The 72,089-nt window shown below is 40.3% G+C and overlaps 1 non-coding gene across 1 annotated transcript; it reads left to right on the forward strand.

Annotated features, from left to right (window-relative positions):
* Positions 1 to 32,025: 32,025 nt before the first annotated feature.
* Positions 32,026 to 32,096, forward strand: TRNAG-UCC (transfer RNA glycine (anticodon UCC)). Its single transcript has one exon. It is a non-coding gene; the product is annotated as a tRNA-Gly (tRNA).
* Positions 32,097 to 72,089: the final 39,993 nt, after the last annotated feature.

Below are 72,089 nucleotides of genomic sequence, written 5' to 3' on the forward strand. Positions count from 1 at the left end.
CTACCCCAGTTAAGGCCATTCTGTATTTGTGTGTGTGGTAAATATATATATAACAAGACACTTGCCGTTTCACCATCTTCACATAGTTCGACCCAGTGATTTGTGTTCATCGTGTTATGCAACCATCCCCATTACCTGTTTTCAATTATTTTCCACCACCCTTAACAGAAACTCAGTGTCCCCTAAGCAATGCATCTTCCTTCCCTTCTCCCTCCTACCCACCCACCGTAACCACTAATAAACTTAGATCTGTGTACACTTGCTTATTATAGATACTTCATGTAAGTGAGATCATACAATACATATTTTATTCCTTTGCCTTATTTCATTCAGCATGATGCTTTCAAGGTGCATCCCTGCTGTCAATCTCGTACTTTATGCTCATGTTCATGGGGTATTTGCCTGCGCGACCTCAAAAACTGGTCTGAGAACAAAGCAGCATGGTACTTGTGGTGTCTGGGAAGAGGCACAGGTATCATGGGATGAGTCAATACAGACACTTGAGATAACATATTCTGTGGTCTTGTCTCTTGGTGACTTTCCACACATGGGAAAAGGCACAAAGGTATGGACTGCATAATTAGGGACAAGATGGCTGCCAAGTTCAAGAGCAACCTGGGTTGAGGTGAAAGTCAAGTAAACTACTTAGGCTTCAGGCTTTTTATTTCTTATTTCCCTGAACAGGGAACAAAGGATATCCACATGTATTGGTCTTAGAACTAGTTGAAATTATTTACTGAAGCAAAGATTGGAAATCAGAGCAAAGGGAGGTATAGAGAGGCATGTTTAAGAGAGAACCTTAGTTTCTTATGTGACAAAGGTCAAGGCCAGCGTAGATCTCCAATCTTTCTGATTCCCTAACCACCTGGCTGAAGTCCCAGGGTGATGCAAATGGTTAAGCGCCCAACTACTAGCCAAAAGGTTGGCAGTTCAAAACCACCTAGAGGCACTTGTGAGGACAGGCCTGCTGATCCGCTTATGAAAAGTCACAGCTTTGAAAACCCTATAGAATAGTTCTACTCTGCACACATGGGGTCACAAGTCAGAATGGACTAATGGCACTAACAACAAAAACAATCAACTGACCAACTGTCTATGCTACCACCTAGAATATCAGATATTTGTGGTAGTGTTTGGCTACAACCTGTGTTTGAAAGAAATTCAAATTTACGGCCAAGGTGTACACAGGAAGACATTGCCACTGACTCATATCACCAAGCAAACAATGTAATAGCTCAATACCACTGTGACCCTTTCAGAACTCTCGGTGATAGACAAAAGCCTCATGAGCTAAACATTAGGTATTTCCCAGTCATTTAACATTTGAATCACATTAGTGAAGCCTTCTGGCAGCTCAATGCCATGCTTGTTGATCAGGAAAGAAGTATCTGTGCTTATTTAATGTCTGGTCTCTTCAGCTGGTGTTATTTCAAGAGGATCTCATTTTTATATTGCATAAACTTGAAGCAATGGCAATCTGACACATTTGTTTTAAATCCTGTTCAGGGTTAGTGGAGGATGTGAAATTGACAGGCTCACAGAGTAAGCAGAGATACCACGGAGAGGAAAGTTGCAAATATCCCCTCAATTTATGGGCCTCAAGGCAATTCCAGGTGAGCCAGGTTCCACCAAAGAGAAAAGCCCAAGCAAGTTAGTTGGGTTACAGGTTGAGGGAATTTCATTCTTCTGGGAGAGGGAATTCTTAGGGCCCCTAAGCTCATCTCCATCTTCCCAGTCTGTCTTGGTAATAAATACCAAATGTCTTGCATAGGCCCTGGCACACAGCACTCATAGATGTTTATGGAAACAGATTCTGAATCTTTCAAAGGGAGCCACCACCATAATCTCAACCTCTTCATTTTATATTTGGAAAACCCGATTCAGGTAACATAAACTGCTTGTTAGCTAGTTTTTCTGCTCAATATGTTACTAGCCCGATATCTACAGTTATAGAAGGGAATGCCTTTCAGTCCTCTTGTGCTTTAACAGCTATACCATTTGCAGAGGCTCCCAAATCAATCTTCTATCTTTCTGGTTTACTGTCATTTAAGAACAGATGTGAATTCCTTGCCTGTGTGAAATTACATGGCTGGACTCAGCAATGCTTCTCTCTGGGCTTACAATTCATCACTCTGTTGGGCTCTGTTGAATTCCACCGCTGGGAAATTGTATATTTCAGCAAGATAATTTGGTTTATCAAATCTCATTTACCTTCAGATACAGAGGGGGCTATCTGCAAAGACGAAGATATAGTTTGCATCAACATGGAATGTCAACTTCACTGTATTTTCTCCCTGAGCCCTTCCCATTGTCTCATGAAATAACAGTATAGCATCAGCTCTTTAGCTTTGTCTTTGTTAATCGTTCTCATTCTAATCAAGCACTGCTGTCAAAACTGTGAACTCATAAGTGCTTGGGGAGTAAATAGTCAGGCTCACCCTGCTTAAATGGTCTTTTGCTGCAGGGGAGAAGCATTTGTCTATATTTTACTGTTGGTTTTTTAAAAAAAATTTTGCATTCTTTCTAAACAGAGAATTACTGAGTCATTTTATTCCTCTGCTTTTATTCACAAATCTTATATAGTCGGGACCTGCTTCTATCTTTAATCTTGTACATTTAGTTTATTTTTTTATAGAAAGATATGTGCTTATGACATTGAAAATGACATAGCTTAGTATCTATCCATCTATCCACCTACCTATCATCCATCCATTTTAAAAGCTATCACGAGCCTGCAAACATATTTTTTATTTCAATCTGTTTCTAGTGAATGGTGGTCTGAATTATTATTTTTTTTCAAGTTCCATGAATGATTCATAAATGCCTCCGATTTATAACGGAGAAACCACTTTTGAATTGTCAGCTCTATATGGAACAATAGCTTGATCTTTTACATTTTACTCAGGAAAATCAACAAGCACATAAACATACAGACACAAAACATAAAAATGTACCCACTTAGCTTTTCCAATCCAGTTTAAAAAATATGGTAGGTGTACTCAAGAATAAATACGGGTCCCTTTCTCATTTTACACATTGCAAGCGACTATGGGAGTATTGTTGTTCTTGCTATCTGAGGTCCTCAGAAATGCTTGTGGACCAATTGGAGGAACTGACCTGATGAGTCAATGATACTTAACCCTTTCTTGTGAACTTAGGGTTCTTATTTATCTCTTAGTTTAATCTCTAGGCAAGGACTAACATGCCTAAAATGTTTTCTCCTCTATTCATAAATTTTCTATTTCATTGCTCTTCAGAGCTTCACTTTCTGGGAAGATGCCAAATTTGCTTCCTTTGTAGCTACCAGTGCTTGATCATCTAGAATGTTTCCAAAATTATTTTTATGAGGAAGATGTTGAATCAGGCAAGATTAATCATGGACTAGTGCTAGGCAGGATTCTTTTAAATCTATCTATATCAATCCCATCCTCTTATTTGTTCATTTATTCATTCAACATGATTCCATTTGCTTGCCTTGTTGCTGGTTACTTGGCAATCTTGAGTTGTTCCAAAATTTTATCTTTGAGAAAGATGTTAAAGCATTCAGAATTATATACAAAATGTTTCTCAGGGCTGAATATTTTGTGACCTATATATGTATTGAATTAATTAATTAATTCAGGTAATAAGTATTTACTGATAGCCCCTCCTGTGTTATTTAGTGTTGCAGGCATATATGATGGTAAGTCAGAAAGTCAAGGTCCTTGCTCTCAATGACCTGAAATCATGGAATGTAGAAATGACGTTCAACAAGTAAACAGAAACATGGAGTAGATAATTTCAAATAAGAAAATGCATTGTGAAGACAGCAACATGAGATGATGACATAGGGAGTAACTAGGGCTACTCCATTGTTAGTCCACTTGGATAGAGTGGTCAGCAAGGGCCTCTCTGTTGAGGAACATTTGGACTGAGACCTGCATGATGATAAGAAGCAAGTGTCTGAGAAATGGGGTTCCAGGCTGAGAGGACAGCAAAGTGGGAGAGTGTTCAAAGTGGGTGAGAAAAGTAGGGAAGGCTACATGGTGGCAGCTGGGTGAATGACAAGGGCAGGGTTGCAAACTTGTTCCTCTTGAGAGTTACAGAGTGGGCTGCTGAATTGGAAAAATCTACAGGCACACATTTCTGACAATGTGGTGGACTAAAAACTCTGAATAAAAAATGGCAAATATCCTTGCATCATTTTAAATTTAGGGCTAAGTTCCCAGGAAAGGAATGGGAATTTCCAGAGGCCAGAAATGAACAAGGAGTCAGAAATAAGAAATGTAAGCCACTGCTTCCCTGTGGGGACAGAAAGGGAATGGAGGATGATGCATGTGAGTGACTAAGGAGCACTTGCTATAAAGTCCTCACCAGTCCCACACATGGTGGGGAGATGGAATTGATAACCATCATAATGCCAGAACCCACAAAGGATCACACTCTCAATGAAAGCGTGGCCTAGGAAAAAACCTGCCCACTGAGAAAGGAACAACTTGGAATTCATCTTGACCTGGATAATGAGGGGTTAAACAAAGGTTCTGAGACTTTGTAACCACAAGTCTGCCTCCAGGAAGGCCCGTGGTACAAGTTTTTATTACGGTGTTATCTGGGAAAGCGCAAACAGAAAAATTAAATTAAAGTGTCACAGATTAGTTATCTTTGATGGGGAAAAAGCGAACAGAAGGAGGCAGAGACACCCAGAGGGCTTCAGATGTATCATTAATGTTCTATTTCTTAGGCAGAGTGATACTTAGTAGGAATTTATGATAGTATTTTTAAATGTATGTCTGAATTTCAAATAATTTTTTTAAAATTTAAAAAAATGTAAAACTTTAAAAACGAAAAATGGTAAACTTTATAGAAAAAATCATCAATTGCTTACTAATATTTGGTCATCAGATTTTCATTATGCAAAATTCTATACTTTGAAGAAATTCCTACCAACATAATTTACTCCTAAGGATCAACAGGGGCCCTGGTGGTTCAGTGGTTAGGAGCTTAGCTGCTAATTGGAAACCCTATGGGGCAGTTCTACTCTGCCGTATAAGGTCACTATGAGTCAGAATTGACTCAACGGCAATGCGGTTAATTATCAGCATGCAAATATTGTTGTAATGGGTTACCTACTCAAGGTAAACTTTAATTTTCCCCTGCCCAACAGCACATAGTTTCTTTCCCATTTCCTCTATCCTTTTCTTGATGTTAACTGCCATCGAGTCAGCCCCCAACTCTTGGCAACCTCGCGCACAACAGAACTAAACTCTGTCCACTTCTGGGCTATCCCGGTAATTAGTTTCAGATCAGACTATTGTGATTCCGAGAGTTTTCATTGTCTAATTTTTGGAAGTAGATTATCAGACCTTTCTTCCTAGTCCATCTTAGTCTGGAAATTCCACTGAAGCTTGTTCAGCATCATAGCAACACACATGCAGTAATCACACCCGGGTCTTCCACATGGAAAGCGAGAATTCGGGACCTAAACCACCAATGCTCCCACATTATCTTGTTAGCAGCCCTCAATATCATCATCAGCAGCATGCCTCACTTAAATTATACCATGAGATTCTGAGGGCAGAACACACATCAGACCTCTGTGCTTCCCACAATGCTAAGCCCTTTGCATACAGTAGACATCACCATCAACAATGAGACTTACTATATCCTACTTCGTACCAAGCACTGATCATATTAAAGAAATGAAACAAAACAAAATGAGAAGTGGTCAGGCCTAAAGGAACTGATAATATAGTTGAATAAAGAGGCATACATGTACCAGTGCAAAGACATCTTAATAGCTGGCATAAACTTTCCCTTGGGAGGGAACTATCTTCTGGGGGAAGTATCTTGATATTTTGGGATAGAAAGTGAGCCTCTGGTGGCAGGAATATCCAGGATCCAAAGGTACAAAAGTGAAGGCTTAGGTACTCTGCATGAGAAAGGGAGAGAAAGTTTGTTCTGTTTGTGAAAGGAAAGAGAAAAAAGAGTGGCAGGGGAAAAAGAGGGCCAAGACAGATGGTGTGAGACTGGGGTATGACCCAGCCAATAAAAAGTCCCTGGTGGTGAGATAGCTGAAGAGATGGGATGTCCCATATGCAATTTGAAGTTGTTAGTGTCCCTATGAGGTTCCCCAACCCCCGTCATTATCCTCAAGTCTTCAGTAATGGCTATTTCATTGCAATGTATCTAGGGAGAGAGGGAAGCTCTGAGAAATTAGAGGAGTGGCTGGGTTTTATGTTTAGGTGAATCCAAAAAAGCAGACAGCCCTTCTTGGACAGTAAGAGGATCTATATACTGAAATGTTTCAAGAAGGGTATGACCCCATAGTCGGAAGGGGCCATAGGAAATATGAACCCCTAAAAGAATTGAGGAATTTCAGGGAGGGCTTTGCATTTCCACTAGGTGTTCAACGGAGTTTAAAATTGATGCTATTTAAATCTAAAGTTGCCAAGAGACACTTGTTAACATCTGGGATACATTTGCAAAAGGCACTTAGCAATATAAGGTAGCAAATATTAAGAACCAGTGGTACTCAGTGTTAAAGAAATGTAGAAGAAGGAAATTCTGAAGTCTGGGAGAGGTGGGATGGACTTCTAGAAGAGATGGGACTTGAGCTAGCTCTCCAAGAAAGAGTGAGATGAAAAACAAAACAAAAAACCAACCATGAGGAATGTATTTGAAGCAAAGGGAATAGACTGAACACAGACATGAAATGGGAAGCCTGGCCACCTGACAGCTAATATATACTCAGGGAAGGCAAGCACATTTTAGCAGTAGTCCAAGCAAAACATAAATTCCTAAAAGAATCATGTAATACATCCCAAATCCAAGTATTAACAATGTCTTGATTTCCTGGCCTTTTGGATTAACTACTCCCTGGCTTCCCTCATTAGTGCATACAACTATTTCAGTGACTTATGGGGTCTCATCCTGCACACACAGGTATTACCAGATGTGGAAAAAGTATGTGTGTGTTCCTGTGTGTAGGTCCATTGGTGTGTGTGTGCATGTGTGTGTTGGCATGTGCATGCGTATGTTGTATGTGTGTGTGTGTTGGCATATGTGTGTGTGTTGGTGTATATATGTTGGGGTGTGTGTATATATGTATTGACTGTGTACATGTCAGTCATATATTTGGAGTAGAAAGAAAACTGGTCTATTTCCTCAGATTACCTTAGAGAGTATTTAGAACTGGATGGAAATACTAATGGCAGTGCTCAGAGACACTGTGTTTCAATGGGCTGCCCTGTGGTGGCCATCCTTAGCAGCTGGCAGCTTTCTCGCAGGGGATGTGGAAAGGGTTGCGGTGCTCCTGAGGCTGGGAGGAGGGCAGCACTGTCCTCGTGTCTGAGAGCTCGGCGACAGGGAGAGGTACCCAGGGAGAACTGAGTAACAACGAGACTTGTGCAGTACCACTGAGCACACACCAGTAGGCTCTCCTGCAAGCATACTGAGAGCACTTAGCATTTATATGGAACTTCTTGATCATTCATTTGTTCATCCACATAACTCCCCCATGAGGAAGGTAAGTATTTTTAGTTCTTTTTGTTTTCAGATGAGGAACTGAAGACATAGTGAGGTTAAGGGACTTGTCCCAAGCTAAACACCAAGTCAATAAACAGCAGAGAAGAGGTGAGAACACAGAGTTCCTGAATGCCTGCTTTGCGAGCTCGGTCCGTAGAAGCCATGCTGTCCTTGGAAGAGGATGATCAAGTTGATCCTTAGAGAGAAGAGACCCTTCACTGCAGTAATTTGCACATTTTTCTGCTAAAAATACCTGCTTGGGAAGATTTTCTGTTTCAGGAATTGGTTCTTTTTTGTTCACTATGAAACAATAAACCTAAAATAACAAGGCATTTGGGGTGTGCTGACCTGGCTGTAAACAATGCTGCACCTTCCCAGGGACCAAATCCATCCATTGTTATGCACGGGGATTTCTGTGTTGTACTTTGTAAGGAGTGAGGAATACTGAGCATAAGAAGAGGCTGAATAAAATAGGGAGGGAAAAAAGAGGGAATGGAGTGGAACCTACTTCTTATTTAGTCCATTGGACAGAGTTTGTGCCTCTGTGGCTTGAGGACGGGGACCAGAAAGTGGTGGAGAGGTCTTGAGAGTTTGAGAAATGCGGGCACGTGGAAGATCCCTTCAAGACCCAGCTGACCAGGTGTGGCTCAGAGAAAAGAGGAGGCCCTTCTGTCTCTTACGCAAACATTGAAGATTTGGATGCAGCTGGAAGTAGCAGCATTGGCACAGACATTGACATTTTTATAATGGCACCACTGGCTGAGAAAGTGAAACGGCTTCTCCAAGCAGTTTTAAAGACAGCGACGTCAAGAAAGGGGAGTGAGAGTCATGGAGAAGAAACTGGGAAGAGGTCTTAGAGACCCTAGCTGGCAGACTGGTTTGTGAGGTACCCCTTTGAGGACTTCCAGAAATACTGGTCGTATTGGGGATGGGCAAATTGATCACTCAGAATCACAGCATAAATGTAATCTCAAAGCTAATTTGCAGGCCCAGGCTGGTAAGGTCAGGGACCATTTGGCATTTACCAATTTATGACTGCAATAGTTCCTTACATCCTGCCCTCCATCTATCCCAACAATTTAATGTTTTTTTTTTTTAGTGTTAGAAATGTATAGCAACTCCGAATGCTTTGTGCTTAATGATAACACCTAATTGTCACAAGTAAACCTGAAAAAATCAAGGAAAACCTAGTCAGACCTTCTCAGAAACATCCTTACAATGAACTGCAGCAAGAAGAACATGGCTTTGAGCTCGAGAGTCCTGGGTTCAAATCTTAAATTTTCTCTTCACAGCTTTAACCTTAAATAAGTCAGTTACTCAATTAACTTCAATTTTCTCATCTGCTAAGAAGGAACGTAAAGGTATTCCCCTCCTGTGCATGTTCTGAGCACCAAATAAGATGAAGTATGCAGAAATGCTTTTCAAAGTACAAAGGGGTATAAAAGCTAATTTATAATTGTTACTTTTAATGGACATTTGCTATAATGCACTTTTCATAGATTATCTCAATTAAGAGCTCTAGGAGGTCGGTACAATTGCTCTATGCATTTGTATCAGCCAGGGTCCTGGTCATAAATGAATCCACATTCACATTGGGATAATTGGAGGAGACTTTAATAAAGGAGCTATTGACAAAGGCAGGGCATAGTGCGGAGAAATCACAAGGGATGATGCAGTACCCTGAGGATACTAATGGAAGACACAATTACCATCCTAGATCTGAAGGGCTAGTGAAGCAAGCAGTTAGTGGAACCTAAAGAGAGCTGCCTGGAGAAATTCACTTGACAGCCTTGTGACTTTGAGTTGAGGGACTTTGCCAGTCCTGGCAATGACACAGAAAGGAAGTCAGGTGGTACACTGGCATCATTCTCTTCTTCCAGTCTCTGGCCAGCCAATTGGAAGCCTGAGGATAATTGAATCCATTGATATAGCCCATTTAATGGACAACCATATTTTCAGGTTACCTGGAATAGTACCCGTTTATACCCATTTTCTGGCATAAATATTAATAAATAGTGTCTCATTTTGACAATGAATTAAACTACCCATAATCGTTGCCCCCTGGGGTTGGTAGCAGGATGGAGAAGGGTGGCCAGAGGATCTGGAGGGGGAAACAGAAGAAATCTCAGATTTTACATAAGAAGAAATCCAAGGTTGTTATGGATTGAATTGTACCTCCCCCCTACCCCCCAAAATGTGTTGGAATCCTAACCCTCACACCTGTGGATGTAACCTAATCTAATGTAATCACTTTCCATAATACAATCTAATGAAATCAATCAGTTGAGATCATACCAGTGTAGGGTGGATCCAAAACCTAATCATTTCTGAGTAGTATAAAGAGCAGCACAGACACACAGATTCATGGGCACATACTGGGGAACACAAATGTTAGGCGAGGATCACCAATAACCAGGGAATGCCCAACAAGTAAAGAACCAACATGGCCAAACCCTGATTTGGACTTTTAGCCTCCAGAACTGTGAGGAAATAAATTTCTAGTCTTTAAAGCCACCCACTTGTGCTATTTGTGTTACAGTAGCACTAGGTAATATGGTGGAAGTTTAACAACCTACACCAGGTCACACAGCTAGTGAGGGGCAGAGTGGTATTGAATACAGGCAATGTAATGGCAATTAAAAGCAGAAGCTAAGCTGGTAAGCACTGCTATCGGAGGCAGCTGGCCAGCAGAAAAGATTTACCCAGAGGGGGAAAGAAAGGTTTGCTTTGAGAATCCGTGGCTCATACCAGTCAGTCAGTATTACTGGAGGAATTTTGGTTGTATTGTGAATCTAGCTTAGCCAGATTCCATATTTTGTTCGTATCATTACATTCAGTTGATATGAGGTGAACTTCTTACAAGGGGAGCCTGGGGCCGAATCTGTAGTTCCCGTGTCAGAAGGTGTCCCGGGATGCCCTCTTAAAGGAGTGTATCAAATCTCCTCATTTGCACGGACCCCTTCGACATCCTAATTCAACACTTGTAAAAATAGAGAACCTTCAGTTCACCCTACGATTCTGCTCCATTTCAGTCAATTCTCCACGGTCCTTTGGTGGAGTGAATCTTCCTAATGACTTACATTTACGGCAATAAGTGGAAGTGAAGGCAATAAAGAAAGCCCAAGGATATTTTATGGCTATGGCTATTTTAAAATGAAGTCCCCTGGAGATGAAAAAGTTGGGTCTTACAAGGTAATCTATGAGCCTCCCACAACCTTTTAACAGGCTCTCCACAACCTTTTAGCGGGCTCTGCTTTCCCTCTGACTGTCTCCTGAAGACAGAGCAGGCCATACACGCTCAACCACAGCTCTTGGCAGGAAGTTGTGGCCTATTTGAAAACTTGTTTATTTAAACCAAGTGCAGTAAGATTGAGCCTACATAAAATTGCTTTGGAAGCTACTTATCACCATCGCCAGAAAGAATTAACGAAGCACTTAATACTCTTTGCTTAGAGAAAGTTACCCAAATATGTGGCCCAGTGGTTAAGAGCTTGGCTGCAAACCAAAAGACCAGCAGTTCAAATCCACTAGCTGCTTCTTGGAAACCCTATGGGGCAGTTCTACTGTTTAAATTAATTTTGTCACATATGAAAAGGACACAGACATAAGAATAAGATATTGATGAGGAAGATGTAGATGGATTTAAAGGTTACAATGTTATGTATACATCCACAGATATATATATATATAGACACATGTATACACACACATATCTACCATCGGTCTGTCAGTTTGTTGTACTGTGGTGGCTCGCATGTTACTGTGATGCTGGAAGCTATGGCACTGGTATTTCAAACACCAGCAGGGTCACCCATGGTAGACAGGTTTCAGTGGAGCTTCCAAACTAAGACAGACTAGGAAGAAAGGCCTTCTACTTCCGAAAATTAGTTAACAAAAATCCTGTAAATTACAAAAGAACATTGTCTGATATAGTGCTAGAAGATGAGCCACCTAGCTTAGGAGGTACTCAAAATATACACTGCCCCCAACAATGGACTAGAGCATACCAACAATTGTGAAGATGACGCAGGACTGGGCAATGTTTTGTTCTGTTGTACATGGGGTCATCATGAGTCAGAGCCAGCTTGACTTACAAAAAATCAGCCGTTGCAAATCTTACTGAGTACAGTTGTACTCTGACACACATGTGATTGCCATGAGTAAAAATCTACTTGATGGCAACTTGTACTGGTATATGAATATATGTATGTGATTAATTTAGGAGTAGACAATAAGGTCAAGTTTACAACAGAGAAGATATTAGAGACTTCTTGTATGAACACCAATGTCATATTTCCAACTGCCTAAAAACATCTGGTCACATCAATCTCAACATAACCGAAATCAAACTCTTCTTCTTTTAACCAGCTCCTCTTCTAAGTGACCTTCAATATTCAGAGTTGGAGGGATTTTTTTTTTTTTGCCAAAGGGTCATTCAGTTTATGCTTGAACTGAAGTTCTCAAATAGTTCATTCCAGCCTTGACTCCTAGGCTCTGTAATCCCCTCCAGAAAAAAACTGGGCCCAGTGTGAATTCATGGAAATCTTTGCTGAGCGAAGGGGAAGAAAATAAATTAGGTGGCAATTTGAAGACTATGGAGTTCAAGGTGATCTCAGAAGTGGTTCTCAGGGGTAAAAATAAGATTGAAAGCCAAATAGACAGTCCAAGAGACTATTAATTGAGGGGAGAGGAGCCAAGTCTGAGGCGATGGAATTGATGCAGAAAATACAGAACTGCATTGAATGGGTACAAACAGTGGGCCACAGTCAGCATATAGCTGAGTCACTCCGTTTGGCTGGCTATACAAAATTTATATAATATTATGTAAGGGTCCAATAATCCTGTTAAAAAGTTAAACGAGGCTAGTCTAACATTGCCTAAGAGGGAACATGAAAGTGTATTTTTTTTTTTTTGCTAGAATTAATCTCTTGAGCTTGAGTTTTTTTTTTTTTAATTGTACTTTAAGTGAAAGCTTACAATTCAAATCAGTTTCTCATACAAAAACTTTTACACACATTGTTACGTGACCCTAGTTACTCTCCCTACAACGTGACAGCACACTCTTCCTCTCCACCCTGTATTTCCCGTGTCCATTTAATCAGCATCTGACCCCCTCTGCCTTCTTATCTCGCCTCTGGACAGGAGCTGCCCCCATAGTCTTATGTGTCTACTTGAGCTAAGAAACACATTCCTCACCGGTATCATTTTACGTCTTATAGTCCAGTTTAATCTTTGTCTGAAGAGTTGGCTTCAGGAATGGTTTTAGTTTTGGGCTAACTGAAAGTCTGGGGCCCTTGATCTCTGGGGTCTCTCTAGTCTCTGTCAGACTAGTCCAAAACCAAAAACCAAACCCAGTGCCGTCGAGTCGATTCCGACTCATAGAGACCCTATAGGACAGAGTAGAACTGCCCCCATAGAGTCTCCTAGGAGCACCTGGGGGATTCGAACTGCGAATACTTTGGTTAGCAGCTGTAGCACTTAACCACTATGCCACCAGGGTTTCTGCCAAACTATTCAGTCTGGTCTTTTCACTAGAATTTGAGGTCTGCATCCCATTTTCTCCTTCTCCATCAGGGATTTGCACTTGCTTTAGATAGTATTCTTACCTATTTTTTCTTCATCAGTTATTCCCATACCTCTTCTATATTTTCATTCTGTTTTCTCCATTGATTTCTCCTCTTAGTTGCGTAAAGTTGCTAAGAGTTCTTGCTATATCTATTTGCTATACAAGCTATCATGGGCCTCCTTTCTCCTCTTCAATGCTAAACACTTTGAAAGAGTAATTGTACCCCCGGTGCCTTTGGTGATTTGCTCCTATTCTTTTGCCACCTGGTGCAATTTGACTTTCACCCCCACAAGTCTACTTAAAATTCTACTAAACTATGGTACAGTTACCACTGGCTTTCTGAATGCTAAATCCAGTGATAGTCTGGATGGCTACCTCCTTCATCCAGAAAGCCTTTCTCCATCTGACTTTAATAATACCACTGCCCTTGGTTTTTGCTCTCTTCTTAATTCGCCAACTTCTTCAATTGCTTCTCTGGTTTTTTGCCCCTCGAAGGTTTTCATTATCTATGGTCCAATCCTTAGTCCAGACTGTTTGTGTTCTCATTCTTGAGTAATCTCATTAAGTGCTAGAGGTTCAATATTAACACCTCTCTGTGATGAAACTTGTGTCTACATCTGTAGCTTTGACTTTTCCTCAAGGTTCCAGTAAATATTTCCATTTACCTCTTGGGCATTTCATAAGGGTGACTATAAGAACCTCAAACTCAGAATGTCCCCAATAGAATTCATTATTCTACTTCCCAGATCTGCTCTAGTTCCATATTCCCCATCTCAAACAAGAAATCTTGGTTATATAGGATGCCACCTTCTTACCACTCAATTTTATGTCCAATTTGTGGTCAGGGTTTTGTGATTCTACCCCTGCAAGGTTTCTTAAATCATTTCCTCTGTTTCACAGCTCCTGAATAACCTTCTTTCATCATCTGATCTAGAGAAACTGACTTCATCACCAATATTTCCCTCCCATTCCTTCCCATAATTCATCTCTGATCCATTGGCAAAATTATCATTCTCATACACATTTGATCAACGAATTTCTCTGCTCAAAAAACTGCTATGATTCCCTCATTGCCTTTCTAATAAAGTCCAAATTTTCTACTTGAGATTTGGACCTCCATAATTTTGTACCCCTCACATTTCTGGTCTTACCTACTCCTCCCATTCTCTTCGCTGAACCAATCTCATATCCTAAATTCCAGTGACATCTTCAAGCAAAGTCCGGCTCAACTTTCTCTTTCTCTGTGAACCAGTTCCTCACTACTGTTCTGTGCGTGACTGTTGTACTTAACATCAGTACCCCAGGTGAACCACCAATAGTGTTCTCATTACTATAGATCAGTCAGTTTTCCCTCTCCAGCCAGACTGTAAGCTCTGTGAGGCCAGGTACTGTCATGCATCTATTTTTCCACCCTTGACAGTGCTTTTAAGGAAACTGCTGGGCACATCAGCTTAATTACTGCTTAATTAAGAATAATTGGGGACAGGGACTCCATCCTCTAACAAAACGAGGCCATAAAAATTCATGCAATATTCTGGAAAATTGCAGGGCTATTGTTTTCAAGCATCTTTGAAGAAATGTCTACTTAATCAGGATCATTTGTATTAACTTTTTCATTTAGTCAACAACCGTTTATTGAGTGCCTACTATGTGTCAGGCACTGCTGCAGGTGCTGCACACGTGAATGGCTTTTGGGAGGGCCACTGGGCTGTGGATTGGGATGTTGAGTCCAGATCTCAGGTGGACACAACTCAGGACCAGGGAAGTCGGCTGGCAGAGCCTGCCGAACTCAATGAGACGGTTTATTGAGCCAGCCTCAATCTGCTGATCCTATCAACCCTAATTATAATCAACTAATTCTATTAGCTTCTTAAACCTATTTTAAGAGAGAGTTCATTATACCAAACGACCATCATCGAGTAATAATAGAGTTATGCTCTTTCTACATTGGGCCCAATTCCAGCCAGCCAAGCAGAAAGAACATTTTGCATTAATGTTCTCATGGAAGTGTACAGTTTTCACTTTTTCAAACTTTGCTTTTTTGGTCAATTATTTGGGAATGCAAAAGCCCAAAACAGGTGTGATGCTTACGTGCTGATTTTGAAGAGGGATGGGCATTACGCCATAAAAGGAGAACACTTTATTTCAAGCTGTCAGGGAAGAAGCACCCTTGATTCTGCAAAGCTTATTAGCTGGAGGTAATAGAGAAGGAAGGTGGTGGAGTGCTGTTATGCAGAACATGCTGCCTTTGGGCTATTGAAACATATTTCCCCCATCCAGAAAGACGCTGTTGTTCTCCACTACCCAGAGTTCTGAAATGGGTTAACATAGAATTTAATGTGAGTACTTTTTTTTTTTATTAGGACGAGATTGAGCTGCAGGAATAAGAAAGGCAAACACACTGTCTATTCATCTCTACCCTGGCAGGTGATGCTGGTGACAGTGGTGCTTTCCAGAAGTGAACTCCTAATCTGCAAACAAGAAGAATGCAGTAAATGGTGACTTTTCAAAAAGGTAAAATCGTGACTTACACAGATATAAAATGAGGATGTGTTAAAGATTCTATTTAACTAGTTAACGAGGGAATTGGTCAGGTGGTACAACCTGTTCAAAGCAGAATCCAAAGAACAGATGCATTTATAGGCCGGGGGCAGTGAAATGCATGTGCAAGTGCGAGGCAGGAGTAGCTCATCCTCAGCAGGGGAGAGAAGCCAACCGGACCTCGACCGGACAGAATTCACGTGTCTACAGGCCAGAATGATCTGGCATTGCCATCAGTTATCTATAACATACATGGTTGGAACATAGCTATGCTAGAATCAGAATCATATAGCCCCAGATGGTTGATCTAGATTATACGTAGTTGTTCACTGAAGCACAAAATTTTCCCTGTGAAGACTTTTAGAGCAATAAGTGAAATATGATATGCTCTTTCGGAATTGAGGAATGGGACTTTCCCTTGGGGGGAGAAAAAAAGGAAAAGATATTAAGAACTATCATTAAAAAAAAAAAAGTCATTAGTTTACTTTAAACGTATGTCTAATTAATGGTTGATAGACTGCCTGAGGTTTATCCCTAAGAATAAGCCCCGCACACCAGGTCTGAAGGAGGTTTCTACTGGACGGGGGTGACTTAAAATGCCCTCTATTCCAATATTTAATTTTTTCTATTTCCTTTTATATTGATTGTTGTTACCCTTATTTTTTTCCACTTAAGAATAAAAAACAGGCTTCTTTCATACAGAGACCCTCTGGCCGGCAAAGCCTTATACGTTCACTATCTGGTCCTTTACAGAGAAACTTTGGTGACTCCTGGTTAGTGTCACTGCCACTTTATTATCCCAGTGACTTCAGACAAATTGCTTAGTCTCTTACAGCCTCAGTTTCCTCCTTTGTAAAAGAGGAAAAATAATGACAAAATTCCCACACGGGCTTGTAATGAAGATTAAAGAGCTAATATACATCAAGTACTTGGCTGAGTATCTGGCATGCAGCAAATATTATATAAGCATTAGCTATTATTATTATTTTCATTATCAATTTTTTTGAATCACTCCTGCTACTTCTGTTATTGGTCCTATTCCCAATTATGAGTGCCTTTTATGTGTCACACCCTGTGGTAACAATTTTACATGGGCTGTCTATAATTAACAGGGGCTTTTTTTTTTTTATTCTCTTCATTTTTACAAGTCAGGGAACAAAGGCCCAGAAAGCTTAAATAACTTGCTTAAAGTCACACAGCAAGTAAATAGAAAGTGAAGATTGGAACCCAGGTCTTACTCCAAAATCCAAGATTATTCCACCACACTAACCAAAAAACCCCCAAACCCGTTGCTGTTGAGTCAATTCCGACTCACAATGACCCTATTGGACAGAATAGAACTGCCTCATAGGGTTTCCAAGGAGCGGTTGGTGGATTCGAACTACCAACCTTTTGGTTAGCAGCAGAGCTGTTAACCACTGAGCCACCAGGGCTCCTCTACCACACTAAAACTAGTGCCTTTTAATGTCTCTCTCTGTAACGAAGTCCTCATTTTTCCCCCAACCAAATTTTATCCGGGATCCTAATTTCTGACAGTTGGAAGTTTCTCCTCTGGTTGATTTGGAGTCTACTGCTCTGCCTGCTTCTTTCTCCCAAGTGGCCCCTGAGTCAATCCCAGGGGTCCTCTTTGAAAGCGGTATGACAATGGCTGCACAGGTTACCAGGCTATGCCTCTCTCCAAACAAACAAAACAAACCCACTGCCGTAGAGTAGATTCCAACTCATAGTGACCCTATAGGACAGAGTAGAACTCCCCTGTAGAGTTTCCAAGGAGCGCCTGCTGGATTCAAACTGCCGACCTTTTGGTTAGCAGCTGTAGCACTTAACCACTACACCACCAGGGTTTCCATCAGTAGCACATAAATCTTAGATTTTCTTGCAGGACTATGGCTTGAGGGCATAAAGCATGAAAGTTAGACGTCAGATTTGCATCCTATCTGCAGACGCCTTAAACTCTACTGAGATAATATAGTGATGACCACTCAGACTTCGAGACCCCTGTATTTAAGGTCAGATACCACTTTCTTGCTCTGTGACCTTGGACAAATGATTTAACTTCTCTGTTCCTTGATTTCCTTATCTATAGGTCTACCCCTAACATTTGTACAGCCTAGGGGAAGATTACAAATGGAGGCCCATTTAAAATGGGGGTTGATTTAAAAGTTTTAAACCCTGTTACAAACCCTGGTGGCATAATGGTTAAGAGCTATGGCTGCTAACCAAAAGGTCTGCAGTTTGAATCCACCAGGCGCTCCTTGGAAACTCTATGGGACAGTTCTACTCTGTCCCATAGGGTCTCTATGAGTCGGAATTAACTTGACAGCAATGGGTTTGGTTTTCTTGTTTTTAGCACCGTTATGTCCTCTATCATCCTAGGAAAGCAAAGTTCAAATTTAGAATTCTCAGGTACCAGGCCAGAAAGTGACAGCAACAAGACAGCTGGCCAGTAGCACCAACTCCCTCCACCCACCACCATATTCCTCCTTTACAATAAAAACCAAATCAAGTCAAATTCTAATTCATGGAGACCCCATGTGTTTCAGAGTAGAACTGTGCTCCACAGGGTTTTCAATGGTTGTGATTTTCCAGAAGTAGATAGCCAGGGCTTTCTTCTAAGTTGTCTCTGGATGGATTCAAGCTGCCAAAGTTCAGGTTAGTAGTTGAGTGTTTAACTGTTTGTGTCACCCAGGGAATACTCCTTTACCGTGAGGGGCTTCAAAATGCATTTGCTTTTTGCTTATATCTGCCTAAATTTCATCTGTGCCCTCCACAAACAGCTGCCCCTTGGCCAACCCTTGACGATGCCTCTAAAAAAACCCACCCCACTGGGTACCAGGTAAACATGCTCCCTTGGCCACATAGACTCTTTGCTCTCTGGGGAGGGCCGTGACGAGACGAGGGCCAGAGCAGTACCTACTGAAGCACAGGGCCTAGGCAGAGACTCCTGTTACCCTGGTCTAAGGGTGGTACTATTAATCAGCATTTTGAAAATAAAAATGGAGTATCCACTGCTGGGAAGATTAATAAGTCAATATGTATAAAGTGCTTAGGCCAACATCCAGTAAATGGTGAGAACCATATATGGAGGCTGTGACTGGTCATAACAGATCAGAGATAGATTCTGGAGATAAAAACTGATTTGAAAAGAAATCACATAAGACGAAATGGCCTTATATGAAATTGATGTAAATCTTTGTCAAAACAACTGAAAAAAAAGAAAGGTTCTATATGAATAAGACCACCACTCATCTGTCAGTTTGTCTTACTGTCATCACTGGTATGTTGCTGTGATGCTGGAAGCTATGCCACTGGTATTTCAAATGCCATCTGGGTCACCTATGGTGGGCAGGTTTCAGTGGAGCTTCCAGACTAAGACAAACTAGGAAGAAGGACCTAGCAGTCTACTTCTGAAAAAATTGACCAGTGAAAACCTTATGAATAGCAGCAGAACATTGTCTGACATGGTGCTGGAAGATGAGCCCCTCAGATTAGAAGGCACTCAAAATACAACTGGGGAAGAGCTACCTCCTCAAAGTAGAGTCCATCTTAATGATGTGGGTGGAGTAAAGCTTTTGGGACCTTCTTATGCTAATGTGGCATGACTCAAAATGAGAAGAAACAGCTGCAAACATCCATTAATAATTTGAATGTGGAATGTATGAAGAATGAATCTAGGAAAATGGGAAGTCATCGAAAATGAAATGGAACACATAAAATTGATATCCTAGGCAATAGTAAGCTGAAATGGACTAGTATTTGACATTTTAAATCAGACAATCATATGGCCTACTATGCTGGGAATGAAAAATTGAAAAGGAATGGCATCATATTCACTGTCAAAAAGACATTTCAAGATCTATCCTGAAGCATAATGCTGTCAGTGATAGGGTAATAACCATATGCTTACAAGGCAGTGTTTCTTTCTGTTGTACATAGGGTCGCTATGAGTGGCAACCAGCTTGATGACCCCTAACAACAAAGAACAACAAGGGAGACCAGTTAATACGACTATTATTCAAAATTTACGCACCAACTGTGAATGCCAAAGATGAGGAAATTGAAGATTTTCCTCAATTTCTGCAGTCTGAAATTGATCAAACATGCAATCAAGATGCATTGATAATTACTGGTGATTAGAATGCAAAAGTTGAAAACAAAGAAGGGTCAGTAGTTGGAAAATATGGTCTTGGTGATAGAAATGATGCTGAAGATTGCAGGATAGAATTTTGCAAGACCAATGACTTATTTGTTGCAGATACCTTTCCTTCAACATAAATGGTGACTATACATATACAGGAGCCTTAAGAACTTGGCTGCTAATCAAAAGGTCGGCAGTTTGAATCCACCAGCTACTCCTTGGAAACCACGTGGGATAGTTCTGTGTCCAATCGGGTCACTATGAGTTGGAATTGACTCAACAGCTTTTGACTTTATTAATTCTTTCAATTGTTTTTCTGCTCTCTATTTCATTTAGTTCAGCTCTAATTTTTATGATTTGTTTTCTTCTGGTGCCTGATGGGTTCTTTTGTTGCTCACTTTCTATTTGTTCAAGTTGTAGGGACAGTTCTCTGATTTTGGCTCTTTCTTCTTTTTGTATGTGTGCATTTATCGATATAAATTGGCCTCTGAGCACTGCTTTTGCTGTGTCCCAGAGGTTTTGATTGGAAGTATTTTCATTCTCGTTGCTTTCTAAGAATTTCCTTATTCCCTCCTTGATGTCTTCTATAACCCAGTCTTTTTTCAGGAGGGTATTGTTCATTTTCCAAGTATTTGATTTCTTTTCCCTAGTTTTTCTGTTATTGATCTCTAGTTTTATTGCCTTGTGGTCTGAGAAGATGCTTTGTAATATTTCGATATTTTGGACTCTGCGAAGGTTTGTTTTATGACCTAATATGTGGTCTATTCTAGAGAATGTTCCATGTGCGCTAGAAAAAAAAGTATATTTTGCAGCAGTTGGGTGGAGAGTTCTGTATAAGTCAATGAGGTCAAGTTGGTTGATCGTTATAATTAGATCTTCCGTGTCTCTATTGAGCTTCTTACTGGATGTCCTGTCCTTCTCCGAAAGTGGTGTGTTGAAGTCTCCTACTATAATTGTGGAGGTATCTATCTCACTTTTCAATTCTGTTAAAATTTGATTTATGTATCTTGCAGCCCTGTCATTGGGTGCATAAATATTTAATATGGTTATGTCTTCCTGATCAATTGTCCCTTTTATCATTATATAGTGTCCTTCTTTATCCTTTGTGGTGGATTTAAGTCTAAAGTCTATTTTGTCAGAAATTAATATTGCTACTCCTCTTCTTTTTTGCTTATTGTTTGCTTGATATATTTTTTTCCATCCTTTGAGTTTTAGTTTGTTTGTGTCTCTAAGTCTAAGGTGTGTCTCTTGTAGGTAGCATATAGATGGATCGTGTTTCTTTATTCAGTCTGTGACTTTCAGTCTCTTTATTGGTGCATTTAGTCCATTTACATTCAGGGTAATTATAGATAAATAAGTTTTTAGTGCTGTCATTTTGATGCCTTTTCATGTGTGTTGTTGACAATTTCATTTTTCCACATACTTTTTTGTGCTGAGGCGTTTTTCTTAGTAAATTGTGAGATCCTCATTTTCATAGTGTTTGACTTTATGTTAGTTGAGTCGTTACGTTTTTCTTGGCTTTTATCTTGAGTTATAGAGTTGTTATACCTTTTTGTGGTTACCTTATTACTTACCCCTATTTTTCTAAGTAAAAACCTAACTTGTATTGTTCTGTATCGCCTTGTATCACTCTCCATGTGGCAGTTCAATGCCTCCTGTATTTAGTCCCTCTTTTTGATTATTGTGATCTTTTATCTATTGACTTCCATGATTCCCTGTTATGTGTATTTTTTTTTAATTAATCTTAATTTGTTTTTGTGATTTCCCTATTTGAGTTGATATCAGGATGTTCTGTTTTGTGACCTTGTGTTGTGCTGGTATCTGATATTATTGGTTCTCTGACCAAACAATATCCTTTAGTATTTCTTGTAGTTTTGGTTTTTGCAAATTCTCTAAACTTGTGTTTATCTGTAAATATCTTAATTTCGCCTTCATATTTCAGAGAGAGTTTTGCTGGATATATGATCCTTGGCTGGCAGTTTTTCTCCTTCAGTGCTCTGTATATGTCGTCCCATTCCCTTCTTGCCTGCATGGTTTCTGCTGAGTAGTCTGAACTTATTCTTATTGATTCTCCCTTGAAGGAAACCTTTCTTTTCTCCCTGGCTGCTTTTAAAATTTTCTGTTTATCTTTGGTTTTGGTGAGTTTGATGATAATATGTCTTGGTGTTTTTCTTTTTGGATCAATCTTAAATGGGGTTCGATGAGCATCCTGGATAGATATCCTTTCGTCTTTCATGATGTCAGGGAAGTTTTGTGTCAGGAGTTCTTCAACTATTTTCTCTGTGTTTTCTGTCCCCCCTCCCTGTTCTGGGACTCCAATCACCCGCAGGTTATCCTTCTTGATAGAGTCCCACATGATTCTTAGGGTTTCTTCATTTTTTTAAATTCTTTTATCTGATTTTTTTTCAGCTATGTTGGTGTTGAGTCCCTGGTCCTCCAGATGTCCCAGTCTGCATTCTAATTGCTCGAGTCTGCTCCTCTGACTTCCTATTGCATTGTCTAATTCTGTAATTTTATTGTTAATCTTTTGGATTTCTACATGCTGTCTCTCTATGGATTCTTGCAACTTATTAATTTTTCCACTATGTTCTTGAATAATCTTTCTGAGTTCTTCAACAGTTTTATCAGTGTGTTCCTTGGCTTTTTCTGCAGTTTGCCTTATTTCATTTGTGATGTCTTGAAGCATTCTGTAAATTAGTTTTTTATATTCTGTATCTGATAATTCCAGGCTTGCATCTTCATTTGGGAAAGATTTTGATTCTTTTGTTTGGGGGGTTGGAGAAGCTGTCATGGTCTGCTTCTTTAAGTGGTTTGATATGGATTGTTGTCTCCGAGCCATCACTGGGAAACTAGTTTTTCCAGAAAATCCGCTAAAAAAAAAAATGCAGTCAGATCCTTATCAGAGTTCTCCCTCTGGCTCAGGCTATTCGGATGTTAATGAAGCCGCCTGGGGAGGGTTTGGGAGGGAACAGAGAGATGGGAGAGTAGCACCTCAGAATATAGCCAGAGTTGCTCGTCTTGCTTGGAATGACTATTTTATCTGAGATTCCCGCGGGGCACGTCACCTATGTGTGCTGGCTGTGTGGAGATTGCCCCCGGGGGGTCTGGCCCGCTGGAGTCAAGGTCAGATCCTCCGCTTCCAGCCCCACGCCCAGCGTCAAGGCTCCCCTACTGGGACGGTGCACTCTCGACTCCAAAATCAGTTGCTGCCTCCCGGGGACTTCTCGTCCCTCCAGCCGCGTTGCCGTGCCGCCTCCACGAACCAGTTGGGCCACCTCCCGGGGTTAGTTCAGGTGGGTGGAGCAGCTCCCCGTGCTTGTGCCGTGACTGAGTGTCCCGGCTGGGACGCTGTTCTCCCCGCTCCAATACCAGTCGCTGCCTCCCGGGGACTTCTCCTACCGGCTGCATCCCACGCCGCCCAAGCGACCCAACTGGGCCCCCTCCCGGGGTTAGTTCAGGGGGGTGGAGCAGCTCCCCGTGTTTATGCCGTACCTGCGTCCAGTCCAAATCCCGGTGGGATGGTTCCCTGGCTGGGACGCTGCTCTCCCTGTTCCAAGACCAGTCACTGCCTCCCGGGGACTTCTCCTACCGGTTGCATCCCTCGCCGCCTGCGGAACCAGCTGGTCCCCCTCCCGGGGTTAGTTCAGGGGGGTGGAGCAGCTCTCTGTGCTTGTGCCATACCTGACTGGTACGCTGGCTCCAGGCTCTGAAAACAATCACTGCTTCCCCGTATTAGTTCGTTCTCCGTCTCTAAATCTGTGTTTGTTGTTCAGGGTTTGTAGATTGTTATGTATGTGATCGATTCACTTGTTTTTCCGTGTCTTTGTTGTAAGAGGGATCCGAGGTAGCGTCTGCCTAGTCCGCCATCTTGGCTCCGCTCCAGCCTATCTCTTTTGAGATATAAAAAAGAGAAGTGAGCAGAGAGACATGGGGACCTCATACCACCAAGAAAGCAGCACAAGGAGCAGAGCGCATCTTTTGGACCTGAGGTTCTTGCGCTGAGGTGCTCCCAGACCAAGGGAAGACTGATGACAAACACCTTCCTCCAGAAGAGAGAGAGAGAGAGAAAGCCTTCCCTTGGAGCTGACACCTTGAATTCAGATTTCTAGCTTACTGGAGTGTGAGAGAATAAATTTCTCTTTGTTAAAGCCATCCACTTGTGGTATTTCTGTTATAGCAACACTAGATGGCTAAGACAATGACCTTAAGTATATCCCTTCTGAATTTAGAGACCATCTCAAGAATAGATTTGATGCATAGAATACTAGTGACCAAAGACCAGACAACTTATGGAATGACATCAAGGATACCATACTTGAAGAAAGCAAAAGCTCATTAAAAAGACAGGAAAGAAAGACCAAAATCAATATCATAAAAGACTCAGAAACTTACTTTTGAATGTAGCATAGCTAAAATAAATGGAAGAAAAGAGGGAGTAAAAGAGCTGAACAGAAGATTTTGAAAGGTGACTCAGGAAGACAAAGTAAAGGTTTATAATGAAATGTGCAAAGAACTGGAGTTAGAAAACCAAAAGGGAAGAATATACTCAGCATTTCTCAAGCTGAAAGAACTAAAGAACAAATTCAAGCCTCGAGCTGCAATACTGAAGGATTCTACAGGGGAATATTGAATGACACAGGAAGCATCAAAAGAAGATGGAAGAAATACACAGAGTCACTGTACCAAAAAGACTTAGTTGACATTCAGCCATTTCAGGAGGTAGCATACGATTAAGAATCAATGGTATAGGAGGAAGAAGTCCAAGGTGCATTAGAGGCACTGGTGAGAAAATACCAGTTGAGATGTTTCAACAAACTGATGCAGCACTGGAGGTGTTAACTCATGTATGCCAGCAAATTTTAAAGAGAGCTACCTGGGCAGCCAGTTGGAAGAGATCCATATTTATGCCTATTCCAAAGAAAGGTGATCCATTCCAAAGAAAGGTGATCCAATGGAATGTGGAAATTACCAAACAGTATCATTAATATCACACACAAGTAAAATTTTGCTGAAGATCTTTCAAAAGTGGTTGCAGCAGTACCTTGACAGGGAACTTCCAGAAATTCCAGTTGGATTCGGAAGACGATGTGCAATGAGGGATATCTTTGCTGATGTTAGATTGAAAACAGAGAATGCCAGAAAGATGTTTATTTGTGTTTTATTGACTATGCAAAGACATTCGACTGTGTGGATCAGAGCAAGTTATGGATAACATTGCAAAGAATGGGGATTCCAGAACACTTAATTGTGCTCATGCAGAACATGTACAAAGACCAAGAGGCAGCTGCTTGAACAGAACAAGAAAATACTGCATGGCTTAAAGTCAGGAAAGGTATGTGTCAGGGTTGTATCCGTTCACCATATTTATTCAATCTGTATGCTGAGCAAATAATCCGAGAAGCTGGACTATATGACGAAGAATGTGGCACCAGGATTGAAGGAAGATTCATTAACAACTTGTGATATGAAGATGACACACCCTTGCTTGCCGAAAGTGAAGAAGACTTGAAGCACTTACTGATGAAAATCAAAGACTACAGCCTTCAGTATGGATTACATAGTGCTAATACGACCTGTCACCAATATAGAGTCTTTGGAGACTTAAGTAATAATCACAGTAATAACCTTCATTTATCAAGCATTTTACATGCTGTCATGGATTGAATTATGTCCCCCCCCCCCCCAAATGTGTGTATCAATATGGCTGGGCCATGATTTCCAGTATTGTTTGGTTGTCCTCTATTTTGTGATTGTAATTTTATGTTATAAAGGATTAGGATAGATTGTAACACCATCCTTATCCAGGTCACATCCCTGATCCAATGTAAAGGGAGTTTCCCTGAGGTGTGGCCTGCACCACCTTTTATCTCTCAAGAGATAAAAAGGAAAGGGAAGCAAACAGAGAGTGGGGGACTTCATACCACCCAGAAAGAAGCACCGGGAGCAGAGCGTGTCTTTTAGACCAGGGGTTCCTGGCAGAGAAGCTCCCAGTCTAGGAGAAAATAGACAAGAAAGACCTTCTTCCAGAGCAGACAAAGAGAGAAAGTATTCCCCTGGAGCTGATGCCCTGAATTTGGACTTTTAGCCACCTTTACTGTCAGAAAATAAACTTCTCTTTGTCAAAGCCATCCACGTGTGGTATTTCTGTTATAGCAGCACTAGATAACTAAGACACATGCTTAGAAATAAGTGTCATTATTTCTACTTTATGATGAGGAAACTGGCTCACAGAAGGCAAATGACTTTTCCAAGGCCATGTGGCTGGTGAATTACAGAGTTGGGATTTGAATGAAACTATCTTGTATCTATGCCCTCTTTATGACCACAAAAAACACAGTCTTTTAATGTACAATGCACTTGAAGGGAGTATATAATTGTATAGACATCATGGTGCCTAGTGACTGTCACCCAGTGAGGTCACACAGTGAACTTCAACTCAGGTTTATGTGCCTCTCTATACGTGGGTTGTTTCCCTCATGGCTTAGTCTCTTGACTGTCTTCACTAATTAGTGAGGACTTCACTAATTAGTGCCTTCACTAATTAGTGTATATTCACTAATATATCAGTCACGGCCCCTGGCCTAAGTTGTTCTATTAAACTCTCACACAAGTGCACTATCATAAAAACATCAAAGGCATACATTGACGGCCATTAAAAAAAATCCACAGCGGAAACCACATTGCTGGCTCTACACATTCTGTAGGGTTTCTTTGCCAAAATCCTGGCAGGAGATATTGGTTATTGTATTTTAGTTTGGGGAGAAGCTTGCCAGGATCATCTCCTGAACTCAAGGTTCTTCACGCACACCATTTTCTCCTCTGCTAAGCTATGTCCTCTTTCATCCCATATCTGCAGTGTCTCTGCCACCTGGCTGCTCACAGAAAAGAACAGATTCTAGAACATCACTTCCCAAGGTTAGGTATATCCATTTCAGTCTCTAAATGAGGAAACTGCTGGTGCAGAAAATCACTAAACAAAAAACATCTCCTTCAAATGCCCTCATGAAAGGACAAATTCCCTGGCGGTGGAATGAAGAAACAAACCACTGTTAAAAAGGGGCACCAACACAAGGAAAATCTGCCCATTCCAAAGTTCTGTGCCAGTCTCCCAGATGTGTTAGCCAACGGGTGGCATGCTATGCCAGCAAGAAGGCACTGACAACAGGAGAAATACCCCAGGCTTTGTTGCAGGGTCTTAGACATGGTGCCAAGAAAAGCAACCATAACCTTGAGGTTCAAAAAGCAATGCTTAACCAAGGCCAAAGTTATCTCAAATCCTTCACAAGCACAACACTGTATTCTACCCTGGCATGATCTCCCAGATATGATTTTCCTAAATACTGAGATTTGTTTTGCAGGTGGAAGCTGTGTTATGGGGGAAAGAATAATCTAACTTGATGCAAGATTTTGTTTCGAGTCCTAACTTTTGCCACTTACTACCTTCATAAGCCCCACCAAATTTTGTGAGTCAGTTTCCCCATTGATACAAAAAATAATAATATCTGCTTCTTAGTGTTCTTGTGAGAATTAAATGGAATATAAACCCATTGACATCGAGTCAATTCCAATTCATAGCCACCCTATAGGACTGAGTAGAACTGCCCCATAGAGTTTCCAAGGAGCAGCTGGTAGATTTGAACTTTCAACCTTTTGGTTAGCAGCCATGCTCTTAACCATTACACCACCAGGGCTCCAAATGGAATATACTATATAAAATCTCTTGGTAAAAGTAAAAACATCCAAGTCTATGCTGGCATAGTCTAGTTACTTCCATGTGTCTTCTCTATTTTAAATTTGTCTTTCATTTAGAAAGGAAGGAATTAACAAGACCTATTTTTTTTTTTTTATTGAGAGTCAAGAAGGTTGGGGACTGTATCTACTTTCTTTCTTCTTCATCTTCTGCCAGGATTTCACCATAGAGTGGTTGTCACCAATCCTTTCTTATGGCAGAGATTCCATGTGTACTGGTTGTGTTAGGTGACAATGAGATGTGGGAAGGGCTTATTAAAGAGGAAGGGGAAGCTCCTTTAACATCTGGCTTCTGAGCTTAAAATTATGCCTTACCTTGACTCTTAAATGTTGTCAAGTAGGTGAGCTGTCATCCATTCACTGTTTACTCCAGATCTCTTTTTAGGAATGCTGGCAGCGTGATTACCAACCGTCAAACAAGTCTGAATATTCAGGCTGCTGAATGATTGGCATCCTTAAACATGGTAAACATGAAGACTTTTCATCTAGAACATGATGATTTCGCTCCTGGCAGTGATGAAGAATGGGACCATGTCAAAACCAAACAAGAATCTACAGTTCTGTGAAAAGACAGATTCCTCAGAAAGGGAAATTCACAGCTAAATTTGACTTAATCAGTCTCCTATCCGAGTCTGCCTTCTCCCCTTTTCTCTTCTTCCTTTGTCTTTTCCTTTAGAGGTTGCACTTTACCTATCACTCTGCTCTCTTGTCTCACATTCCATAATACAAGACACAGCACATGGTCAACACATAGCATCCTTACTGGCTGCTGATTAATGTGGCTCTTTAGAACTTATGTGATTCAAATCTCAGATCATTGGCTGATCAAATTATGTAACCCTGAAAAAGCTCATTTCACTGTTCTCTGACATGGAGATGGCAATGCTATAGGCTCCCCCTACCCAGCCCCCAGGCACATACACGTATACCGCATTGGGGCATAACTAAGAAAGAGCAAATTAAATACCGACTATGCTCAGAATGGAGCTAAAATCTTGAGTCTTCCAAACAAACAGGAAATAGTTGATCAAATCTAATTAGCTTTCAGCTCAATGAAAGCAGTGGAGCTACACAGATGGGCAAGGATGAATGACTTTGAAGAGAAAAAAGAAAATTGCTTGAACTTAGGAAACCTCTGGGATTTATTTATTTATTTGTTGGTTTTCAAATCTGCAGATTCTGCAAACACTAAGCTCATTTTGTGCCAGTCACTTTCACTCTTATTTAAATTTATTGATAACTAAATATATATATATATATATTTATATATATATATACAAGCTGATGACCAAGTTACTTTGTCAAACATTTTATAAAAATAGAGTCAGAATGGGCTGTGAACATCATTGAATCCATTCCCCTGGGTGGTGCAAATGGTTTGTGCTCAGCTACTAACCTAAGGAAACTCTGGTGGTGTAGTTGTTAAGAGCTATGGCTGCTAACCAGAAGAAGGTCAGCAGTTTTAATCCATCAGGTGCTCCTTGGAAACCCTATAGGGAAGTTCTACTCTGACCTATAGGGTCACCATGAGCTGGAATCGACTCGATGCCAATGGGTTTGAGGGTTTTTTTGGTACTAACCTAAAGGTTGGCAGTTGAAACCCATTCAGGGGCACTAGAGGAGAAAGGCCTGGTGATCTTCTTATGTAAAGCTTACAGCCAAGAAAACCCTATGGAGCAGTTCTACTCTGTAACACATGGAGTCGCCATGAGTCACTATAAACTCAACAGCAACAGGTTTTGTTTTACATTACAGATGAGTATACTGAGGTCTAGAGATAGAAATTAACTTGGGGAAAGTCCCATAGTCCATGAGCCTAGAAACCATTTCTACAGAGTTCTAATTCATGAATTCTTCCTACCACATGGGAGTCTCTGGGCGGTACAAATGGTTAACACACTGGGCTGCTAACTGAAAGGCTGGCGGTTCAAATCCACTCAGAGCTGCCTCAGAAGAAAGGCCTGATGATCCACTTTGAAAAATCAGCTATTGAAACCCTGTCGAGCACAGTTTAATCTTTCACACGTGGGGTCACCATGAATCAGAATCTACTCTAGAACAGCTTGTGGTCCTACATGAATTTATGAACATGTCCTACTAGATAAGTTCCTACCAAACTAAGGCTGCCAGGCAAATACCTCATAAATAAGCAAGACATTTGGTGGAATCAGAGTGTTATGCCTTTTCCAAAGAAAGAACCAAACACGGACCTCTCGGCAGAAAATTGCTGAATCTTAGTATCTTTAAATTCCTGTACAGCAACTTGGCAAACATCTCCTCCTGTTCCAGAAGACTTGTGCTATTACCAACAGGAAAAATGGGTGGCGACTTAATTAAAGCATCACTGAAAGAAAGACACACAAAAGTGTGACCACAGATACCCTTGTGTTGCATAGCTGATTTTCTCCATGAATTTTACAGAGAAAACAGTCTTTCATGAAGGACCAGCTGAGCTAAAGTGGGGACCTCAGAGCTTGCATGAAATTCACAGCTTGCAATCCACAGCTGAGCCTTTGAATTTTAAATTCTGTGGTGTGACAATGACATAAAGTAAGTTCCTTTCCTTCTTAAAAGCCTAATAAAGACATTGTGCAGAATCCATTATCAAGCCTTGGCTGCAGTCTTTGATCTGAGCTCTGGTGCCCTAAGAGTTCAACCACCACCAAATGCCCACCCAGCTGGTAAGCTGACCTGAATGGCAAGTCACAGAGCGGGCAGCATTGGCAAACAGCAACAGCTACACAGGAGCATCATGCACACACACACACGTGCACGCATGCGTACCTGTACACATACACGGTATATCTGTGTGTGTGTGTGTGTGTGTGTATAAAAGCCTACCCCATTCTCTTGAATAATAAGAATTTTTTACCCTCTGAAGAGCTGCAGACATCTGAACTACTACTGTAGCTCTGTTAACAGCCAACTCTGTGACAAGGGCCTACTCGAAAGAGAAGAAAGTCAATAAAAGCAAAGTGTAAGTGTACTGTTAATGACAGGTTCTTGCAGGCACTTTCCCCCAAATTATACCATTCCTATTCAAACACCATCTCAAGAGTCTCAGACAGTGTCAAGTGCAATCATTGTTATTGCAGTTGCCAAGGTAATCAATTGAAATCATAATGAAGGGAACAGAAGGAAATCAATAGAGTCTGAAATTACAAATAAAGAGAAGCTATCGTTTAAGAGCATTTGGCTGAAATCTTCCATATTAATGGAGTCAGAAATGGCTGTGTCATTCAGAAGCAGTGTGGTGCGTAATTCAGCTGAATGCATTAGAACACCTAAAAGTGATTGCAACAATTAGGGCTGCCTACCAAGAATCTGTCCACCTTCGAAGGCACTTTGCTGAGTTGTTTATTATAGTTTCAGTGTGTTTTCATATTTTAAAATTTCCAGTCATCTCTCAGAGCACCCTTAGGCAGGAGGCAGGGGGCAGGATTAGCTTGCTCCCAAACATCAAGAGCAGGTTGTTGTTAGTCCAGCTTGATTCTGGGATTGGGAAGTAAGAGAGGCTAATAATGCATTTAATCCTAGAAGTTTCTTCTTCAAAAATTCCATTATTTGTGTAAAGTAATACAGGTAGTAGGGAAAGCAAGGGCTAAGTGGGACAATAGATTCTAGGAAAACTGATTATTTTCCCAAGATTATGCCCAATCTTTAAGCACATGCCCAAAAAGTTCATTGGACCCTGTTAGAGTAACATACAATCTCTCACTTCAATGTTATTTGAAGGGTGAAATGAATATTCCACAATTGCATAATACTTATGATCAACTACCCCTGAAAGGGAGACCAGGAACAAAATGACAATAAAGATTGAAAAGCTACCCAGCTCTTTTATCAGGAAGTAGTCCATAAAAGGGATAAAGAATTATGAAAAAATCATGTAGACCTTCTTATATTGGCTTATTGTTGGGATCTCAAGATGACAGGTTTATGAATTTCAGCAGAAATACGATTATTATATTATTCAATATTCTATGACAGGCTTTCCATATTATATTCCACTCCTTTGCAGGCATTGAGTTACAGGCTGTCTGTTTGAGAAATCCTAAACTTTTGATCTTAATCTACAGATGGCAGGAATACATAAGAAGCTCGCATGTGTTTGGCATTGATATTTGAGAACACTGGAACTGCGTGCATATAATTTATACAAGTTCAACTATACCCATTCAGCCAAATATAGAAAAAGAAAGAGAGGAGTAGTGAGTTCATTTCACTCAATGAACCCAAGCCCAAGAATAGGCATGAGATGGGAGATTAGAAGCTGGTTTTCCCACCGCAGTTTTATCTCCCATACGCCCCAGTGCACGAGCCTCTCACTCTGTTGACTGTAATTCTTGTGTCCAAAAATATTTGCATTTATTTTCCTATTTATCATTTATTTTTTATTCCTTGACCCCTGCATGTAAACCAACCCTTCATACGGTACTCAGCCAGAGAATCAGCAAATCAATCCAAACATGAAATAATAAACCTAAAGTTATACTGAATTTATTACAAGACACTATGTTCTTCTCTAGCATTGGTGGTTCAGTGGTAGAATTCTCGCCTTCCATGTGGGAGACCTGGGTTCGATTCCCAGCCAAAGCACCTCATGTACACTCACCACCTGTCTGTCAGTGGAAGCTTTTGTATTTCTGTGATGCTGAATAGGTTTCAACAGAGCTTCCAGACTAAGATGAACTAGAAAGGACACCCTGGCAATCTAATTCTGAAAATTGGCCAATAAAAACTCTATGGATCACAATGGTCTGATCTGCAACCCATCATGGGGATAGTGCAAGACTGGGCAGCGTTTTGTTCTGTTGTACATGGGATTGTTGTGAGTCGAGGGCTGAGTCGATGGCAGCTAACAACAACAACATGTTGTTCTCTACAGTGGCACGTTTCTATCATACTTTCCAATATAAATTTTAACTGTATGTAGTGCTGGCTGACTTTAGAACCCACACCTCGCCTGAGATATAAATTTTTCACGTATAAGTTTTCTGCTAGGCTGTAACATTCATTCTATCCACAGCAATGGAGGCTTGTTTTCCAGAATCCACCAGATCAGCAGTATTGGAGTCTCCTGGGAGCTTATAAAAATACACAATTACAGGACCCATCCCAGATCTACTGAGTCAGAGTCTCCATTTTAAGAAAAAGCCCAGGTGGTTTATATGTACATAGAAGTTGGAGATGCACTATGCTAGAGGTCATGTGAGAAGAAAATGTATGGCATAATAGACCTTCTTAGAGAGTTATCCAAATGTTAACTAAGAAGAAAGCAAGAGAAAGGGGCAGAGAACATATGCACACTTAGGAAGGTGTACTACTTGGGACAGAGGACCACTTGCAACATGCACTAGCATCTTATAACCATCACATTAGCCTTGGTGTTGATGATTAGAGATAATAGATTCAGAATGTGTCCATATTTCATAATACTGAATCATCTCCCTTCTCACCTCTAGGCCAGAACAATGCATGTAAACATAATTAAAAGGCAACATGATAACTGTTATAGTAGAGATATAAATAAAATACTCAGAAGCTTGAAAAATGGACCCATTCATTTTGCCGAGAGGGAATGAACAAAGGCCTCCTTTAGCTAGTAGTCTTTGAATTAGCTACTGGGGAGAAGGACACACCAGACTGCAAGAACTCCACACTCGGAGGTGTCGAAGGCTTTGCTGTTTTGGAGTTGCCAAGAACTGGAGCATGCCTAGAGCTTATGGTGCATGTGGTTTTGGAGTCTCTCTAGGTGAGAGTAGCTAGAGGAGTAGAAATAGGTAAGAAAAAGGTGAGACTGGAAAGAAGGACAAGAGGAGTCGCTCTGGACTCTAAAGCTGAGGCAACACTACAAGGCCTAAGATTAGCAAATTAGGGCAGACAAGCCCTAGATGCAAACTTATTAAGGATGACATGATATGGTCATTGCAAAATGGTTTTATCAAAACATCTTATATAAAATTACACTCACATATTAAGACTGGGTCATTCAAAATCAACTGTTGGTCCATCTAATAAAACTGAAAACCTGGTTTTCAAAATACAGAACAGACTGTAGTGTTTGATACCATTTTTTTTTTTTTGCAAAAGAATATACAATAAGCAACATATAATACTCATATATGTAGCTTATCTTCCCAATGTCTGGGGAGGAGCCCCTTTGATTTTGTGGATATAAGTAACCTCGATTTGAAAGCTCCAATTCCAAAGTCTATGGATATTGAAGTCTTTCCCAGAATACATGTGCATTACCCGGGAGATTTGCTGGCACAGCCTTCTCTGTGTCTGGGCTCTTACACCCTCTTATGCTGTTTGGGTTCTGTACAATGACAATATAGACAAGAAACTCAGCTTCTCTGCCACTTCTCACAAAAAGCTGCTCAAAGCATTCCTGATTGTTTAAAGGCTCAGGAGAGGATAATGCCATACACCATACAGTTATCCCCTACCCACGACTCCTTTTCTGTCTTCCCTCTTACTGCTCAGCCTCTTCCCAGTCTCAAGAAAAGTGTAAATACTTTCCCCTCCTTTAAAGAAGGCAGGTTCCTCCCCCTCCAGAGATCACCTTCTACTCCAAACACTTACTACTGCACTTTTCAGAACTAAGAATTATTCTCTCCCCAAAGGAATTCTGATACCCGCTGTTAAGAGAAAAATTGCTCACTTTGTTATCCAATATATAATATACAGACACAACGGGTGTGTGCATGTGCCTGTACGTGTGTCTGCGTGCACGCATGTCTGAGTGTGTGTGTGTCTGAATGTATGGGTGTCTGTGTACGTGCATGTCCGTATGCATGAGCATGTGTATTATATGCGTGCATGTGTAGGCAGAAGGCTGAAAGGAGCTATATAAACATTAATCATGGTTATGTCTCGGTAATGGGATTATGGGACATTTTACTTTCTTACTTTTTTACCTACATGGTAAAAAGAGGAAGACAGTCAACGAGATGGTTTGACACAGTGGCTGCAACGATGGGCTCAAGCCTAACAACAATTATGAGGATGGTACAGGACCGGGCAGTGTCTTGTCCTGTTGTACATAGGGTCGCTATGAGTCTGAACCGACTTGAGGGCACCTGACAAGAACATTTGTTACAGAAGGTAGCTGGGTGGCACAAATGGTTTGTACTGAGCTACTAACCTAAAGGTTGGTACATACATGAATCTGCAATTAAAAACTGGTTATTAAAATAGAATATGCTCAATAGCTAATTGTATTTCAAGGTGTAGATTCAGTGAATAGTGAGCAAAAGCTGAAGTGTAAGAGGGTACCAACTCAGTGGGTGCTGATTGATTTGGGACAATCCGAATAAACTTGGCTTCAGAAAAGCTGGGTCTTGAAAGGTAGAGGCAATTGGGATGTTAGCTCTAGAAGAGTATTTGCCAAACTAGTTCTAAGTTGGGGCCTGAGTAAATACCTCTGGTTTTCCTGCCATCTAAAAAATTGTCACATTGAGTGCTGGATGCTTCTGAACCTCCTCCCCTCTGTGGTCACTGGATGGGCTGTAACCCCAAATAAAGATATATTTTTATAATCTTCTAGATTTTACATGTAATCTTAACCAGCAGAGAACACTCAAAGAAAGTCTGAGTGTAGAGAGGAACTGGATCACAACAGAAGACAAACCAAGGACAAATTCATGACTATTCAAGATACTACCACCAGTACTACAACAACATTTACTATTTTCCAGGCACCTCTCGCATATTTATTATCTCATGTCATCCAAGAAAGATGTTAGGTCATTTTTCTGAGTCTAGGCAGCTAATAAGAGGTACAGGCAGCATGCAAACCTACCTATGTGGCTAATTCTGGAGTCCATGCCCCTATACGGACTTGCAGTGACCATTTTCATCACAGCGTCCTCATTATCTTTGTCATCATCATCTCTAGCAATTACATGATGGTTTATAATTTATGAAGTATTATCTTCCTATGATAAGAAGACTCTCAGAGGTTAAATAGATGCACATGGATTCAACCTGCAATTCCTTGCCTTGCTACTCTTGTTGCTACTCAGAGTGTGCTCTGGTCCAGCAGCGTCAGCACCACTCGGGAGCTAGTTACTGACTCAGAATCTGAATTTTAACAAGCTCTCCAGGAGAGCCAACATTAATGTTTGAGAAGCTCTGACCTACACTCTCTGATGTTGCAATGTATTCCCAGGTAGGGTAATTTATGGGCAAACTTGAAATAAGAGTGTTTATCATCACAGCCTTCCTATTCTCCCCTCTCTTGACTCTACTTTCCTCTCCTGGGAACCTGGATCAGTTAGAAAGTTGTCTGCAGGAAACATCAGAAAACCCTAGGTGCCATGGGCTACAGCTATAAAGAAATGAATTCCCCTCCATAGCAGGAAGCCAACAAGTCAGACAGAGTTCAGGGCTTGTGGGTTCAGTGGCTCATCCATGTCATCACAGAACCAAGTTCCTTCCATCTCTCTGAGGTGCCATCCTCAGAGCATCAGATTGAACCTCAGGTTGGTTCCCCTTGTCCTCAAGATGGCTGAAGTAGTTTCAGGCTTCGCCTTTTCCAGGGAGCCATTCAAGATGGAGAATAAAGGAACCATTTCTCCCTGTGTTTCCTTTTTAGGTGAAGCAAGCATTTCCTAGAAAGAAAGCCCCAGCAGATTTTCCCTCAAGTCTTACCTACTAGAATTGGGTTACATGTTATTTCCAAAACTACTGAATAGGCAGGAGTAAGGGATTGCTTGGACAGATTTAAACTAGTATCCGGGGTGGACCTAACACTGGGGAACCAACTAGCATGATGACCTCAGGATCCAAGGCACACAGGCTGCCGCTGGCTTCCGGAGATTGCTGCTCAGTTCTGCCACCCTCATGTCTTGGCTTTCTGCCGTCTTCCCTTACTCACTCTCAGTCTGCTGTCAAGATGCTCTCATAAACTAATTCATACAGTATTAATGACCACTCAAGTTCTGCCAGCATAATCCAACTGAAGAGCTAATCCAATTCCAGATGACCGATCCCAGTTGTTTAGACAGCAATATTCCTTAAGTGGAAAAAGCTGAGTTCATTAGGCAACCATAGCTAGATAGAAAAAAAGATAAAATAAAATGATTTCCATTGCTCTGATGAAGCATGGCGTGCCAAGAACACTGAGCTAAGGGGCTGAGGTTATGGCTGCTAAGTTTGGAGCTAGATGGTGCTATGCAGACGTGCACAGGTCATTTCACCTATCGGAGCCTGGGTTCTTTCATTTACAAAGGGATCATAATTTAGCCTGATCCACCTTATACTATGAAGATTATCAGTCATAACGCATAGGAAGAAACATTAGAGAACAAATGTAGAGTGCAATCGTTACTGCTCTGCTCTCCTCTCCCACCCCCCGGTACAAAGAACAGTATCTTGCTCTAGATGGTGAATATATGTTCACTGAATGAGTGATTGACTGTGCTGTCACCTTTCCAGGGAAAGGTGTTTGCATTTAACCTGAAGAAGCATATATATATATTTTTATCATGCATAGGTAGCAGGTGTCTAGTGCCTTTCCAAAGAGCTACAAATCACTGAAGTCTGTTTATTAAAATTTACCTCTCTTCTGGCCAGATAAGAAGGAAAGCAGGCAGATTTGCATATTTTGAAGAAGGCAAAATACATACATTTCATAAAACATTAGCAGTACGCCCTTATTTACTTTTTGAAATAAAATACATTTATCCTTTTGATTATAAAAAATAACACTCATTGCAAAGTGAAAATGATCAGATAATTTTCTTCTATACTAAAAGTATAAAGACACACATTTAAGTCTTATATAATCCTATCACTCAGATGTAACCACTAATAAAATCTTGGTATCATCCAGGCTGTTGGCTTTGCACATACATTAATTTATATTCTACTCTTCCCATCCATACACACACACAGTTGTATAATTAAAATAGAATCATGCTACATATGCTGTTTATCAATGAGTTTTTTCACAAATCAATTGGATGATGTACATCTATTTAAATCAATAGATACAGATCTATGGCAGCATATTTTATGGTGCTCTGGTAGTTCTTTGTGTGAATATGATTAATTTACTCAATCCTCTATAAATGGAATATGAGCTTTTTCTCCATATATATATTTTTTCTCCCCAGAGAAGGCAGTATCTAATGTTGTTTTAGGAAATATGTTTGGAGAAAGGAGATGAGCTTCAGAAATCCTGTGTTTTTCCCACCTGAATGACAATGTGTGTTGCTGTGAAGATCAGATGTTTAGGAGCCAGAGATGAGCGGCATCTGACCAAATACCATCTGTGTAATGGCAATTGTGCCACGGCCATTATCTGAAGTGCTATTATGGCTCTGAAGAGCAGTTGAGAAACAAACACACACAATGCAGCCGGCCATCAGCCCATCAAGCAAAGCATGCTTATTAGAGCACTGCAGAAATTAAGTCATTTTAGAAGGAGGAAAAAAAAAACCTTATTTTCCCTGCTCTTGGCACCTTGTCTTTAAACACAAAACTCATCACAGATAATTTTCAGACATCCTGCTTTACCCAACAGCACCATAATTTTAGCTACAGAGCAGGAGATTGAACGTGGAGGCTCTCTAGTCCACTCAGAGACTCTGGGAGGTCACAAATGGTTCACGCGTTCAGATGCTAACTGAAAGGCTGGAGGTTCGTGTCCACCCAGAGGTGCCTCAGAAGAAAGGCATCAAAATCTACTTTTGAAAAATCAGCCTTTAAAATCTCTATGGAGCACAGTTCTACTGTGACACACATGGGGTCACCATGAGTCAGAGCCTACTCAAGGACAAATGGCTTACTAGTCCATTCAATTCTTTTTGCCCCTGCACTTGGAGTGGGATTTACCAGTTTGAGAGCTTGCAGGAAGAGGGTTTCTTGCATAATTCAATGGCTCAGGCACTCTCAATTGTTTCCAGACAAGAGTGGGTTTGTCTTTAAAGTTCTGAAGGAAGCCATGCAAGCAGTAAGTCACACAATGGCTGTCTTACCCATCAGTCTCCAAAGTCTTGTATACATATTTCATCCTTTGAGTCCTCTTCTTGTAACTTTTCTTACACTATCCTTATACTAATCATATCCTCTGATTTCTTCCCCGTTTCATTTACCATAAGACTTCTAGCATCTGCTGTCTCTACTCTTATCTACCAAAACGTTTCTTTCCAAAAAACCCCATTAATTCATACACACTATTCTATTTAATCCATCAAGCCCACTGCTGTGGAGTTGATTCTGACTCATTCTGACTCATAGTGACCCTATAGGACAGAATAGAACTACCCCATAAGGTTTCCAAGGCTGTAAGCTCTACAGAAGCAGAATGCCACATCTTTCTCCCTCGGAGCGGCCGGTGGATTCAAACCATCAACCTTTCAGTTAGCAGCAGAGTACTTAACCACTGTGCCACCCAGGCTCCTACAGGGTTGCTATGAGTTGGAATCGACTCCACAGGAATGGATTTGGTTTTGGGGGGCTTATACTATTTAATGATTGCAATAATAATGCTGCATCATACCCCAAAATTTAGTGCCTTCCATTAAAAAGCATTTATTCTGGATCTGGGGATTGACAGAATCTAAACTGGGTTGGGAGCTCTGCTTTAGGTTACAGAGTGGGTTCAGGTCTGTTCCACATTTCTCCCATTCTCCTTGGGCCAGTAGGCACCCGGGTATGTTCTCCTCGTGGTGAATGGCAGGAACACAACAGAACAAGTGGAAATGTTCAGTGCTTTTGGTGGTCTTGGCCTGAAATTGGCACATTCTCACTTCTCTCCACATTTCATTGGCCAAAGAAAGTCACATGTCCAAACTTGACATGGGCAAACTTCCTGCATGCAAGGAAAGAAATTACCTCTAGGAGGGAGAACTGCAAGGTCACTTGGCAAAGGGCATCGCTGTATGATTCTAATACAAGGAGGGCATGGAACAGTGATCCACATCTTGAGCCTGCTAAAGAACTGTTGTCCCTTCTGGGCAGAATTTTTTAACAGAGGCCACAGGTTCTTAAGCCATGTTCCAATGATATTCTAAATGGGAAATTTCAGGCAGCGGTATGCTTGTGATGAGAACATTCCAGAATCCCTCTAATGAGGAACATAAGCAACCCCTTACCTATTTGTAAAAAAAGTAGGACCAAAATGATGACGAATCCTTGGATGCATGAAGAGTCATTCAGCCAGGCTTCTGAAAGCATTCCTGCAATAACCTTGGGTTTGGGATTCTAATAAAGAGTTAGGGTTCAATCCCACTCCTGCTACTTTAGCTGCAAGACTTAGCCTTCCTAGGTCTTAGTTTCCTCACCTGTAAAATGAAGAATTAGTAATAACTCCCTCTTAGGATCGCTGAGGGGGCAACATGAAAGACTACATAAATTGCCTTGTTTCTAATAAAGCACCTTGCACGTAGTAGGTGTATCTAGAACTTTGTCTTCCCTTATATTAAAAAAAACCTGTCAAAAAAGAACTATCATGTTTTTAGTGACAGTGATGTAAACTACATTTTTTAAATGATTGGACCAGAAGTACACAGCAGGCTCTCCTACACTTACCTTGTGCATTTCTGTCAGTTTTGATGTCTTTTTCACTGAAAATGGCTCTAACTCTGACCTCTAATCTGCATAAACATGGCTTCTGGTAGATGGCCTTTAGGTACATGCTAGATCTCAGGGATTAGGGAGAATGGGATGTAAATGCAGTGAGACTTCATCTAACCAATACTTTTACTTCCACCAAATCCTCAGAGATTATTTGAAGATTAATTCAACCTTTAATCTGGATGCAAAATTCAATGCTACTCGAATGAATTAAATGAAAGCTTTATAGTGAAATGCTCTAGTACAACAATTACCATAGAGTTGTTGTTGGGTCTAGTCAATTTTCAACTCATAGTGACCCTATATGACAGAGTAGAATTGCCCCATAGGGTTTTCTTAGCTGTAATCTTTATGGAAGCAGATTGCCTGGTCTTTTCTCCCACAGAACAATCAGTGGGTTGGAATTGCCAACCTTTCAGTTAGCAGTTGAGGGCTTCACTGTTTGCCACCAGGGTTCCTTTGATAAAAAGTACAAACTCAATAAAACTCTTTTGAATCCAGAAAAAATGTGAAATATCTGTCTAGAATCATCACATTAAGAAACTACACTGTATGATGCCTTGCAGTATAGAAATCTGTACATTATCTCATTTTCAACCACTTTGAAAATCATGCCTTTAATTCACCCTTTAAATTGGGCAAACAGACTCAGAGAGGTAGGTAACTTTCCCAAGGTCACACAGCTCCAGCGTGGCAGAGTCAGGACTTGAATGCAGACCTTCCCACTCGACATCTACTAACCTCCTACAATCTCAGCTACTTCTTTTCAGATGACAGGTTGCTGATTCAGTTTTCCCAGATCACAAAGCTACAGAATGGCAGAGCATGATTCATGCTCTACTAACACCCATTTTAGGAAGGATCAGCTCTTTTTAAGAAAGCGACATGATTTTTACTTATCAGCATAGCTCATTGAGCAGTTAGGGGAGCGTGACGCCAGTTGGGAGAGGCAAGTTTGACAGTATTCCGAATTTGATAGAAATTGTCTTCAATGAGGTTGTAGAAGTTTGGGGATCTGGGAAATACTATGATCTGTACAGCAAGTTTCTACTCTAGTTTAAATACATGCATTTTGTGGGATGTTTGATTCTTATGTTAGTATGCGTGCACTTTAAGTAATGAATGGAGTCCTAAAAAATGTGTAAACTTGTTTTCTAACATGAATTATAATATACATACCCTGGGGTTGCTTGCTCTTTCATGGAATCATTGAATCACAGAGCTACTGAATATTCTCGGGACTTTACCCAAATTCCCATTTTACAGAGGAACACTCAGACCAGGGTAGTTAAAGAATTGCCCCAGGTTACACTGGCAGTTAGTGGTAGACTAGAACTCAGCTTCCTGAACTCCAGCCCAGTGGTCTTTCCATTGTGCTACTAAAAACAAATGACCAAAAATCTTTATGGTAAATCATTTTGCATAAGAAATCAGATTTTGTATATATTCAAAGCAAAGATGTTGCTATGAGGGCTAAGGTGTGCCTCACCCAAGCCATGATATTTTCAGTTGCCTCATATGCATGTAAAAGCTGGACAATGAATAAGGAAGACCAAAGAAGAACTGATGCCTTTGAATTATAATGTTGAATATCGAATATATCATGAACTGCCTGAAGAACCAACTAGTCTGTCTTGGAAGAAGTATAACCAGAGGGCTCCTTGGAAGCGAGGATGGCAAGACTTCCTCTCACATATTTTGGGCATGTCATCAGGAGGGACCCATCCCTGGAGAAGGACATCATGCTTGGTAAAGTAGAGGGTCAGCGAAAAAGAGGAAGACCCTCAACGAGATGCATTGACACAGTGGTCACAACACTGGGCTCAAACATAGCAATGATTGTGAGGATGGTACAGGACTGGACAGTACTTCATTCTGTCGTACATAGGGTTGCTGTGAGTAGAAACTGACTAAATGGCATCTGACAACAACAATATTCTGATTTTTAATGTTATGTGATGAATTGTTTTTAAGTAGAATGTGTGTTTATATGCGTGTGTTTGTGTACATGTGTTTGTGTGCATGTTTGCGTGTGTGTTTGTGCATGTGCTTGTATGTTTTATTTTGGTTTCCATGGTAGCTATTTGCTTGCTTCATATTATTAGATCCTTGCAGCGTGGGCTTATTTTTTCTATACCCCAACAGGCCCCAACACATTTATGATATTGCTGTATGCATACTGGGTACTTGATAAATATTTGTGGCTGCTGATGGAACTGCCCCTGCTGATAAACTACTGTTGGAAAAGCCTGAGGTCTATGTTAGAGACAAGCTTTTCTCTTCTAAACTATCGATTGACTCCTGCATGACATCTAATAAAACCTTTCCATTACCAGTTGCATAACAGCAATTAAAACCCTCATCAAATCTATCTTAATTGCTTAGAGCCTTCCACTGGGGAGCATTTTCCTTGGCAAACATCTGCAATAAAAGGCTATTTAATCTTCATAACGGAAACAGTCAGTTATGCTAATTTGTCTCTTTTATTGTCAGTTTACACTGGAATCACACACAGCGCTGATCCTTTGAAAAGGTACAGAAAAGAGCACGGCTTCACTAAAAAGCAAAACAAACAAAAAACCAGTGAGTAGTGAGATCCCTGTCACCGGAAGCAGTCACACCTGGCCTAAGTGATCGTTTGTCAATGATGCTGTAGAAGGGATTTCTCACTGTGACCGAGCTTTACCTAACGAAGATCTATGATGCCTTCCAATGCAGAGATTCACTATTTCTGTGCTCTTCTAGAACAAGAACGATGCTCTCAAACACTGGGAAGAGCCATTCCACATTAAAATCCTGCAATGAGATTTCAGGGGTGAAAAAATAGCCTCTATTTATACCTCAATTTCTTCTTAAAATACTTTCTAGTAATATGAGAAAATACTCACTTTTAAACACTTAAGTAACAAAATGGCAAGAAGTATATATGCAATAAAATCTTAAAATGAAAATAATAATAGGCGCTTAATATATTGGGCACAGGTATGAGTCAGGCTCTGATTGTTGCATTGTTCGTACATTGTTGTTATTAGGTGCTGTCGAGTTGGTTCCGACTCATAGCGACCCTGTGTATGACAGAACAAAACACTGCCAGTCCCTGCACCATCATCACAATTTTTATGCTTGAGCCCTTTGTTGTAGCCACTGTGTCGATCCATCTTGCTGAGGGTCTTCCTTTTTTTCGGTGATCCTCTGCTTAACCAAGCATGATGTCCTTCTCCAGGGACTGGTCCCTCTGGATAACATGTCCGAGTATGTGAGATGAAATCTTGCCATCCTTGCTTCTATTGAGTCTTCTGGCTGTACTTCTTCCAAGTAGATTTGTTCATTCTTCTGGCAGTCCATAGTATATTCAATATTCTTTGCCAACGCCATAATTCAAAGGCATCAATTCTTCTTCGGTCTTCCTTATTCATTGTCCAGCTTTTACTTGCATATGAAGGAATCGAAAACACCATGGCTTGGGTCAGGTGCACCTTAGTCCTTAAAATGACATCTTTGCTTTTAAACACTTTAAAGAGATATTTTGCAGTAGATTTACCTAATGCAATTCGTCTTTTGATTTCTTGACTGCTGCTTCCATGGGTGTTGATTGTGGATACAATAAAATGATATAATTGACAACTTCAATCTTTTCTCCATTTATCATGATGTTCTTTATTGGTCCAGTTGTGGGAATTTTTGTTTTCTTTATGTTGAGGTGTAATCCTTACTGAAGGCTGTGGTCTTTGATTGTCATCAGTAAGTGCTTCAAATCCTCTTTACTTTCTCCAAGCAAGGTTGTGTCATCTGCATAACACAGGTTGTTCATGAGTCTTTCTCCAGTCTTGGTGTCCCGTTCTTCTTCATATAGTCCAGTTTCTCAGATTATTTGCTCAGCATACAGACTGAATAAGTATGGTGAAAGGATACAACCCTGACTTACACCTTTCCTGATTTTAAACCTCGCAATATCCCCTTGTTCTGTTCCAACCACTGCCTCTTGATCTATGTACAGGTTCTGCCTGAGCACAATTAAGTGTTCTGAATTTCCATTCTTTGTAATGTTATGCATAATTTGTTATGATTCACACAGTCCAGCACCTTTACATAGTTAATAAGACACAGGTAAACATTTTTCTGGTATTCTCTGCTTTCAGCCAGGATCCATCTGACATCAGCAATGATATCCCTGGCTCCATTTCCTCTTCTGAATCTGGTTTGAATGTCTGGCAGTTCCCTGTTAATGTACTGCTACAATCACTTTTGAATGATATTCAGCAAAATTTTACTTGTGTGTGATATTAATGATATTACTTGATAATTTCTGCATTCTGTTGCATCACCTTTCTTTGGAATGGGTACAAATACGGATCTCTTTCAGTTGGTTAAGCAGTTATCTGTCTTCTACATTTATTGGAGTAGACGAGTGAATGCCTTCAGTGCTCCATCCATTTGTTGAGACATCTCAGTTGGTATTGCATCAATTCCTGGAGCCTTGTTTTTCGCCAGTGCCTTCAGTGCAACTTGGACCTCTTCCTTCAGTAGCATCGGTTCTTGGTCATATGCTACCTCCTGAAATGGTTGACAGTCGACCAACCCTTTTTGGTACAGTGACTTTGTGTACTCCTTCCATCTTCTTTTGATGCTTCCTGCGTCGTTTAATATTCTCCCCGCAAAATCCTTCATATTGCAGCTGGAGACTTGAATTTTCCCTTCAGTTCATTCAGCTTGAGAAATGCTGAGAATGTTCTTCCCTTTTGGCTTTCTACCTCCAGGTTTTTGCACATTTCATTAAAATACTTTACTTTGTCTTCTTGAGCCGCCCTTTCAAATTTTCTGTGAAGCTCTTTTACTTCATCATTTCTTTCTTTTGCTTTAGCTACTCTACGTTCAAGAGCAAGTTTCAGAGTCTCTTCTGACATCTACTTTGGTCTTTCCTTTCTTTCTAATGACCTTTTACTTTCTTCGCGTTTGATGACCTTGATATCATTTCACAACTCATTTGGTCTTCAGTTATTAGTGTTCAGTGCATCAGATCTATTCCTGTGGTAGTCTTTAAACTCAAGTAGGATATAGTCAAGTTCACATTTTGGCTCTTGTGGATTTGTTCTAATTTTCTTTGACTTCAACTTGAACTTGCATATTACTAATTGATGGTCTGTTCCACAGTCAACCCCTGGCCTTGTTCTGACTGATGATATTGTGCTTTTTCACCATCTCTTTCCACAGATGTAATCGATCTGATTCCTGTGTAATCCATCTGGTGAGGTCCACGTGTATAGTTGCCATTTTTATTGTTGAATAAAAGGTATTTGCAATGAAGAAGTCACTGGTCTTGCAGAATTCTATTCTGCGATCTCCAGCATCATTTCTATCACCAAGGCCCTATTGCCCAACTACAGATCCTTCTTTGTTTCCAACTTTTGCATCCCAATCACCAATAATTATCAATGCATCTTGATTGCATGTTTGATCAATTTCAGACCATGGAAGTTGGTAAAAATCTTTAATTTCTTCATATTTGGCCTTGGTGGTTGGTGCATGAATTTGAATTAATAGTCATATTAACTGGTCTTCCTTGTAGGTGTATGGATATTTTACTATCAATGACAATGTTATACTTCAGGATAGATCTTGAAGTGTTCTTTTTGATGATCGGTGTGACACTATTCTTCTTCAATTTGTCATTCCTGGCATAGCAGACCATATGATTACCCAATTCAAAATGGTCAATGCCAGTCAATTTCAGTTCACTAATGCCTAGGATATTGGTGTTTATGGGTTTCGTTTCATTTTTGACAACTTCCAATTTTTCTAGATTCATACTTCATACACTCCATGTTCCAATTATTAACCAATGTTTGCAGCTGTTTATTCTCATTTTAAGTGGTGCCACATCAGCAAATGAAGGTTCCAAAAGCTTTACTCTATCCACATCACTAAGGTCAGCTCTAGTATGAGGAGGCATCTCTTTCCCAGTCATATTTTGAGTGCCTTCCAACCTGAGGGGCTTATCTTCTGGCAGTATGTCAGACAACGTTCTGCTGCTATCCATAAGCTTTTCCCTGGCTAATTTTTTTCAGAAGCAGATGGCCAGGACCTTCTTCCTAGTCTGTCTTAGTCTGGAAGCTCGGCTAAACCTATCCACCCATGGGTGTTCCTGCTGGTATTTGAAAAAGCAGTGGCAAAACTTCCAGTATACAGCAACACACAAGCCACTACAGTAAGACTAACTGATAGACAGATGATGGTGTTCATAAAGTAGGAAAAAGGTATGATAATATGCTCATAATATGCTCATTGTGTCAGTAAGTCTTCATCAACCCAGGTTTGGGAGATCTTAAGTCTGCTGTACAGATCTCCCTGTACCAACATCCTGGAGATGCCTCTCTCCTGTCTCTTTTGTAAGACCTCATGGTTTCTGTGTCCCAAGTTTCCCTCTTTCTTGGTTTACCTGCAGATTTTGGTGGAGCATATGCTCTAGTAAATATCTGAGCTAGGTTGCATGAAAGATACTTTTTCTTAGATCTTGCATGTCAGAATATTTTTAAATTCTACCTTTAAATTAATAAGCACCCAAACTACCAAGATTGGCTGAATTTGCAACTCTAGTTTAGAAATCATTTTCCTTCAGAACTTTCATTGGATTTCTCCAGTATCTCCTAGCTTCTTTTAGGGTGGCTGTCGAAAATTCTAATGCCATTCTCACTCTCATTCATTGGTTTATGAACTAATTCTCTTTCTTTCTCAACATATAGGATTTTCTCACCTTCTTCAGTACTGTTAAAGGTCATGATGTCATATCTTGTTATAGGTATATGTTTATCTCTATTGATAGGTTTTTAATTCCATTTCAATCTGGAAACTTACCCATATCTTCAATATTCTTGAGTTATTTCTTTGATTTCATTTCCTTCTCTTTCTCTATTCTTTCTTCCGGTTATTTAATATGCAAGTTGAATCTCTCTTATCATTTAACTTTATGATCTAACTCTTCCGCTGAGTGTTTCATTTCTTTATTGTATTTTTAATTTCCAAGAATTTCTTTTCAGTTTTGAGTATGCATTTTTTAATGCATCCTATTCTTTTTTATTTTAGCCTTTCCATTATTGTCTCTTATCTTTTTAAGGTTGTAAGAACTGTTCGATTTATTTTATTTCTTTTTTACATTTTTTTCTCACGCAGTCTCTGTTTTATTTATTTCCCCCCTCTTTGTTTATGCAGGCCTCTGTGGTTCGTATGGGAAGTTTTCTTGATATGTCTGGTGATCTTTGACTTTCTACTCATTTTTAAGAGAATAGGGTACTAAAGAGTTCTCTACATTCAGGGAAGGTTATTGTCTGTTGTCTCCACCTGTGGATGATCTGGCTGTGCTATTTTGTAGGAGTGGTACCTCAGGGGTTAATATTCTAGGTCTTTTCTTTTGTTCCAGTAAGATTCCACAGAACTGATACCTGCAATACACATCCTAGAGAGTCATTGGTAGCCAAGTGGGCAAGATGGATGGGGATTCTTAATATTCATTATGCAAAGTTTCACAAAGACTCCTGTTTTTAGAACTGCACATTTGCCCTCAAGTCTGCTGAGTTTTCATGTCCAGAGATTTCTGTTTTACTATCTCCAGGCATTAAACTTTCCGTCTTCTGCATGCATGGGGACAGTCACCTGATTGCTCAAAATTGTGGAAGAGATCTGAGGGTCTAATTCCTTCTTAAGCAGACTTTTGATCACTCAATCTCTGGCAGCTGCATCACTACCTCCCACTTCAACAAGTAATCCAATTGCCTATTCCTGAGCCTTTGGAGGTTCCTCTGATGTAATCTGCTTCTCTACTTTCCTACTCCTCCTTTAAGGTTTACTTTTCCTAAGACTGATAAGTCAGGTATCACTCACTCACCAACCTGCTTAATAGCTACAATTGTGTTACTATGTCTTCTTCTCCTTTCTCTTTGTCCTCATGGGTTTCTGCCTTAAAACAAAAATTCCAGTACTGCCATATTAGTGGAGTTTGGGGACACAGCAGATCAAAACATAAATTTTCAACCTACCATTTTAAATCAGAGTTCAAGCCCAAATTACAGATAAATTTTGCCAAAATTTTAAGAAAAAAGAAATAATTCCCTGTTATTTAAATATTTCCAGTGTAATGTTTCACAAATTTACCTACTAATAAGAATCTTCAGAGATTTTGTTAAAATGTATGTTCCTGGGTTTCACCTCAGATGTACTGAATTAGAATCTTCAGGGGAAATTCCAGGGGTTTTGTACTGTTAACAAGTGCATAAAGTGATGGCTGTGATCATTCCATTTGTGAAATACCACTTCAAGACATGAGAAAAGATGTAAATTTTCACAAATAAGTCTATGAAGTTAGCACAGTCCTGATAATAAAAATAAATAAGCATTCATACACACACAACTATAAAACCAAACCCAACCCATTGCTGTTGAGTCCATTCTGACTCAGAGTAACCCTACAGGACAGAGTAGAACTGACCCATAGTGTTTCCAAGCAGTAGATGGTAGATTCAAACTGCTGACCTTTTGGTTAGCAGCCGATCTCTTAACCACTGAACTGTAGGTCTCTCTTAACTATAAACATGCATCCAAACATTCCAAATGAATATTAGCAAGTTGAATGTAGCATTATAATAAAAGAATAACAAATTACCACCAAATAATTAGTCCTCAAAAATGTAAAAATGTGTCAGGATTGGAAGGTTTTTTTTTTCCAAATTGATCACAACATTAACCCATTACAGAAGAAAATTTATGTGATCACCATTATAAATGCTGAAAAGCATCAAATAATAATCAACATGCATTTCAGATGGTGAGCAACAAACACAACACCTCTCTATATAGGAATGAATAGAAAGATCATCGACCTGAGTGAGTGTTATCTGCCAGAAACCAACAAATCTTTTACTCAAGGAACAAATGTTAGAACCATTTCCATAGCAAGCAGAAAAAAGACAAAAATGTCACTATTATCTCTACTATCGAACATTGTCCTGAAAATCTTCATAAATGTGATAAGATAAAATAAATAATAATATTGGAAAGAAAATCAACTCAAATAGAATGAGAACTTAGATAAGTGCCTGGATACAAAGTTAACATAAAAAATTCAATAGCATTCTTAAGTAATAGCTATAGTAATTAAATGGAGCCCTGGTGGAACAATGGTTAAGCACTTGGCTGCTAACCAAAAGGTTGGCAGTTCGAATCCACCAGCCACTCTTTGGAAACCCTATGGGGCAGTTCTACTCTGTCCTGTACAGTCTGTATGAGTTGGAATCAATTCAATGGCAACAGGTTTGGTTTTTTTTTTTTGGTATAGCAATGAATTAGAAAAAAAGACAACCAGATTAATGAATAAATGTGAAATCAGAAACAGTCTATCTTAAAAGTAGCATATCAAATAAGTAGGAAAGTGATGAAATTATTTGGAGAATATAGTCTTTTAATTTAGAATACACACCCAACACAATAGAAAAAAATATGCTAATAATATGACCAGGAAACCTATGGTAAAAGATACATAAGTGACTAATAAGCATATTTAAAAATGAAACCTCATTACTAATGAGGGATACACAAATTAAATAACAGTTTTTTTTTTGGCCATTTGATGGGCAAACTTTTTAATGTTTGATATTATCCACTGTTGTTGAGAATGGGAAACACCACTGTGATATATCCTTGTGGGAGCACAAAATTTTAAAGCCCATTTGGAGAAATTTGGCACCATTAAGTAACATTTAAAATCCATAAAACACTTACCCAGGTATCCCACTTCTAACATGATCTCCTATAAAAATACTCTCATATAAGCACAGAAATCTATGTCCAAAATTGTTAATTGAATAATTATTTTAATAGCAAAAATATGCTGAAAATAGCCTAGACTTCAATCAAAAAGGAAGCTGGAAATGAATGGTTATATACACTCTATGGAACACTATATAATCACTTAGAAAAATGAAGTAGGTACTATCATGGAAAACTTGCCAAGACATTCTAAGTAAATGAAGAAAATCACGAGGAAACATGAAATGATATCATTTCACGTTAAGTTTAAAACAGAGCTACAAGGTTATATATGAAATGGTTAACAGGTGTGGGAATGGAAAGAAAGGTTTAGTTTTGCTTCCTTTATGGTTTAAAAAAAACCCAAACCCATTGCCATCAAGTCGATTCTGACTCATAGCGACCCTATAGGACACATAGCTATCTTCTCTGTGTGTCTGTCTCTTCTTCCTTTTTATAAAGACACCAATCTTATTGGAGGAGGGCCTACCCTCCTCCAATATTATCTCATGCTAACTAATTACATCTACAAAGATGCTATTTCTGAATCTGTCCCATAGAGTTTCCAAGGAGCACCTGGTGGATTCAAACTGCTGACCTTTTGGTTAGCAGCTGTAGCACTTACCCACCAGGGTTTCCAAAACACCCAAACCCATTGCCATGGAATCAGTTCCAACTCATAATGACCCTGTAGGACAGAAGAGAACTACCTCATAGCGCTTCCAAGGAGCGGCTGGTGGATTTGAACTGCCAACTTTTTTGGTTACCAGCTGTAGCACTTAACCACTTCGCTACCAGGCCTCTCTCTCTTTATGGTTTACAGCAAGATAAATCATCCTTTTACATTACTTGATAAACTAATTAGAAAAGAAGACTTAGTTTCCTAAGTTCATTAGATGCTGTTAAGACAATCGTGTCTTAAAAATCTGAGTGTCTGTAATTATTTATCTAAATGGAAATGGAATTTGACAGAATAGAAGGAAAATCTTTTGCTTCTATATCATGCCTCCCCTGGTCTATCAACCTGACCCTTTTTTCTCTCCATATTCACAATGCCAGGCCTTATTCACATTTTTACATACTGAGAGATGCCTACCCCAATTTTCTCTCTTGACCATCGTTATGAGTTAAATTGTATCCCCCACAAAAGACATGTTGAAATCCTAAACCCCAGTAGCTGTGAATGTGACCTGATTCAGAAATAGCATCTTTGTAGATGTAATTAGTTAACATGAGATAATATTGGAGGAGGCTTGGTGTCTTTATAAAAGGGAGAAGAGACAGACACACAGGGAAGATAGCTATGTGAAGACTAGTGGAAAACAGCCATGTGAAGCTAGAAGCAGAGACTGGAGTTATGCTGTCACAAGCTGAGGGATGCTTGAGCCACCGGCAGCTGGAAGAGACAAGTAAGAATCTTCTTCTAGAGCCTTCAGATACAGCATGGCCTTGCCGACACCCTGAGTTCAGACTTCTAGCCTCCAGAGCTTTGAGAGTATAAATGTCTGATGTTTTAAGCCACACAGTTTGTGGTACCTTGTCACACCAGCCCTAGGAAACTAATACGGCCATTAAAGCTTTTGATCAAGTGGAGAGAACTAATATTTTCATCCATATGACCTGTGAGTTGTTTCTCTGAGGATTTCCAGATAAATCATATGAGAGGAAACTTCGTATCTTAAAGTGGGTGGTGGGGGTGGCAGGAGGTCGAGCAGGAGGTCTTCCTTGATCTTACTTCTCAACATCAGCTTTGAAGGGCTGAGTCTTCTTTATGCCTTATATTATACATTGAATTTTGGCCCCCTAAAATGTGTGTCAAATTGACTAGGCCATGATTCCCCGTATCGTGTGGTTGTCTAACATTTTGAGATCTGATTATCCTATGTTTTATAAATCCTAATCTTTATGATGTTAATGAGACAGGATTAGAGGCAGTGATCTTAATTAGACAGGACTCAATCTACAAGATTAGGTTGTATCTTGAGTCAATCTCTTTTGAGATATAAAAGAGAGACGTGAACAGAGAGGAGAGGGACCTCATTACCACCAAGCGAGAAGAGCTGGGAGTGGAATACATCACTTGGACCCCGGATCTCTGCGCTGAGAAGCTCCCAGACCCAGGAGAAGAATGATGACAAGGACCTTCCCCCAGAGCAGACAGAGAAAGAGAGCCATCCCCTGGAGGTGGCACCCTGAATTTGGGCTTCTAGCCTCCTAGACTGTGAGAGAATAAATTTCTGTTTGTTAAAGCCATCCACTTGTGGTATTTCTGTTATGGCAGCACTAGATAACCAAGACACCTTATGACTGAATAATAAATTTAGATGTGTGTCCACTAGCCTTTCCTTTTCTTATTTCCTCCCCAACCCCCGCCAAGCATCTCAGCCTTTACAAATGAAATTCAAACAAATTCAAAAACCAGATCTCGGTACTGCTTGTGGCAAAACATGTAAAAAAAAAAAAAAAAAGGAGGAAGGAAAAAAAGCCAAATGGAAGAGTAAAATTGTGTTACAAACGTTTGGATATAGGCCAAAAATAAATCAAATGGGTATTTACACTTTAAATAATGTGCTGAATGGTTCTCTACAGTAAACACCTCATAGCAGATCAATACCGTTTACACCACTCACTCGCAGCAAGCAGTAAATGCCTTTCACCTCACCTGTTTCCAAGCATTTAACGTTGTTAAAAAGATGGCTAGAATCATCAATTGGGGCGATTTCTACTCAACTGAAAATGGGTCAATTAGTCTTGGTGATATTCACTATATGGAAGCCAGACATGGAGAGGGGAGGGGGAGAGATCACACAATGAATTAGTTTTCCAAGTTCATGGAAATTAAGTTGGACTTCTGGGTTCAGCAAAGCATGCCAGAAAAAGGACAAAAAAAAAAGAAAAAAGAAAAATATGCTCTTCTATTGCTAATTTGTTTGGTACTATACAAAAAACAAAAAACCGTTGCCATCTAATCAATTCTTCTGGTGACCTTACAGGACAGAGTAGAGCTGCCCCCATAGAGTTTCCAAGGAGCGCCCAGTGGATTCGAACTGCTGACCTTTTGGTGCTAACACTTAACCACTACACCAGGGTTTCCTTTGTACTATAAACAAACAAACAAAAAAACCTACTGCTGCTGAGTTGATTCCAACTCATAGTGACCCTATGGAACAGAGCAGAACTGCCCCACAGGGTTCCAAAGGAGAGCGTGATGGATTCGAACTGCAGACCTTTTTGTTGGCAGCCTTAGCTCTTAACCATTATGCAACCAGGTTTTCCTATGTACTATAGACTGCTTAAAAAATTGATTATGCTGTAAGTATATCAAAGAGAATAAGAACTCTGAACCTACAGACTCTGACATTTGTCATGTCAAATCTCCTGAGCAGCAGTGGAAATTGGTGATCAATGCCATTTAAGAAGGAACAGACATTCATTATTAATAAACATGGCAAGAATGAAATGAGGTAATTAAGTATAAATAAATTAAGTCTCATTTCATTCCAAGGTAGGGGGGAGGGGACTTCCAGGATTGATTGTTACCTTCATTTAATTAATGTTCTAGTGCAATTCAGAAATAGTAGAAAGATTGAAGGGAGACACGTGCTATATAAAGCTCCAAAAAGGGAATATAGATGTTTCAGAATTAAAAAAAAAAAAAAAAGCTTCTTTGCCAAATCTTTCATTGCCTATATTAATTAGATATTATTCTCTGGGGCTCCAAGCCCATTTCTGCTGTGTAACATGGATAAAAGGAGGAAAGACACTTGAACTTTTGTCTAGGGTAAACTGTGGCTAAGTTGATGCCTCTTTTAAGGTGTGAACGTGCAGTTCTCCTGAGGCTCATGGGAGATGTGCAGAATGATCCTTGGCACTAGCTCCTTCCAATTCACCATTGCATTGCAGTAGAGAAGCTGTAAACTACATTTCCCAGAACCCTTTTATCCTTATTGTTCTAGGTTAGAGCTGGCCAGTAAGAGTCACTTACATAAGATTCGGGAGCCCTGGTGGAGCAGTGGGTAAGTGTTCAGTTGGCTGTTCAAATCTACCAGCCATACCTTGGAAACCAATTGGGCAGTTCTACTTTGTCTTATAGGATCACTATGAGTTGGAATCAACTCTATGGCAATGGGTTTCTTGGTTTACATAAGATTTGGAAGGATGTAGAGGAGGAAGGAGCGTAGCACAGCGGATTAGTGCTCTGCTCCTAACTGAAAGGTTGGCTCTTAAAATCTACCAGCAGCTCCGGAAGAATCTTAAAGATTTACAGCCTTGGACACCGTATGGGGCAGTTCTGCTCTGTCCTGGAGGGTTGCTAGGAGTTAGGATTGACTTGATAGCAGTTGGTTTGGTTCTCTGGAGAGAAAGAGGAACTAGAGAAACCTTCAATAAGGAGGATTGACGCAATAGCCACAACAGTGAACTCAAACATACAGACGATCATAAAGATGGCGCAGGGCTTGCCAACGTTTCTTTCTGTTATAGGTAAGGTGGTCATGAGTCGGAGCTGTCTCAACAGCACCTAGCAAAAACAGAGAAGGAGAGGCTATTATTCTCCAGTTTCAATGCAGATTTCTAGCTAATCCTTGAAAGCCATTCATTTTACTCATATAGACCAGCTGGTGGAAATTTCAGATTTGCAGTGGTTTCCAGGTAAACTCTTGAGAATCTCCTGCTTCAGGAATGAGATACATTCTGGTGCTCCCTGACCTTTATTCTGCAGCCCTTTACAATGACAGATAAGCCTAATTTTTTCTATTAAAACTCTTCACATGTGGAATGCATAGAGTTGCTTCTATCTTCCTTACCAATTTCCCCTAACTGATAAAGTATCATTGTTGGAATCATCTTCAAATCATTAACATGAGCCCCCTCTCCCCCATTTTTATATAACACCTCATCCAGAGCTGAGCATTTTTTTGGATACAAAGCTACAAGTATAGTCACTAGTGTCTTTATGAGCCTTGTGCCTTAGTCACTTGAAGATGATATGATATCTTTAATTAATAAAGATCACTTGTATCATCAGTTGGTGTCCTACCAGGGAAAGCGAACAAGTAAGAATCGGCTTACATGATTGTGAAGGCTGGCTAGGCAAGCTGGAAATCCACTGGCCAGACCACCAGTAAGGGGAGGCTGGAAACTTGCCTCCAGCAGGAGTGTAAACTGCAGCCCACAGGTGGAATTCCTTCTTCTTCAGCAAAACCTCAGTTTTGCTCTTAAGGTCTTTGAACTGATTGGATCGGGCCTGCCCACATTTTCAATGAGAGAGCTGCAAGGGCCTCCCTTGAGGGAGAGTGAAGGCAAGGGAGAATTCTGTGAGAAACCCTTGAATGTGGAGGGTTTGTTTACCATGAAACAAAAATCCAAAGGACGACAGAGGAAAGATCAGAGCAGAATTAATGGTAAACAGGGGAGTCAGAGAAGCAGAGCGTAGTGGAAAGGAATAGGATAGGTGGTGGCAACGGGGATGGGAAGCCTAAAAAGTTTACAGGTAAAAAGTTAAATCACTAAAAATCAGTCTAGTTCGCAGTCTTCTACTAGAACAGTCTAACCAAAACCAAACCCGTTGCCACCGAGTCAATTCTGACTCATAGCGACCTTATAGGACAGAGTAAAACTGCCGCATAGGGTTTCCAAGGAGCAGCTGGTGGATTCCAACTGCTGACCTTTTGGTTAGCAGCTGAGTTCTTAACCACTACTCTGTAATCAGATTTTTATTCATTTATTCAGGAAGAATTTGTTGAGCATCTTCTATGTTCCAATAACTGTCAGATGGTACTTATAAAGATAAATAAAATAGACACGGTTCTTTAAAAAGGGTTCTCCAAAGAGGGAGGGATTATAAGGAAGACAGTGTAATTCCATCTGAATTGTACTAATTCACTTGAACCTAAAAATTACCTTGTGTTCAAGGAAAAAATTTTAAAACTTAGCATCGGATCATGCAGAATGTTCTTAAAATCGCTGTGTAAACTTGCTGATCATATATGCTGCCCACTGTACCAATATTGAAATGTCTTCACTAATACTCTTGATTGCAAGTAACAAAACCAATTTAAGAATAAAAAGGAAATTATTGGTCATATACTGAATGTTGCTGGTTGAATGCTCCTGAAGCAGATGTTGAGATGCAATTTGTCATGCAGGAAATTTACCAGGGAGTCCCACCTTTTGGAAGCAAAGGGGTGGAAGCGTGGATACTTCACTTTATAGTGTTGAAGTTATGCTTTGCCATGAAAGGCCGGATGGCACAGATACACCATTGTTTACTCCTCAAAAACAATGTTATTTATAGCATAAGAATATACAAAGGGCCCATCAATCAAAAGCTGTCGCCTCCAGGCAGTAATGTAGATTAAATACTCTGAAGGCTCCCACCATTATAAAACAACTAGATTTTGGGTAAAGTAGAATTTTTAATGAAGTGCAAGGCCAAAATAAGACAGATCTACAAGTGACTAAAAAAGTGAGATTAAAAAAGACCTATTGCTGTTAGTTGTTGGTGAGTTAATCCCAGCTCATGGTGACCCATGTGTGCAGAGTAGAACTGCTCCACAGGGTTTTCAATGCTGTGACTTTCTGGAAACAGATCACCAGGCTTGTCCTCCAGGTGCCTCTGGGTGGAATTGAACTGCCAACCTTTTGGTCATTAGTCCAGCACTTAACTATTTGCGCCATCCTAGTGCAAAAGAATTTTTTTTTTTTTTTAGGGCAAAAGAAGTGAGATTACCTTAAAAGCAACTGCAAATATCAGCATTGCAATGAAGGGTGAGCTGGAGGACACAAAAGGCAGAAGACAGCCCCGGGCCAGCAAAAGATGGGGGAGTTGAACCTGAAATCCTTGTCATAAGCCAGGATCTCAAGGGATTAAAGTGGTTCCAGAGCCTGAATATGTGGAACTTAAAGGGTTTACCATCAATGTCTTCTCTTTAAAGGAACCTCTGAAGAATACACTTTAGGAAGCAGAAAAATGAATCCAGAATGGTGGTGTGGTGTGGTCTGTGATAAAAGAAGGAATGGTGAGCAAACAAAAACAAAATAAAACAAAAAAAAAGCTAACATGTAGATAAATGTAGACAAGCATTGCTTGTATAATAATAATAACAATGGTGATTTGTCATTTTAGGGACTTAAAGGACAGAAATAAATTTCTGGATAACAATAGCATGGGAGTTGGGAGAGACAGCTGTTTTAATATACTTGTATTTTTCATGATGAGTATAAGCATATTAACTTCAGACTTTGAATATGCAAGACAAAATTTAAAGAACAACCATTTAAAAGTATAAATATAAACTTCCAGTTTAGTAAAGGAAAACAAATGAGATCAAACAAATAAAAACAAAAACTAAAAATGCAAGAAAGCAGATAAAAGGATAGATAGAAAGCGGGACAAATAGAGAGCTCAGAGTAAAAAGGAAGAAATAAGTTCAAATTTACTACAAGTCACAAATTTAAACTGATAAACCTACCAGCCAAAAGTAAAAAATTAGAAATTTTAATGAAAGCTAAAACCCAGCTATACGTTACTTTCAAAAGATACATGTAAAGTATAAGTACATGAAAAGAATGAAAGGAAAAGGAAGAAAAAATCTAATGAAAGAAAGCTGGGCTGCTAACTGAAAGGTCATTGGTGGGAACCCACCAGCCGCTCTGTGGGAGAAAATGTGGCAACCTGCTTACGTAAATATTTGAGTTGTTGCTGTTGTGAGGTGCCGTCAAGTCGGTTCCAGCTCATAGCTGCCCTGTGTACAACAGAATAAAACGCTGCCAGGTCCTGAACCATCCTTACAGTCTGTTTGAGCCCATTTTTGCAGCCACTATGTAAATCCATCTCATTGAGGGTCTTTTTTTCTGTCAAGGAAAACAGGAGCAAAATTTTGCTTAAACATTCTTTTAGTCGGCAGAGTTAGTTTATTTTTTAACAGCTTTACTGAGAGGTAATTCACATACCAAACAATTCTCTCATTTAGTTTTTGCGTATTCAAAGAGTTGTTGCTGTTGTTAGTTGCCCTCAGATTCACGACAACCCCATGTGTGCAGAGTAGAACTGCCTCATAGGGTTTTCAATGCTGTGACTTTTGAGAAGAAAATCACCAGGCCTGTCTTCCGGAGCACCTTTGGGTGGATTCGAACTCACAGCCTTTTGGCTAGCAGTCGAGTGCTTAACCATTTGTACCAACCAGGTACTCCTCAAAGAACTGTAACCATCTAATTTTAGAACATTTTTGTCATCTATAAATTCCATTCCCTTTATCTGTCACTCCCACTCCCCACCCACCTCTGCTAATCTGTCTGTCACTATAGATTTGTCTATTCTGGATATTTCATATGAATGAAATCATACAATATGTGGTCTTCTGTGACTTACTTCTTTAACTTAATATAATGTTTTCAAGGTTCATCCATGATGTAGCATGTATCAGTACTTCATTCATTTTTTTTTCTTTTTAATTTTTATTAAGCTTCAAGTGAACATTTACCATTCCAATCAGTCTGTCACATGTAGGTTTACATACATCTTACTCCCTTCTCCCACTTGCTCTCCCCCTATTGAGTCAGCCCTTACAGTCTCTCGTTTCGTGCCAATTTTGCCATCTTCCCTCTCTCTCTATCTTCCCATCCCCCCTCCAGTCAAGAGTTGCCTACACACTCTCCCGTGTCCACCTGATTTAATTAGCTCACTCTTCATCAGCATCTTTCTCCCCCCCCCGACCAGTCCTTTTCATGCCTGATGATTTGTCTTCGGGGATGGTTCCTGTCCTGTGCCATCAGAAGTTCTCAGGAGCATTGTCTCTGGGATTCCTCTAGTCGCAATCATACCATTAGGTGTGGTCTTTTAGTGAGAGTTTGGGGTCTGTATCCCATTGGTCTCCTGCTCCCTCAGGAGTTGTCTGTTGTGCTCCCTGACAGGACAGACATCGATTGTGGCCAGGCACCAACTAGTTCTTCTGGTCTCAGGATAATGTAGGTCTCTGGTTCATGTGGCCCTTTCTGTCTCTTGGGTTCTTAGTTGTCTTGTGACCTTGGTGTTCTTCCTTTGCCTTTGCTCCAGGTGGGTTGAGATCAATTGATGTATTTTAGATGGCCGCTTGTTGGCATTTAGGACCCCAGGCACCACAATTCAAAGTGGGATGCAGAGTGTTTTCATAATAGAATTGTTTTGCCCATTGACTTAGAAGTCCCCTCAAACCAAGTTCCCCAGACCCCAGCCCCTGCTTCGCTGATCATTCATTTTTATAGCCAACTAATGTATCATTCTATGTGCATGTTTTATTTTTATCCATTTATTGATTGCTTAATATTTGGGCTGTTTCTACTTTGAATAATGCTGCCAAGATCATTTGAGTACAAGTTTTTATGTGGACATGTTCTTTCATTTCTCTTGTGTACATGCCTAGGAATGAAGTTGCTGGATCTAATGGTAATTCTTATTTTAACATTTTGAGGAGCTACCACACTGTTTTCCACATTAGTTGCATCATTTTACATTTCCACCGGCAATGTATGAAGGTTCTAATTTCCCCACATCCTGGCTAATACTTGTTACTGTCTGTCTTTTTGGTTATAGTTATCTTAGGGGTATGAGGCAGCATCTCGTTGTGATTTCGATTTACATTGCCCTAGTAACTAATGATTTTGAGCATCTTTCATGTACTTATTGGCCCTTTATAAACTTTCTTTGGGGAAAAAAAAAAACTATTCAAATCATGTGCCCATTTTTAAATTGTCTTTTTAATATTGAGTTGTAAGAATTTTAAGTCTGTTATCAGACATAAAATTTGCAAATATCCCATTCTGTGGGCTGTCTTTTCACTTTCTTGATGGTATGGTTTGCACACAGATTTTTAACTTTTATGTAGGCCAATTTGGTTTACTTATTTTTATGTTGAAATTATTTTTTTTTAATTTCATGATTCAATAACAAATTTTTCTGACAATTATTGTCACAAAATAATTACAAAATATACTTTGTAATCTCCCAAAGAATAGATATTATATGACCACTATCAGTAACAAATGATTTATTCATTCTATAAATAACATTTATTAAACTTCTAATACGTGAAGAACAGTATAAGACGCATATTGGCATTTTGTGCCATGGGATTTCGAAGGAAGGGCAGTGCTTTCTTCAATTTTGGGTGTTAAAGAGGCTTCATGGAAGAGGTATCGTTTACATAGGACTGAATAAATTTTAAATAAACAGGTATGGCTGGAATGTGGATGATAGGTATTACAGGTCAAAGAAAACCAATTTCAAGCCAAGACACAGAGAAGGGTTGCTCCTAGCCAAAATGGCACCTTTGTGTGAATAACTAAAAAGCTTTCCTTCTCTGTAGATACATAGCTCATTAGAGTACATGGCTTGGTGACCTCCAGCACTCTGTGGCCCCCTTGACTGGGCACACTCGTACAACTGTAACTGGCACCTTTGCACAGAGATCATAAGATGCAGAGTGTATATGCCACTTGGGGAATGTGAAGAGGGGACAAGAGCGCTATGAAGCTGTAAAGGAAAATTAGGGCTAGATTTCTACAAGAAAATTGGCTATCATATTTTTACACAAGTAACACGTCCCTTCTACTCTTGTTTGCCAACCTGCCCTCCCATTGCAAGGTGTTTTCATAAGTGTCGCTATGCTGATTTTTTTTTTTTTTTACATGTTTCTGTTAAAAAAAAAATAGCATAGCATGCTTATGAAAACACCTCACAGGGGAAGGAAGGGTGTAGTTGGAAAATAAATATAGAAAGTACATAAAAGTATGGTACTTGGCCACTCCGCTGAGTGACACATGCACTCTAACTTTTGTTTCTTTTCTTTTCTGTACCTAGAGAAATAAAGCAAATTTTATGGCAATACTGAATCACTTTACAATGCTTTGAAGAGAAAAAAACAAAAAACAAGAATGATGGGAGTAAGTAGCAAAGTATCTATGATGGGAGGAAAGTTTGAATTTTTGTAAAAAAGCTAGAAAGAAAAATAGAATTCCATATAGTGATGGCTTATAATATTTTGCTAGTTCTTAAACTATTGCCTCCCAGCTTCAAACTCACCCTTCTCTACTCTGCTTTGTGATATTGAGGCTGAGACTTTGCAAGTTACATTTCTGCTTTTCCCACTTGTTCCCTGTTACAGTTCGCCAATAGGGAACATAGGGGGAGACTATCAGTTAGGAGAAGAAGGGACTTGCTCCTTCCTGTTCACATTCTGCCCATACCGGTAGAAGCTGTTGATCCTAGCAGTTTTTCCAGCACTCATATTATTGTTGTTAGCTGCTGTCAAGGCTGTCTCCCAACTCAAGGCAACCCCATGCACAACGGAACAAAACGTTACCCAGCCCTACGCCATACCCATGATTGGTTGTGGTTCACACTGTTGTCTTCCACAGGATTTTCACTGGCTGGTTTTCTGAAATAGACCTCCAAGCCTTTCTTCCTCAGTTTGGAAGTTCTGCTGAAACCTATTCAGCATCATGGCAACACACAAGTCTCCACGGGTGGTGGCTGTGCATGAGGTGTGTTGGCTGGGGATTGAACCTGGGGCTCTTGCACGGGAGGTAAAAATTCTGCCACTGAACCATCACTTGCTCGTAAACCAGTCTTGTTATGACCCTCATGGACATCACCACTAGCCAGCCAGTGTGCCCTCCACAGGGGTCTGAGTCCTGGCTCCCAAGGATCTCTCCAAGCTCAAAAGCTTTACTACCCACTAAGCAGGGCCCCTTCTAAGGGTCTGAATCCTGGCTACTGGGTGCCCTTCCTCCGAGCTTCTAGGTTTTCATTACTCCAGCCTTAGGTGCTGTCACTTCTTACAATTGCCACCTTCATGCTACCATACTAATAAGTTTTTATTTTTTCAACCCTTAATTAACAATGCTATATTAAATTCTCTCTGTTGAAATAACTGGTGTGGTGTCTATCTCCTGACTGGGTGGGTCCTGATGTGTGCATATGCAGAACTCCTTAAATATAAAATGACTATTTTCACCCTTATTTTACTCTTAGGAAAGACGGCCAAATACCCCAAAGATGAAGGCAACTTGGGGAGAGAAACGATGGTGTGGGAAGCCTGGTGTATACTTCCTGGGCTGTGAGGTCTGAAGGAATGCAGTATAGCTGACCTCTGGCCCTGACACCACAGCAACCTGAAATAACAATTGGAAACTGGCTTTTAACGAGCTCATCATGAAAAAACAATCAGCAGTTACCATCAAATGTTGAAGCTGGAAAGAAAAAAATACAAACTATCAGCACTCACATAAAAATCCTGCCTTTTTTGAGCTGATGTTCCTATTTTACAACTTTTAAAAAATAAGACTGCAGCAAAAAGACAGCTATTGTTTTATGTTCAGTGCACCTACGTGAATGTTTGCTGTAAAGAAAAATTAACTTCATGTCATTTTTTTTTCCTCCACATTGTATGTAGAGAAATGTGAAGTGTTTAGTTCTGTGCTACGTGGTAAGAGAAATGCATACACCGAACATTAGGGCCGAAGCAGTGAAATTCCATTCCTAATACCTGTTCAGGATGATGTGGCTTCATCTACTCACTAGAGGGGAAGAGCTGTGTGCTTAGCAGAGGAGGAGGCAGAGGAGGGTGTGCCAACACAGACTCTCTTGAAAATCCCGAGGTATCAGCCTCATCACAGCCGCAGTACACTTCAAATTCTAGGTACAGCAGACTGCACACCCAGGTAAGAGGTTACAAGGACATTTGACATATTTTCAGGGCTTAATTGATGGCAGAGCTGAGAGTGCCTCAGGGTAATTCTTGTGCTGAAGTAGGCTTTCCAGGTTGGGGAAGGATTTTTTTTTCCTTTGAATATATCATTAGTTGGTTTGTTTCACGGTTAACGGTTTCCTCTTCCTGTGTTTTTGTCTTCACCTTCTGGAAACTGACAGGTAAAACTTAGAAGGCATTCAATCTGGGAAAAGGGAAAGCTTTTAGTTCACAGGTGAAATGAAGTTGAGGGGGGAGAAAGAGACCAAAATAGTTCTAATGAGAAGAAAAAGAAGAGTATTGCTATGAACATCCTTGTACAGAGACTCTGAGGAAATACATAAATAAAACGTATTTTCTAGCATCAGATACATGAAACGGGAAATGCAAAAATGTTAGGGTGCTACTCACTGGTGTTCAGTTGATTTTAAGGTGTTCCTAGGTGGAGTTCGGGCTGTTCCAGAAGAGGCTCAGTATTGGCCTCTACTTAATCACCCTGCCACCTGTCAGTCTGTCCCACTGTGGAAGCTTGTGTGTTGTTATGATGCTGGAAGCTATGCCACCGGTATTTCAAATACCAGTAGGATAACTCATGGTGGACAGCTTTCAGTGGATCTTCCAGACCAAGACAATCTAAGAGAAAAGGCCTGGCAATCCACTTTCAAAATTTAGCCAATGAAAACGCTGTGGATCACAGAATATCTTCTGAGATTTTGACTCACTTACCCTTGGAAGCATCATCAGGAGGAAATGATTACTGGAGAAGAACATCTTGTTTGGTGAAGCAGAGACCCAGCAAGGGCAAGGGAAATCCTCAGTGAGATAGATTGGCACAATGGCTGCAACAATGTACTCAAACATACCAGTGATCACTATGATTGCCCAGGACTAGGCAATTTTTTGTTCTGTTGTACATGGAGTTGCCATGAGTTGGAACTGACTCAACGGCGACAAATAACATCTAAACACCACGCAGACACAGTGATGGCACTGTCTCTAGTCTTGCCTACAGCACCAGATTTCTGGCTCTAGAGAAAACCACTTGCATCTTCATACAGAAACAACAGTTGTCGTTCAAAATAGTGACGTACTGGACACCCACTTGGAATCATGGAGAAGAAGAGTGAATTTGCTGTGACCTAGCAGCTACTGTGAATAAAAGAGAAGGAAAAAAATAATTTGATAGACATTTTAAGAAGTTTGTGGATTTTTTGGTTAACATTGTTCCACATGATGATCTCTAGTTTTCTCCTTTAGAATCCCTATTAACCAAGTTTAATTGAAAGTTGTTGGGCATGTTTTTGTTTGTGATATAACACAAGACTTGAAAGAGGTGGAATACATCAATGTTTTTCAAGGTTTGTAGGCTATGGGTATCCTTGCTCCAAATATGTTTCTATATCATCAATCATTCATTCGTTTAACATAAATGAAGCACCTTGTATATACCAGGCTATGCTTGGTGCTGGGGATACAGAGATAAAAGAGTGTCCTGATAAATTTTACACTTCAAGGCAAAGATGTAAAAAAAAAATTCAAACGACAATGTAATGTGAAAATTTCCATGATAGAGGAAAGCACAGTGTGCTGAGGAAGCCCAAGAATGGTGCAGGTAGGCGTTGGGATGGGTGCAGAGGGGGAGATGGGTTAACCATGAAAGAGTTCTTGAAGCAAAGGGCAAAGATGGGAGACATAACAGAAGAGGTAAGTAAGTAGCAAGTGGGATCAAGAAGTGACTCTTTGCCCAGCCTAGTTTTCTGGTTCTGTACTTCACTGCAACTGACTCAGTTCACAGCTTCCCTATACCCCTCTTGTCCATACTGCCAGGCTTGCTCTCCCCTGAGCTATTTCCAGTTCACTGGACAGCCACACCCACACCTCACCCCCTTCCCAAACAAGTACCATCCCTGGAACCTGGCAAGGTGGCATGTGATGTTTACAGGGGCATTTCACAGCAAGATATCTTAGGGGAGTTTCCTCTGTTCTTTTGAGAAAAGATGTACTAGAAATAGACTATGCTTAGACACCATGATTCAGCTTCTCTGAATATACCCTACAGAAATTACACACACACACACACACACACACACACACACAAAGTATTCCTGCTGGCTTCTCTGCATCTTTCCTCCACACCCTCCATTAGACTTATCTTTTTTCAGAAAGGTTCTTAAGTTTCTAGCAGTGCAGAATATTGAGGCTGAAGGAATGGGGGGAAGAACAAGGACATGCGAGTTAGAATGGAGGTGGCAACTTAGAGGAAGTTTTAAAGAACTCTCATTTTTATAATAAAAAAAACTATTCATATCTACTTATATAACTTAAAAATATATACTCACATACACTTACATATTTTATTTTTAACACTATACTTTTAAAATGCATTCATACATACGTAGAAAAAAGCCTGGAAGGATATACCCCACACTGCTAACCTTTACATCTGATGGGTAGGTTTAGGGTGGGTATAGAGAGTGTGAGTTGTGGGGTCATGTTTTACTTTGTATTCTTGCAAAAGACATGTATTAACTTTGCAATTTAATATAACCAATAAAAATTTTTAAAAGCAAGGCGCAGATTCATGGTACTAAAAAAGATCCATGGCATTAATTTTGCCTCCACAAAAACTCATAGATGCCTAGAGCTGAAAGGGAGCCCAAGAGACCACCAGCCCAGACAGGGCTGTGTCTAGTCCATCCAGCAGATGGTTGCATAGTCTTTTCTTTATGTTCTCCGGGAATGGAGAGATTCCCATGGCAGTCTATTCTTGGGCTCAATTATCCTTCCTCTCTTGAAATTTCTGCTTCTGAAGAAATCGATTCCCAAAGCTAAGAGACATTGTTGGTAAAGGATTATTTTTAGTTATTATTCTGAAGCATATGGGTTGAGTGATGAAGGGTAAAAAATTCAAATACCTGATATATGTGCCAAGCATAAATTACCTGTTGAAGGACTTCCAAGTGACCCAGTATAAGTTGTCACATCTGAGACATTAGCGAGTCCTAATGGGGAGAATTTGACAGTGAGATGGACAGGTTTCTAACTACACCTTAAAGACAGAGGTCTCCAGAGTCTTGGCTTGGTTCTATCTTACTCTGCATGCCTGAGTTCTCCAGCATCTACCATCCCACAATGGAGTTAAAACAGCCACTAATCATAATCTAAGAAAACTTCACAGATAAAGATATCTCAGAATCTTACAACTCAAGAAAGAAGCCAGGAAACTCATCATATCCCCTAAATGTATTCCTAAAGGCTCACTTCCAGGGTTGTTTTCTACTTTCTTGTAGAAAAAAAAAAAAAAAAACAAGTCCTTTAATTCTTGTGGCATTTTCTGTACTGAACATAAATATTCCAAGGAAGCCAGTTGTGATGGATGTGCTGCCATGTCCAAGGAGGAAATGATGGTTTGAAGATGAAGGAAGACCTCAATCCACTGGGGTCACTTCAGAGTTGACCTTGACTGTGGTCACATTCGTTCAGATGCAAGCCCTCTTCCTGGTTATTGTCATAAAAAATGGTGCATCAAAGATATCTTGTTGGACTATTCCTTTTGCAACAAATAAAAACACCTCACAATCATGTGGGCTCAGGAATTATAAATCACACCTACTCTAAAGAAGAAATTATTTGCTAATATTGAGAAAAGATTGGGAAGTATTTCAGGAGGGTTAGTATTAATATAGAGTCCCTGGGTGGTGCAAATGGTTAACACGCTGGACTGCTAACCAAAAGGTTGGTGGTTCAATTTCACCCAGAGGTACCACAAAAGAAATGCCCGGAAATCTACTTCTGAAAAATCAGGCACTGAAAAGCCTATGGAGCACAGTTCTACTCTGACACACCTAACAACTGTTACTGGTACTGTTGATATATATTTTATTACTAGTTATCTCCCACCCTTGCAACCTATCTTAAATCTATACATTTTAGATGCACATTCCAAATCCAGTTGTCTTGCAAACCTTTCGTCACTGAGGGCTGAAAAGAGACAGCTGTTTTCTGGTACAATAAATACAATGATTATTTAATGAAATACATCAAGTGTTAACTTTTATGAGTTTAAAGAAGCACTGTTTTACTTTCATTCCAAATACTTATTATCCTGTTAGGAAAATAGTTCAGTATTACATATTTCACCTAGTGAAATAAAAACTACATAATATGCTTCATTGGTTAGTTTTTTCTTTTTTTTTTTTTAGAAGTAGACTGCCAGGTCCTTCCTCCTGGAGAAGGACATCATGCTTGGTAGAGTAGAGGGTCAATGAAAAAAGGGGAAGGCTCTCAAGGAGATGGATTGACACAATGGCTGCAATAATGGGCTCAAGCATAACAACATTCGTGAGGATGGCACAGGACCAGGCAGTGTTTTGTTCTGTTGTATATAGGGTAGCAATGAGTAGAAACTGACTTGATGGCACCTAACAACAACAACAATATCACTTCATATTCTTAGCAGAGAAATAAAAAGACAGGCCTTGGGATTTAGGGGAGGGATCATAACTGACACTAAAATTTGGAGGTCTAGGAAGTTGAAGCCTCATTGTATATGTATCCAGATAATATATTTTACCTAGTAGGTGGATGGTAAGGTCAAATGTTTAGCCAGTAAAGTTTTAGGAAGAGTGCTTCTTAGAAAGAACTACCAAGATCCCTCCCAACACTTCTTATTCTTTATAAAACTATAATACCCTTTGATCATTCATTAACCCAGTGGTTCTCATTGGGGGTGAGTGGGTAGGATTTTGAACTCCACGGGACAGGTGGCAAATCTGGAGGCATTTTTTCATCATCACAAATTGGAAGCACTGTGCTGGTAGCACCTAGTAGGTAGAGCCCAGGGATGCCACTGAATATTCTACAATACACAGGACAGATCCCACAGCAAAGAATTATACAGTCCCAGATGTCAATACTTCTGAGGTGGGAAACTCTACACTGACCGTTCTTTCTATTCCATGAAAAACCCAATGCTGTTCCCATCCATGGCATCCATGGAAGCTGCTACCTATCTGTTGGTTTAGGGTACTATGGTGGCTTTCGTGTTGCTATGATCCTGGAAGCTATGTCACTGGTATTTCAAATATCAGCAGGGTCATCCATGGTAGACAGGATTTAGCAGAGCTTCCAGACTAAGACTAAGAAGAAAGAACCTAGCAACCCACAAAAATTAGCTGATGAAAACCCTATGGATCACAAAACCCAAACCAAAACATTGCCATCAAGTCAATTACAACTCACAGTGACCCTATAGGTCAGAGCAGAACTGCCCCATAGGGTTTCCAAGGAGCAGTTCGTGGATTTGAACTGCCGACCTTTTCGTTAGCAGCCAAATGCTTAACTACTGAGCCACCAGGGCTCCCTACCTAGTAACAACAATCTATGGAAGGCTCATCTCCTGGAGCTCCATGTAGCCAATAGCCTGTCCTCTTCTCTGCTCAAATGTCATACCTCAGAGAGGTCTTCACTGTGACCCTTCCCCACACCAGTTCTAAAATAGTTCCCTCACCCCAACCTCCTACTCCAGCCACTCTCCGCTAGACCCCACAGCTGCATTTTCTTCATGGTATGTACTACTTACCTCCTATCTCACTTCTTCTCTTTCTGTTTTCAAAGAACTGTGCCTGCCACAAAACAAGCTCTCAATAAAAAAGTGTAGTAAAAGTGAGTGTATACACATTTATATCTATTCACATTCATACTTGAAATTAGTTAAAAAAAAAACAAAAAACCATTGCCATTGAGTTGATACTGACTCACAGCATCCCCAAAGGACAGAGTAGAAATGCCCTATAGGATTTCCGAGGCTGAGACTGCCACGTCTTTCCCCCGTGGAGCACTTGGTGGGTTCAAACCACAGACCTTTCCGTTAGCAGCCAAGCACTTAACCAATGTACCACCAGGGCTCCTGAAATTAGTTAGCTAAGCCTTTATCGAGGAGTCATACTTGCAGCCAATATTTATTGTGCTCTTGCTCTGGGATAGACTCTTCTAGTGGGTTTGCACAGGTTACCTCATGTCATCCTCACAACATCTCTATGAGGTCAGCCCTGTAATCATTTCCATTTTACCAGGGAAGATACTGAAGTTTAGATTGCTCTCCAAGGTCAGTAGACAAAAAGACAGAGATTCCAACCTAGGCAATGTATCTGCTCTTCTTGAGAAGCCTGCTCCAACTCCATAGTTATTAAATATCAACCAACTTTGCTTAAGGGACACAGTTGGCTTTCCACGTGGGTGACCAAGGCCACGATCACATAAATTTTATTCAACTCATTTCAGTTCAAGAGAAATGTATTGACTGTCTTCTAGGTGCCAGCGTTGCATTTGGTGCTATTGAGGACTCAAAGAAAGAACGATCTATCTTGACAGTAAACAGATGGCACCAATCATTCTCTGGCAAATGCCAACACACAGTACTGGGTGGTCTCAGAGTGCTCTTGTAACATGCAGAGCTGACCAAGCAGAACTCTCCCGCTCTTTCATTTTATCTGAAATGCCATCGACACACATAAAATGTACATGTTGTGTATGGGTTGGTAAAACAGTTTATATATAACGAAGTGATCTTAAGTGCTGGAGGAGCGGAGTTTGCAGGAGAATTGCTGCCTGTGTTGTGGGTCCCTCACACACTTTTTAAATTAAGAAACTTCTCTCTCTTAACCTCTTATAAATACAGTGTACAATTATATTGAATAAAGCCACAGGCTGTTATTTGGAAACATAAAACAGGCACACAAACGAATTCACAGCAGGGTAACAATTTTCTTTTTCTTTTAACCTCTTGCAAATGCCAACTCACCATTCCCCAAATTGCTCTTTGGAGAAAATAAAGGCGATGTTGTTAAAACGCCGTCTCTGAACTTCTCAGTGTGCTGCCAGGAGCAGAGCATTGAAATTCTCGTGGCATCTCAGCTCTCGCTTGTTTTCTTTTCCCGTTTGGAGAACTGCTTTGAGGGTCTCTGCCTTCACGCAGGGAACCCAGTCCTGACCACATGGGACATCTTTCGAAAAATAAAAACTGCATGTGACCACTGCATCCTACACATCCTCCTGGCAGCTATCAAGTAAGGTAGTATTTCAACCAAGTATTGCCAAGCGTCAATTTTTCCAAACAAAAATCGATGAAGCCCAGCTTTGGACTCTCACACCACACGTTTTTGCTATTGGATTATTACTGGATTTTTTTTTTTTTAAAGTAAGGGACCATCCACTTCTTCTCTGAGGAGAAACGACACTACACATGTTTGCCTTCTTAACGGTCTTCTGAGGGAGCCTGGGTGGTGCAAGCAGTTTGCCATCTGCTACTAACCCAGAGGCTGGCAGCAGTGGGGATCAACCCAGTGGCTCAGTGGAAGAAAGGCCTGGCAAACTACCTCCATAAAGATTACGGCCAAGGAAACCCTGTGAAGCAGTTCTGCTCCATCACACACGGAGTCACCGTGAGTCAAGCTGACTCAGTGACAGCTAACGACAATGCCATTCTCACAAAATAGTGCTTTATCACTCTTCATCTCCCCCCCAGAATCTAATAGTTCATACTATTAGAAAGCTGTTTTTTTTTTTTTTTTGGTCAAGATGAGATTTTTTTCCCCCCATTCAGTGTAATTTCTCTGTCCTGAAAGAAGATGGAGAGATTTAAAAAGCTGTCATAGCAGAGCACCTTCAGTTAGTACCATTGACCATTTTTCTGTGAGTCAGAATCGACTCGAAGGCAACAAGTTTGGCTTGGTTTTTCAGTTTAGTTAATTACAAAGGACGTTCACATTCATTGTCTTATACAAGAATCAAAATCTCTCCATTTTAGACATGAGAAAATTGATACTCACAGAGGGTAAGGTCATGTGCCTGGTTTGCATCAGAGCCAAAATTCAACTTCAGTTACTCTGGATCTTTGTTTTGACAAAAAAAAAAAAAAAAAAAAAGGAACTGACTTTCATTTGTTTCAATAGGTGATATTAGGACACCATTTTCTCATTTCCTGGGTTTCTTTCTGAAATTTTGCCAAACACTCCACTTTTCTTACATTAGCGGAGATTGCTCTGGATGTGGCCAAGGGTCAATGATGAATTCACACATCTCTCATTTCTCAACGTGTGTGGGGTTTTCAGGCAAAGGTAATTAGTGTTATAAAGTAAGAGTTTGTAATAATGACTTTTTTCTGCCCCTGGTTAGCCAGGTAACCTTGGCAAAACACCTCACTCTTGGAACACCAAGCCCTCACCTGAGAGGTGAAGAATGAAGTTTGGAGTCTTTAATTGTGACAGCCACCTTGGAGGCCATCTGAGGCAATCCCTGGGGCCTGATTCTCAGTCCACAAACATTTGCTGAGTTTAAGTGTATTCAATCATGCACCCAAGGAACCAGAATTGTGGAGAAACTAAACAGCCTAGCCAAAGTCACACAACAAGATTACAGATTCCCAGTTTGTATGCTATAATACCACCTGATCTCTAAGAACTCTTCCCTTTAAAGGCCTATGATTGTTAGATGCTTTCCGTCTAGCTAGCTATTCTCTAAATTGTATTCTTTTCCTTATTTCTCCCTTCAGATGTCTTACCCATTACTTGTCTGTAATGAACTCTAATGCTTACTCAGACTTCAATTTTATGTTGGTGTTTTCTTTTCTTTTTCTCTTTTTTTTTATTCCCAAGGTACAAGTAATTTATCCCTATTTAGAACTAACAGTAAATCTTGGACTGATTTATTCTTCCCCAGAGACAAGACAGACATATCTTAAAGCCCTACCGTAATTATTTTACAAGTTTATTATGTAAGGAGACCTAACAAAAGGCTAAAGAGAATAGGTGTATCACCATTTCCACTATAATCAGAGATTTAATCAACAGCTGTCTCCTCCCTCCCTCCCTTTCTTCCTTCTTCCCTCCCTCCCTTCCTTCCTTCCATTCATTCAGCAATATACTGTGATTAGGAGACCAGTTCAGATCTACCACATTCCTTCAATTCAAGCTCGGGCAAATTAACTTCTATAAGCCTGTTGCCGGGCTAGACATTTAGGACACACTGTGGACAATATTTTCTGCCCTAGATGGACTCACAGTCTATTAGTGAAGACCGATATTTAATACAGTGCTTGCAATAAAGAGATTTAAGTCCTATGATGGAGGTGGCGCCATGCCCCATGGTAATATAAAGATGTAGTCCTTTTGACCGTAGACGAGTCAGAGGAGTCTTGAAGGGAAAGCAATGATGGTCAGAGAGGGAGGAAGGGCCATATGATCAAGGAGCAATGAGGCAGCAGAGCACAGGACACACAGAAGGAAGTGTCGGGCACATCAGACTAGAACCAGGGTGTCAGGGCCAGGTTGTGAAGGGCCTTCAGGACCATATTAATAAGGTGTTTATTTAGGACAACAATAAGACATTAAACAGAAGACTACCATAATCAAATGTGCTTTTAGAAAGATGCCTCCAGATGAGTGGAATAGCAGTTGCGGGGCGGGGGGTGGTGACAGGAAAACCG

Source organism: Loxodonta africana, chromosome 9 (assembly GCF_030014295.1).
Source record: "Loxodonta africana isolate mLoxAfr1 chromosome 9, mLoxAfr1.hap2, whole genome shotgun sequence".
Taxonomy (NCBI): Eukaryota; Metazoa; Chordata; class Mammalia; order Proboscidea; family Elephantidae; genus Loxodonta; species Loxodonta africana.